Here is a 72,089-nt window from a genome sequence, read left to right on the forward strand (position 1 = left end):
ATTTAGTTAAGAAGCAAACATAGTAAAAACACTCTCCAAGCAAAATCAAGATTTTGGAATTCTAAATACATACTATAGGTCATATCTGTTATTAGAAATTCATAAATGTAATTTAAAATCACTTGCTACCATTTGATGATTTTCCCAAAAAATTACCTAAGTTAGAAAAAAAGGGGACAATAAAAATAATGTGATAAAAATGGTCTCATTTCTCTAGCAGAAAATGCCTAGTTTACTTCAGAAAACAAGGAGACCAGATTATTGGGTGATGATCAACAGATTCTAGAGTTAATAGCTTTCCAAAAGTCAAGGGTCTGGGATTCAGAGAGATATAGGAAGATCTCAGAAAATTCCCATATATATTATACCTAAGGGCAATTCATTTATGTGATGGAGAATTCATAAGAGAATTAAGGAGAGTTGATGGAGAAAAGAATCAATGTGAGCACACACACATATATTTTTCTTCGTATCAAGATTACCAAAAAGGTATAAAATACATGGGAATTAAAATGCAAATAGATGACTTCACTATAAAATTTTAAACACTGTATTAGTGTTTAATACATAAAATCAACACTACATGGAAGGCAGTTTTACATGTCAAATGTTTATAGGTCTATTAGAACAGTGATAAATAAGGAAGATAATGGGTTAAATTTTGCTTCAGGTTTCCTTATATAAAACCTTCATGAGAGCAAATTATGAAAAAAAGTTACTTTGGTTAGTCAATATTCTGAGGTCAACAATCATTGAGGCATTGATCACATCCTCTACTTGATTAGGGAAGTCAAGATACCATTCACAAGTACATGTAGTAGACTCATCCTGGTAGACTCTCTTACTTTTTTATCATGGATTCATCTCTACATTAAAGGTGTGACTTCCTTCTGGCAGAATTTATGCTAAAAAATAATACACTTCAAAGGAACTCTAGAAAAGAAGTAAAACAAAATAACAAATAACCTATGGCAAATTTTCTTTTATGAATATCCTAAGGGCCTAAAAACAAAACACTGATTCCAATGTAGACACTCTCAACAACTCTTTAGCAAACAGGGGAAAAATAAATCTCATTCCAAACTGAATTTTTCACTCTTGTACATCTTTTTTTTTCTCTAGCTGGACTAATCGTTACCCACAAATTATACTACTGCTATTCTTTCTGCTCTTTCTCCTGGCGCTGTATATAAGTTACCCATTCCTCAGAGTATTTCCCAAATGAAAACCACAATGAAATATCACCTAACACCTGTTGGAGTAATTATGATCAAAGAGACAGAAGATCACAAGTGTTGGTGACAATGTGGAAAAAAGGCAATCTCTGTTTACTGCTGAGAATGTAAATCAGCACAGCCATTGTGGAAAACAGTACGAAGATTCCTAAAAATTTTTTCAAATAGAACTACTATATGATCCAGAAATATACTCAAAGGAATTGAAATCAGCATCTCAAAGAGATACTAAAACTCCCATGTTCATTGCAGCATTATTCATAAGAGCCAGGACAAGAAAACAACCTAAGTGGCCATCAAGAGATGAATGGATAAAGAAAATGTACTGTTCAGTCATAAAAAAGAAGATCCTGCCATTTGCAGCAACATGGATAGATCTAGAGAGTATAAATCTAAGTGAAATAAATCAGAGAAAGAAAAATACCATAATGATTTCATTCAAATGTAATTTAAGAAAACAAACGAACAAAAAAAAAGAGACAAACAAACAACAAAACAGACTTAAATATAGAGAACTGGTGGTTACCAGAGATGAGGTGGGTGGGGGATGGGTGAAATAGATCAAGGGGATTAAAAGTACACTTATCGGGGCGCCTGGGTGGCTCAGTCGGTTGAGCATCCGACTTCAGCTCAGGTCACGATCTCACGGACCGTGAGTTCGAGCCCCGCGTCAGGCTCTGGGCTGATGGCTCAGAGCCTGGAGCCTGCTTCCAGTTCTGTGTCTCCCTCTCTCTCTGCCCCTCCCCCGTTCATGCTCTGTCTCTCTCTGTCTCAAAAATAAATAAACGTTAAAAAAAAATTAAAAACTAAAAAAAATAAAAGTACACTTATCATGATAAGCACTGAGAGCAATGTATAGAGTTGTTGAATCACTATATTGTACACCTGAAACTAATATAACAATGTATGTTAATTATACTAGAATGAAAAACTTTTAGGGACACCTGGGTGGCTCAGTTAAGTGTCCAACACTTGATGTCAGCTCAAGTCATGATCTAATGGTTCATTAGATCAAGCCCCATGTCAGGCTCTGCGTGGACATTGCAGAGCCTGCTTGGTATGCTCTCTCTCCCTTTGTCTCTCTGCCCCTCCCCTGCTCATTCTCTCTTCCTCTCTCTCAAAATGAATAATCATTTTTTAAAAATTTACAAAATTTAAAAAACATAGCTTTTTCCAAAAACTTATGAGCCAAAAACCATCTATAAAGATTGGTAAAATAATTACAGTAAACCTCTATGTGTCCAGATTTATTCTTCAAACTTTTACCTAAAGTTTTCAATACCCTCCTAAGCTGAAGTCAAACATTTTTGAACTAGTCATAACCTGATTAATACACAATGAACTATCTTTTTATGCCCCTACCTAGAAATGCACCAATTTTACCTAAAAAAAAAATTCAGTTAGTAATTCACAAAACACTACTTCCTTATTTCCCATTAGTACCTAAACCATATTCTCCTCGATGCCATTTGAGGCTGAATTCTTTACATTAATGTATCTATGCTCAGCTTTGACTAGAGTCCAAATTGATAAAAAAAAAAAAGTATTTATTTGCCTTCTCCTGGGAAAATCAATAATTCATCTGGATAGTTATACACCTAAGAATTCACTGAAAATCTATCCCACTTCTCCCAAGTCTTCTTAGAAACTTTTAAGAATATACACATCCTTTGTGGACTTATTCTTCCATTAAGTAGCTATCTTCCATTAAGTAGATGTCCCTGAATCTTAAAACTCAAAAACTGACTCTATATATCCATCGAGTTAATTAAGAAGAGACAAAAAGATTCTAAGAAAAAATCTAACTCTACAAAACAACACTTCATTCTAAGCAATGATTTATCATCTGAATGAAGGGCATTAATCAAGGGAAGATTACTATACAAATTATCCTACACTTCTCAAGATGAACAACTAAAGCCAATTAAGGAAATTTCTCATATTAAACAGATATTGTAAATAACAGATACCAAAATTTTCTGAAATAGGAATGCTCTTATAAAATGTGACTAAATCAAACATCTCAGAACTACTCCATGGATCATAGAAACCAAAAAAGTCTCCAGTAAGCTCAAAATATCTCATCCACAGCCACTTATATGGTCCTACCAAATCATTATAACCTCTCTTTTTGTATGCACGAGAAAGGTTAGGCCATGCTCTAGGGCATTAACTCAGTAATGCGGCACACGTCAAAGGCCACTGCTTATAGCCTAACTAAGTAGGCTATAATAAAGGCTTATCCTCCTTGTCACAAAGAGTGTGCAGCCTCTGATAAATTAGAAAAACTATTCAGCTTTAAAACTTATGTCCATATGAAAACCCATATACATGAATGTTTATAGCAGTTTTAATCACGGTTGCCAACAGCTGGAAGTAACCAAGATGTCCTTCTGTAGGTGAATGGATAAACTGTGATGCATCCAGACAATGGAAAAGTAATTCAGGGCTAGAAAGAAATGAGCTATCAAGCCATGAAGAAACATGGAGGAAGCTTTGATGAATATTACTAAATGAAAGAAATAAATCTAAAAAGGCTACATATTATATGATTCCAGCTATATAACATTCTGAAAAAGGCAAAGTATGGAGACAGGAAAAAAGATCAGTGTTGCCAGAGGGCAGTGGGGAGGGAGGGATGAATAGGTAAAGCTTAAAGGATTTTTAGGGCAGTGAAAATACTCTGCATAATTCTATAATGATGAATACATGTTATTATATATTTAATGACAAGCCTATAAATGTACAACACCAAGAATAAACCCTAATATAATCTATGGACTTGGGTGGTGACGATGTGTCAATGCAAGTTCCTCAATTATAACAAACATATTACTATGGTAGGGGACACTGATAATGGGGAAAGCTGTGCATGTGTGGGGGTAGGGGATATATGAAAAATCAATGCATTTACCTCTCAATTTTGCTATGAACCTAAAACTGCTCCAAAAAAATTGAGTTAAAGACAAACAAAACTATTCATTTTTCATGCTAAAATCACCTTCTTCACATTTGATGTATCACATGCTGATCACATGATGTATCACATTTGTATGTATCACATGCATACAATCTCTACTGCTAACTGAAATCATCCAAAAATGTTATTTACATATAATATTTAATTAAATATAATATAAATATAAAATATTCATACTTCTCTTTCCCATATTAAACATACATCTAATCTCTCAATTAAGCAAGTTTAATATCCTTATTTGATAGAAAATCTAGTGATTATGTTTCTCTAGTTACAGAACCACATGTTTTCAGAACATAGTTAAAAATTCTCATATAAAATCCTTACTAGATGCATCTTACCTCACAAATGAAGACAGAAAATATAAGGCTGGTTAGACGGCAGATTCCCTTGCAGAATCCAGCTTCTTACTGGAAGAAATCAACTCAAGTGACTAAACTTAGGGCCCTTTGTAGGCCATGTCAATTTGATTAATATAAAAGGCTAAATATAATCACAGAAAGCTGACAGGTTTTCATAATTCAAGACTTTGAAATGAACGATGAAAACACAGATGATTCTTATCCTCCTCAGGTACTCCTATGTAAATTGGACAACAAATATATAAATTGCTTGATGTTTGATGCTATCTGAGAAGTTATGTTTATAAAAGTACAGACCCACCATAAAAGACAAAAAAAAAAAAGCTTATTCAGGTCATTATGCTTAAGCCATTTATGCTGATAAAGTCATGTGCAAAGACCTCTTGTAAAGCAAATGAAAAATTCATGGAGAAATTTAAAAATTCCACTTATGGATACATAAAATTTGGTCACCAGTACCAGAGATTTACTGGGTTATAAGATAATTAATAGCAAAGTTAGGATGGCTGAATAGTGGCATAAGATAACCTCAAATGGACACCTGCTAAAATCCTTTGTGAGATAACCTATGATAAAAAGAACTGTCCACAATATTAATCAAACATTGTTGTCAAATTCTTCTTAGTATCAGAGGATATATCCAGTTCATGTCTTATCTAGGGCTAACATAATCCTGAAATTTTGTTAAGTTTGGACGCAGACAAGAATTGCGCTCTAATGGACCTCACTGAACATCTCCATATATATTTTTAAACAATTGCCTTTCCCTATGAATTATGCATATTTTGTACTGATAATATATTTTTTCCAGACTTATTGCCTTCAAGACCCAAATGCTACCACTACTACCTCATTTCCTATTACCTTTAATTGTCTCAGACTTCTCTAAGAGCAAGGTTAGAATTTCACATGACATAAATCAGTGGAAGACACAGCAGTTCGAAGAACCAGGTGAGTCTCAGTTATTTCCTTAAGTCCCATACTTTCCTGATATCCCAGAGGATGTATGTAATATGCTGCAAATGTATGAAACACTAGGGCCATAAGGGGCAAACTTTAACCAGTAGAAGACAGAAAGGGCTGGCAGATAAATTGCCTGACCTTCCTTCCCCTGATGGAGTATTCCAAGACTTCCTTCCTCAAATGGATTATTCCAAACGCAGCGGTTACAGATTACCTCTCCAAATACACGGTATATGACCTAGCCACAAGCTATGTACCCTTTTGAAGCTGTGGTCAGCTCTAAAATACATCATCTTTATTTGATTTTCCTCTATTACTGGGTTGCTTCCTTTCTCCTCACTTTTGATCCCCTGGATGGAAAATTTATTTTAGCTTCTGTTTTCTAGAAAATCTAGGCTAGGGCAATTGAGGCCATAAGGGACTCAGTAGGTCAGCAGACTGATAATTTGATATTACATTATCCACTTGTCAGAAAGCAACAGGAACCCTATTGCTAGTGATAACTGAGGTAATATCAGTCCCCGAAATGTAGTGGAACCACAATTACTAAAGCCCTTACTTAGAATTAATTAGCATAACATGTAGGTAGAATGCAAGGAATTCAAAGATCAAGAGATACTTTTCTGATCAGTATGTTGTATTGATAATTACAAGGGATTTGGTGTTTGATGGCTCTATTGAACAGCATGGCAAGTCTTGCCAAAAAAAAAAAAAAAGATGGGTTCTAGGTAACTGTTTGCCAACAGATGCCATGCTATCAAACCAGAGTTTCAATGGTACCTTTAAAAACAACTGCTCTCTTACAGCCATAGGGAACATTGCTAAAAACACTATCTGATTATAACGGTACAGTACTGCAAAGGAAAATGATGTGCAACGATCAAGGTCTTCAATTGTCAGATAAATGTCTTAATAGTGAAAGAATGGGGCCCTTAGACCTATGGGTTAGAAAAGTGGAGTCACTTAACCTCTGTATCTTCTTTAGCCCACTTGGTCAAAAGCAGCCACTGTTTTTCTCATACTACAGTAGTTATTCTACAAACACTGCCTGAAACTGTGCAATACTTTCAACTGAAGCCATCATCTCAGGAAATGATGCTGTTCTCTTGAATACCTGCCACCTCATTGCCACAAGGTTGATAACCAGAGTCAGGTCTCAGTAAAATCTGAGAAGTATAACCTGTACTCAGAGAAGAAATCACATACTTGCCAAAGGAATTGTAGAGAATAATCAGTGTACCAGAGAAATCAAGAACAGTGTGTGTGGAAGTGAATCTTGATGGTGTGGCAACTCAGAGAAGGGTAGTAAACAGCTAGAAAGAGGAGGGTTTATTGATATTGAGGAAGATGATAACATACATAGACAGAAGAGAGAAAGTTTACAAATGGCACTGATATCAGTTTCCATGATAAATAGGAAAAAAATATTGGAGACATTATAAGGAACTGATGTCCCCTCTAAAAATTTGTTATCATAGATATCAATTTGTAGTGGAAACTCATGGAGAACAGGTAATTAATAGACCCACCCTGTGGTTATTTATTCAGTCCCTACATGAAAAATTGGGATGATACACTTAGAAGCTAACAGAAAGGCTCACATTGGTTCCATGATCCATGGTATTGGGGCCATTTTATAGGAAAGGCTAGATGGATGAACTGAAACTGCCACCTCTCACCACTGGCCAAGATAGTCAATTGGAAGCCATATCCTAGGGGGAACAGAGAACATCAATGCCACCATCAAAGACTTCAATGACACAGGAGTGGTAAATTCCATCCTATCTCCATTCAAGTCAACTGCGTTGTCTCTGAAAAACAGATGAATCATGGGTGATAAAGGTCGACTAATCAGATCATACTCCAAATTGAAGATGCCATGCCATATGCTGCGTCTTTACAGAAGCTTATCAACACAGACTGTCACATTGTATATTCTGGAAGATTTTCTTTTTCTCAGTCTTACAAAGTAGAAAATTAAAATCCCTATCTTGCTTCAGGACTATACTAAATCTTACAATCTCTGTCAGAACATAGTCCTCAAGGACTTTGGTCATCTTGATATTTCAGTGAAAAACCACCCTAGTTTGCAATATTATGACACCATGTTAATGACACCATGTAAAATTTGACAAGAATTCTATATGCTCTGGTAAAATACATGCATGACAGATGGGGTATAAGCCTCCTGAAATTACAGGAACTGCTACAATGTTTAAGTTTGTATAATAAATTCCACCTAGCATCAATTTGTTCTTTGTAGAATTATTTCATCCTGAAATTATTTGCTTCCCATGCTTCCAATGACTTTGATACCAATATACAAGAACTTACAGACTTATTAATTTATATATATTCTATCCTTCATAATACTTTCTTGGAATAGATGCAACAAATGACATGGGATTCACCATTCTGACACTGTATCCATCACCAGACACAGGCAGCCTAACAATATATTTAAATGGCTGCTTGAAAGTTCATCTAGGATGTCCCAGCTCAGGAATAATAAATACTTCCAGGATTTGAGTGCTGTCTTCTGGTGCAGTATATACACTGAGCCAATGGCCAGTATGTAGGATTATCTCTCAATAACTATAATTTGCAGGTCCAGGAAGTTAAATGAGGAAATCAGAATTGGCTCCTCCCACTAACATTGCCAATGATCCACTTGATGAGTATTTCCTTTGTATTCATAAAAGCTTAAACCCTTTCAACCTAGATGCCCCAGTTCCTAGGGGTAAACACTTCTGTCAAGGAGCACAGCAAAGTTTCCATTAAACCGGAAGCTGTACCACTTGTACTTTTCATACCAGCATACCAGTGAGTAAAGAAAAAAGTTGCTGTAATATGAAGTAATCATGAGGTTCTAGGTTTTCTACTAAACCATGGGGGAAAGGAGAAATATTTCTTGAACCCATGGGATTCATTAGGTGTCTCCAATGCTTCCACACCAAGTGATAATGGTGAATGGACAACTAAAACAAACATGGCTTCAAAGTGACAAGGAAGCTAAAAAGCTCAGTTACCTTAGGGAAGAAAATGTGAGTTATACCACCAAGAAAGTAACTCAGGCCAGCCAAAGGTGGTGAAGGAAATCTAAAGTGGGTGACTAAGGAAAAAATTATAAATATCAATTATAGTATTCTATTACAACACCACAAATGACTTCCAAAACTTTATGACTTAAAAACAGCAATGTTATTATGTCTCATCATTTTGTGGGTCAGGAATTTGGGAAGGGCTTGCTTGGACAGCTCATCTCTGCTCCTCATAGCACAAACTAAAGAAGCTCCACAGGGGCTGGAGGAGCTATGGACAGGATGGCTCACTCACAGTACTTCCAAGTTATTGCTGGTTGTTGCTTGGGAAGAAGAGCTAGCTGTCAGGTGGGAACTAAATAGAGCCTTTCAGCCATGAGTTTCAGTTCCTCTCCATGGGGTTCTTAGGATTCTTCACCACATGCAAATCTGTTTTAAAAAGCGTTCTGGGGCACCTGAGTGGTTAAGTCTGTTGAGCATCCAACTCTTGGTTTCAGCTCAAGTCATGATCTCATGGTTCCTGGGTTCGAGCCCCACATTGGGCTCCATGCTGACAATGGAGAGCCTGCTTGGGATTCTCTCTCTCTCCTTCTCTCTGCCCCTTCCCGTCTCATGCTCTCTTTCTCCCTCAATATAAAAAAAAAATAAAACCTTTTAAGCCAATACATCTTTTAAAAAATAATAAAATAATAAAACAAGTGTTTGAAGAGATAAAGATGAAAGCTGCAAGTCTATTTCTGACATAGGATCAGAAGTCCCAGAAAGTTGAGAAGATATTTGCAAATGACATATTAGATAAAATCTATGAAGAACTTATCAAACTCAACACCCAAAAACAAATAAACCAGTGAAGAAAAGGGCAGAAGACATGAACAGACACTCTTCCAAAGAAGACAGCCAGATGGTTCTAACACATATGAAAAGATGCTCAACATCACTCATCATTAGGGAAATACAAATCAAAACAACAATGAGATACCATCGCATACCTGTCAGAATGGCTAAAGTTAACAATTCAGGAAACAAAAGATGTTGGCAAGAATGGGAGAGAGAGGAACCCTTTTGCACTATTGGTGGGAAATCAAACTGGTACAGCCATTCTAGAAAATAGTATGATTGGGGCACCTGGGTGGCTCTGTGAGTTGGGTGTTCAACTTCGGCTCAGGTCATGATCTCATGGTTTGTGAGTTCGAGCCCAGTGTTGGGCTCTCTGCTAATGGCTTAGAGGCTGCAGCCTGCTTCAGATTCTGTTTCTCCCTCTCTCTCTCTGCCCCTCCCCTGCTCACACTCTGCCTCTCTCTCTCAAAAATAAACATTAAAAAAAAAGAAAATATTATGAAGGTTCCTCAAAGAATTAAAAATAGAATTACCCTACAACCCAGCAATTGCTTTACTAGGCATTTAGCCAAAGGATACAAAAATTCTGATTCAAAGGGGCACATGCAACCCAATGTTTATAGCAGTGCTATCAATAAAAGCCAAATTATGAAAAGATCCCAAATGTCCACAGACTGATGAAGGGATAAAGAAGCTGTGGTATACATGTACAATGGAATATTAGTTGGTGATCAGAAAGAATGAAATCCTGCCATTTGCAACAATGTGGATGGAGCTAGAATGTATTATGCTAAACGAAATAAGTCAGGCAGACAAAGACAAACATATGGTTTCACTCATAGAATTTAAAAACAAAACAAATGACCATAGGAGAAGGGAAAGAAAAATAAGATAAAAACAGAGAGGGAGGCATACCATAAGAGACTCTTAAATACAGAGAACACATTGAGGGCTGCTAGGGGGCAAGTAGGCAAAGGATGAGCTAAATGGGTGATGAGCATTAAAGAGGGGCACTTGTGATGAGCACTGGGTATTATATGTAAGTGATGAATCACTGGGTTCTACTCCTGAAACCAATAGTACACTGTATGTTAACTAACCTGAATTTAAATAAGTAAATGAAAAAAAAAGAAGTCTCAGTAAGTTTATTCTTTTGCATTATGTTAGTTAAGGAAATTACTGACACCTGCCTAGATTCAACAAGAGGGCAACTGGACTCAATGTCAATGAATGGAGAAGAAAAGATTCTGGGGCTACCTTTAATCTCTGGTCCCAAGATAGGTTATAAGGAAAAGAATTGTAGGTTGATGTGCTAATCCTCTTAAAGCCTTCTTTAGGAGCTAATTTAAGCTTCTTCCCAAGTATTTTGGTCTTATCTATTCTTCTACGCCTTGCCCAATCTCTTGTTTCCTTCCAAAGAGTGGCACCTTTGGAAGAGCCAATCAATTCTTAGTTTACAAAGCCTGATCACTCTAATGGTCACATTTCCTTCATCTTCTCACACCTCCAGTTGTCTCACTTGTCCCTAAAGATAGGAACTGGGCTTGGGCTTACTTGGGTTGTTACTACCTTTCATGGCAGAATCCACAGATGTTCTAACTTCTAAATCCAACCCGACTGTACTCAAAAAGGCTCTAGCTTCCCATGGATTGACTGTTTTAAAAATAATAACTTTACTGAGTTATAATTCACGTGCCATAAAAGTCATCTGCGTAATGTATACAAGTCAGTGGTTTTTAGTATGCTCACAGAATTTCACAGCCATCACCAGTATCTAATTTTAGAACATTCTCATCACCCATAGTTTGAATTTTGATCTATGAGAGAGAGAATGAGAGGCAGCCAGGAGATAAAGTCCTCACCTTCTATCTGGTGACAGACTGCTTAGAAATGCAGTAGTTCCATATGGCTTCTCCGGAGATGCTCTGCTTGACCAAACAACCAGCTGTGATTTCTTGTAAAACAGGTGACAACTCAGTAGTGTATTATCTTTATTTGATTTCCATCTTGTCTGCCTCACTTGCCCTACCCCATGCTCTTAATTTACTGGGACCAAAGTACCCAATAAAGTGTTAGCATTTAAGCCTGCCCCAGGCTCTGTTACCTAGGATATGGGTAAAACACACAGCATTCGAGAATCTCCACATTCTGACTTCCATCATATCTCCCTCCACATATACAACCACAATGTGTTATTCTTTATCCCTCAGTTTCTTCAGACTTCTCTTTTTCTAAGCAGTCCATTCCTTTCCTTATACTATTCCTTCAGTTTATAATATATAATGTACTTTCCTACTTACTCATTCATAAAAATTTTGTTTTTTCTTTTAAGGTCCAGAAAAAACACCTTCCAGATGTTTTAATCACTCTTTCCTTTTGGCTCTGTCTCCCACTTATACTTGTAGTGAAGCATTTATTGCATCCTGCCTTCAATCATAGCCAAATTTCATCACCTGCTAATTAAGACTGCTTTGGGAGGAGGCTCCTTGTTTATTCTGCTTTAACTTTGTACCCCCAAGTTTCTTAGCACAGTATCTTGCACATAGTGGGGGAATCAACCAATGGTGAATCGAATATCAAGTTCCATAACAAAAAATAGCATTTCAGGCTGACATACTGGTATTAATTTCAAATGAGGTTAGTACAGCTATTAACTATCTTACTAGCCCTGAAGTTTTCATGCCGTGAAAAGTCTTTAAAATCTTGAAAGAATAGTTTCCAGAAAATGTGAATTATTTCATTGTATTCTCTGAGCATGAAAAAAAAATACTGTAGTTGGAAAATAAAAAGTCACCTATACATTCAGTTCTGTCTTAGGTAGAATTGCTTAAAAATTCTTTTTTTTTTTTTCAGAAAAGAGTTTTGAATGTATCTCCAAGAAAAGTAAAGAACATAGGAATTTAATAAACCACAGAGAAACTCAAACTGCCAAAGAAACATTACTTGAACCAGAATATCCTACTTTTCTCAGAAAATTCAGAATCCTTTCCCATAAAGATATATTATTATGAGGTATTAGCTAACACTGAATTCTAATCAGCCCCTAACAAAAAATTCTGAAGTGTTTATTGCCTTGTACATTTCCTGCTTTCTAATATTAGACAGTCACTAAAGAAGGGTCCCTTCTGCAGCAAATCAGGCTTTGCCATAAATAGCAGTGGACTAGTACATTATTAAATAGTTTTGTGCTAATTACATTCCATCTGGAAAGAAAACCATAATGTTTAGTGGAATTTACTAATGTGCTTCACTGTAATTTCCAAAGCACCAAAGCAAGTTCGACTTATTACATTATACTAACAATTAAAGGGTGGCTTATTTTTTTAAGTTTTTATTTAAATTCCAATTAGTTAACATACAGTGTAGTATTAGTTTCAGTTGTACAATTGAGAGATTCAACACTTCCATACAATCCCCAAGCGCTCACAAGTGCACTCATTTAAATGATGGTAAACAACTGATAATGACACGGTGTCAGTGTGTGCATCATCCACACGACAACATTCTAATAATCTGCTGCTTAGAAAGCTCATATTGAAATGTTAAATTAATGGTTTTTGCTCTTAGCAGTAAGAATCAAGCCACCCAAGCAGGTGATAGTAAGAGCTCGAAAAATTGAAAGATTAGAGAATCAGAGATCAACTCTCTTTCAGATATTTCAGACACTGCTCAAGAGTCTTCCTAAAGAATGTTGTATTTTCACTCCTAATTCAGAACAATGAGGTGATATCCAAGAAGGAACCAGAAATGTTTCAATATAGAGCAAATCAGAAAATCAGATAAACGCACAACTGCTACAGAGACATTAACTCATCTCAAGATAGGTGGAAATGTGACTCTTAAGAATATATGTGTCAGCTAGTATTATGAATGATCAGTCCTTTTGGGAAGCTTTGCAAATTTTAGATGATTCTCTGAATGTTGGCCATTTTCTCAAGATTCAACTTTCAGAATTTTAGACTGGATTCAACTTCTTAAATTTTATTCATGGCAAAACGGTGTTATGTTGGTGGAAAGGTCACGGTCCTCACTGATAAAAATTGCTAATTACATAATATTTATGTTCATTACCCATTCTTGGCACACTTCTTTTCCCTTTTGTAACCTATATATCTTTTTATCTTCATTCTGCTCTGATTCCCAGGCCACCTGTAGCTATAAAAATTTTATTCCAAGAATGATATGAATGGCTTTATTCTAAGAATGATAGAATGGGACTTCTATGGCTTTTTGGCAATAAATATCAAGTACATAACATAGTTCCTGGAATGTAATTGGTTCTCAGTAAATATTTGTTGAGAGAACAGAAGGATGAAAGGAAGAAATGCATAATGGAAAAAAAGACAAAAGTTTTATCAACCCATTAATTATTTTTCTCCATGTACCAGTACTGTCATTTTAGCAGCAATATATCAGAAAGAGAAGTTAATGTTAAGTTATTTTACATTGAGAGGTTGTAAGATAATTTTGACAACATGATAGCCAAACAGTTTGAGGCATGTTTAATATTTCTTAGGGTTATTTTAGTGTCTGTCTGCTATCTGTAAAGATTTGCATAGGAATTAAAACTACATCCAACCAATATCACTAGGAATATGGAGACATTCTCACTTGGGTCTTCTTTTCGGAAAAGTACACCAAGTCAGGCTGGTAACCAGGTCAAATTAAATATCTACAGCATATGAGGCTTTTACCATATAGCATCATGTGATGAAGAATATCTACGTAGACTCTTTAGGTATGAGGATTTTACTGCATCTGGTGCATTAACCCAAGAGATGACTCCAAGATATCACTTTAAGAAACAAAACAAGACTTAAGCTACATGCCAATTCACTTCAGCTCTCTATAGCAGAACATATTTCAAAATGATGCCACACCTGCTGTGTGAACATGTTACTCCCCTGGTAAACAAAATTAATTTCTTATGAACATCACATTCACAAGAATTAAAAGGGTGGAGCACAAATGAATGCTTGTCTAGGCCCAGTCAAAGAAGGAGAGAAAAGTAGAGAAATGGTGAGTTTTGAAAAGTTTTAAAATAAGACTGACATGACACTCACCTATATTTATATTTAAATAAAGTATAAGGGGTGCCTGGGTGGCTCAGTCGGTTAAGTGCCTGACTCTTGGTTTTGGCTCAGGTCATGATCTTGCAATTTCATGAGTTTGATCCCCACCTCTGGCTCTGTGCTGGCAGCATGGAGCCTGTTTGGGATTCATTCTCTCTCTCTGCCCCTCCCCTGCTCATGTGGTCTTTCTCAAAATAAAAAAAAATAAATAAAATAAATAAAGTATAAGAATTTTATCAAAAAGATTAAAGTGAAAATAATACTGAAATTAATAGATCTAAATCACTAGTTTTAAGTTTGCTGTTTTCATAGTTCAAAGGTCAAAGCAGCTTATAATATAAAAGCAGTATAAAGTCAGAGTATATAACCTAGTGTGAGTGAATAAGGGCATGGTACCTCTATTCAGAGTATCTGGTTTTCAATCAACCCCCCCACCTTCTGGTTGTGTGACCCTGAAAAACATTTCCACTCCAATTTCCATATGCTGCACCAAAGAGAGAGGAATACATAATCACTTAGATTTGAAACGACTAAGTACATATAAAGCACGTGGAACAGTACCAGGCACAGTAGTTCATAACCACCAAAGTATGGCTCACAGATTGGGAGGGAAGTCAAACTGGAGATGACAAGACCATGTGGAAGCCCACTGAAGAATCCTGGCAATAAATAACCACAACAATGAAAAAGAGAGTATGAAAAAGAGAGAACTGATAAAGAGCTACTCAGGACTTTGATGCTGCAGCACCTGACAAATGTTGGATATAAGTAATGAGATAAAATGACCAAGGATGATTCTTATAACTTGGACAACTGAGCTGATGATTAGTACCAGGTGCAGGTACCAGAATGCTATAAGAGGGACTGGTTCAAGGAGAAAGATACAGAGTAAATTTTGAGGTGTGTTGAATCTGGAATGCACCTAGGACTTGCAAGTAATGATATCTGGGAACAGTTGTTTTATGCACGTAGAACTCAAAAGATAATCCTAAGCCTGAGATAGAAGTTTGGCATCATGAACATACAAGTAGTAGTAAACCCATGGATATTTGTGAGATTACTGAGACCAAAGATAACAGAAAATGGAAGATTTATTGGGTTTCACAGGAGTTTAGACAGGAATAAAAAATGATAAGGAATAATTCTAAGGTTCTAAAAAAGGGTTTTATTGGCAATGCCAAAAATGTCAGGATGGTCAAGTAAAATAAGACCTTAAATGCATTCTCACCCTTTCTCCTGGGTATAACTTCTCTTTCCAGTTCCAAGCTATAACTTTCTGCCTAGATGTCCACTAAAATCACAAACCCAGCATCTCCCTAAATGAGCTCCAGAAGCACAGTGTTGATACCACTATTGTAGCCTTTATCACACTTTGTTCTGATGTTCTTTACATTTCTATTACCCTCACTAGAATACAAAACCCTTAAGGGCAGCATCTTTTCTTTTTCCATTTATTTTCTTTTCATCATTTATTTTATTTCTATATACTAAACCTAGTACAGTGACAGGCACATAGGATACCTGCAAAGAATGTGCATATAAAAGATGAATCCTAATTTTTACTCCCCCGTCAACAACTTCCCATGTCCATCAATGGTTCTGACATCTCAGACCTTCAGATTTTCAACCCCTTATTTATTCATTATTTCTCAAATCTAAATCATTTGTTAAGTAATGCTGACTTTGCCTTTCCAATACCCTTTATGCCTCTCTTCATCTGCAATTGTACTATCCCCATTTTATTTGAATCCTTCATTACCTCAAGCTCCCTAACTTTAATTTTGTCTTCCTTTTCTGCCTATGCTCATATTACTACCATTAGTGACCTAAAGTGGAGTTATGATCATGTTACTCATTAAACTTTCAAAATATAAAAAATTAAAACCTCTACAGTACATTTTTTAAAACTTCTAAAATGCTTAGAAAGAAATTCATAACCTAACCCCTTGTATGCCAATCTACCTTTCAAGGCTTTCCTCCCACTGACCCCTAGAGAATTTTGTAGGCTTTCTTAATACTTACCATCACCCATATATGCTTTTGTAATTTCTAGTTCTTCCACCTTTCTTCATAAAATTCATAGGACCTAAAATATTTTCCTTTTTTCTTAGTATTTCAGCCAATTAAAAACTATACTATTTTCAAGAGCATTTTATTTTTTTAAATTTTTTTAATGTTTATTTTTGAGAGAGAGACAGAGTGACAGAGACAGAGGGTGAGCAGGGGAGGGGCAGAAAGAGAGGGAGACAGAATCCAAAGCAGGCTCCAGGCTGTCAGCACAGAGCCTGATGCGGGGCCCGAACCCACAAACCGTGAGATCATGACCTGAGCCAAAGTCAGATGCTAAACCAACTGAGCCACCCCGCAGTCCCCCCACCTTTTTTTATTTCTTTTCAAGAGCAATTTAAAATTTCACTTCCTTTTTGATGTATTTTTGGATGATTTCACCAAACTTGCAAACAATCTCTCTTTAAAGTGTTATCTTTCACATTACTTCCTCCTGACTCTAACTAGATGGTTTCTTGGCACCTCAGCACATCATTTTCAGTACTAAATCGTTATTCTATCCTCTTTGCCATCCTCCACCCCTTTCTCTGTTCTCTTTCTTCACTATCAGCAAGCCAGAAACCTAGATTTCTCCCCTTGCTCTCAAAATCCAATTTGATCTGAAAGCCCTATGTATTATACTCTCTAAACAACTCAAATCCATGCCCTCTTCTCTGTCCCCACAACTCCTTCATTAGTCCAAGTCTCTGTCTCCTCTAGTCTGGATGAGCTAATTAAACTCTTCCACTGAGTGCTCACTAATCACAAAATGAAGCCAAACATCCTCAAAACAGGGCTTTTTCACCATATGTCACTAGCCCATCTTATCAGTATGACCTCCAAATTCTTCCCATCTTCACATCCTCTACTCACACAAGCTGAACTACATTTCTTATACCAAACATGTCAAGCTTCTTCATGCCTCCATCTTATTTCCTATGTGACAAATATTCTTCCTTCTTCTATAGCCCCCACTTTCTTTATCCCTACTCATATTTCTTAACACCCAACTAAAATTTCATGTACTTAGAAAAAAGCCTTTCCCCTTTCCAGACAGAAACTTACTCTTTTTGTACCACAGTCTTGAACTCATATCCCTAGAATTTTGCTTTCTATATTATCATGCAATTATGTGTTTACATATCTATGTTTTGCACTAAAATGAAGATTTTTTGTCCTCAAAAATCCCCTCACTGGCATGTTCCCATTTATTAATACAATGCAGAGCATACAGTAAGCACTCAATGAGCACTTGCGGAGTCAAAGACTAGAAATAATCTTGAGTTAATCTTATAGCTTTCTGGACCATCCCCAAAAGATTTACAGTTCATTCATTAAAAACTGAAGGTAATTCTATCATAAAGGAAAGGAGTGGAGCTGGTATTTTTAATCTAAAGGAATAAGGATGAAAGAAATTTTTTATGAAGGACAGAATTACTAGAGTTGTTTAGGAAAATCTCTCTTAACAAAGAAATACAGGACAGACTTTACATTGTGTTGCTTCTTTCTCCTACATTTTTTCAGCTCACTCCAATTTCTGGAGTCAATACCTAGTTTAAAGCCAACATTAGATAATTGCTGAGTTTGTTGCATACAATTTTTACTCAGAGTTAGTAAACATAGTATAAAATTAAAATAACATATTATAGAAAAGAAAAAAATAATTTAGGCTAAATTTTTATTATACTCTTTTAAAGAATAAATTCCAATTCATAACTATGAATCTAATTAGTGTAAGTTTTATTAAAACATTCAATCTAAAATAATTATTTTCATAGGCTCTTTCATGAAGAATTATACATACAAATTCCCTATTAAATCCAGGATGGGATTTATGTATTGTGGTCCAAGTGATTACAATATATTCTGTAATTAAATAGAATGATCTGTGAAAATTATCTTTTGGTGATTACATCCAAAGGATATAAAATCTTAGAAGATCACCCAAGAAGATATTAGAAGCTGAATTTCACAAACATACAACTTATATCAAAGTATCACCACTAATATCACTAGCAATTTATTTCAAGATTTCTTCATTAATTCATATATATATTCATCAGACATTCGTTAAGCAACTACTTTATGACAGTCTCTGTCCTTAAAATTGGTGATATAAATACAAATACGATGCATAAATACAGGTCCTGAGAGAATAATGATGAAGCTTATATGCTATGCCAAGAAACTGCAGAAAAGGGAGCACTTGGTCCTGGGTGGTGATAAAGACAGTACGGAAAGTAAAGCATCCCAATCAATTTTAAAGAATGACAAAGAATTTGCCATATAAAATGAACACTGAGAGCTTATTTAGCCCCTAAGTTCTAGGACAGAAATGCTTTTAGAGTGAAAATATCCCTCAGAGCACTACACCTTGTCCTCTAAGCAAAGCTAAGGAGAAGCAACTTGCAAAACCAATATGAAATTTCTTCTAAGTTTTAGTCTTTCGTCTACTGTTATGTACCTGTATCATCTAAAGCAATGTCCAACTGAACCCTCTATTTCATGAAGGCAATTTATAATTTCTAGAAAAAAAACACTCTCCCTCAAATGGAGGGTTACTCCAATCTACTATAAATTATTTCAAATTCATCATGTTAAGCATTAAAATAGAGCAGGTGTGTTTGATAATATCCATTAATATGCTCAGTTGATATAATTAACATTTTATAAGAGAAAAAGCCTGTGACCACAAAAACAATTATACATAAACTACATAATGCTTTATCACCAATAACAGAGCTTTACTTTCCATTTTTAAATTATGTTTAATTAAAAGAAAATGAACTCATCAGTGGATGCTGTGCCCACAAAAGGGCATCTGCATCTAAGGGAAGGTGGCAGGTTTCTTGCTGGTATTTTTCAGTAAGCCCGAAATACATGCAAGGAGTTCCAAAGTTAATTCTATCTTAGTTGATCAAAAAGGTTAGAGTCATGCAATGGAGACAGGACTGAGCAATCAAATGTAAATTAGAAAAATCAAGATGTTTTTCACTGTTACAGGTTTCAGACCTGATATTAAAAAGGAACAGTGTATGCATAATACCAACTTATAGTTCAAAGGAGCTATACAAATTAGACTGACAAACGTACCATCAATGATGGGGTTGAGATCTTAAATTCCATATTGTGACATAATAAACTTAAATTTTGAAATACAGGAAGCTGTGAAAATATAACTTACGTAACTCATATAATTAGCAGATAAACTACCTCCCACAGCTGGTCAGAACAAGAGAAGTGAGAAAGCGCAAGTGAACATGGGACGGAGTCAAATAAGCGACTGTCAAAACAGTGTTGATGTGATGACTAAGAAGCTTGACTTCTCTTAATCCTTATTTTACGGTTTGGCTCTTAAATTGTCATTATCTATGGCTGACTCACAACAACAATAACAACAACAAAAAAGGAATGGGACAAGAGTGAGTCTGCTGATTGAGGCTTTGTGATATGATGAAGTTCAAATTTTAACAAAATGATTAGCAAGGCTCATCTGAAAGAAGGACCCACTCTATATATGCAAAACAAAGGTAAACTTTCAAACTTTTTAAAGCCAGCAAACTATGTAATTCACATGCATCTTCTCAATAATTCTGTCAGTATTCTTTACATATCTCCCTTAAATGTAAAAAAAAAATGTTAATTGACCATAAACACATGATCCTGTTTTTCTATTTTTTGACTGATGATTTGGAAAAACAGGAAAAATGCATGACAATATTTTCATTTCTGCTCATCTTCTTTCTCTAATGCTGATCCTGTGACTTGAATCAGCATTCTGAAAGAAACACATCTCTTTCAACTTTTATACAACAATGTTTTAGTCATGCACACAAATACTGGCCACATCTAATTATGGAAAAATAACACTATATTTGTTTTTGTATATAAACAACTCAGAAAATTGTGACCCGTACTTGGGATAATGACAATAATAATGATTAGAAAAAATATTCTTTGCTAATTTAACACACTAGTAATTTCCTAAAGAATTAAGTATCCTATTTTCCAGGAGGCCTTTTGCTCTGACAGAAGCAAATAAAATAAAATACTTACTTTCTTTTTATAACCACTTTAGGAACAAGATTGTACAGAGTTAACCTTGTGCAAATACTATGAAGTCTTAAGAGAATTATTTTAAAAAACAATTGATGTGCTTAAAGTTTTCTAGTACCAAACATGCACTTTTATCGTCAATATTTAATATTTTAGTTAATTGCTTTATTATGCCAAACTATAACATTACATTGAAGTTCAAAAAAAACTGCCAATATTCCATGCCTAACTGACTCATAGACAAAGACTTAATCATTTTGCATACTCAGTTCATTTTATTTTATATTCTCTCCTCCTGAGTTTATCTGTATCTTTGTTTTGGAAAGATGCCCAATCCACTAACAAAAATTAAGTTAAACATTTTTCTGTAATGGGTAAAATCAAAATGATATTTACTTTGGGCTGAGAAAAGAATATAGTAAGTCGCTGCACCTGATTATGAGATTCTAATCTATACAACAACACTTCATTTCAGTGCTTGTTTGATATCAAACAGAATCTTCATCAACATATAATAAAAACATTACTTAAGGCAAATGAATTACAACCTTAAAGCTTAAAAACTGTATTATGTCTACTTTAAAACTGTATCATGATGCTGATTTTGGTGAAAGCGAAGTTCTATTTGCTGTGGAAGTAATTTTTACCTTGTAGTGACAGAAATCTAAATTTCAATCACTGTAACCTCTGAGAAATGATTTACACTGACTGGGTTAAATATCATTGTGCTTACAACCAATTCAAGTGCACTTTGCCATAATGAAACCAACTGGATGATTCTAAAACTGAATCAGGTCCATTCAGACCAAGAGCTAAGATACCATTAATTGTTCACATCATTTATATTTGTAAAACATGTCAAGAACATCGTAACAGAATTTGCAAAAGAAACAATAATTGAGACAAGAACTTTTCATCTAGAAAAACACAACTGCAATACTGAATTATTTTCAATGAAAGGCCTTTTGTTTCACCAATCATATAGAAAACTCATAAATTACACTTCTAGAATATAACAAAAAACAAACAGAATATATGCTGTCTACTAGGATAGTATTTTAATAGCTAAAAATAAATTCTGTAAATAATTTTTAAAATCACAAATATCAGAATCTGGGTTGAATCTTATGTTCCTTAAATTTAGTCTGCAAAGTAAAAGTTTACTCAAAACTAAGGCAAAACAAACACAAAATCACATGTAACTAATGGCCACTTATAAAGGTTACTTTGCCTACATTCCTTTGGGAAATACGGGATGCTATGGGCTATTACTAGAACTCATTTTACATCTGTGCTTTTTAGCTCTCTGGAAGAATATGTGAGAAGAAATCTGGGGTTGTTGCTAAGTCCTAGAACATACTAAAGCAAAGATGTTTCCCAGACGAAAGGCAGACTTAAAGCTATAACCCAGTGTGGGAGAAAGGGGTAGCATGAAGGGAGAAGAAAGGAGTCATGCAGTAGGGGTTGGGGAGGGGCAGTTTTGAAAAAAAAAACTGTTAACTAACTTATATTGGTGATATTTTAAAAAGAGCAAAATGTTAAGCAGGCTTCAACGAGTGTAACAGCAATATGCCATATCTTAAAAGAGCTAGGATTTCTGAAGTGTTGTCTTTGAGAGAGCCACTGTAGCCCTAGGATGAACATGTGTCTTAATCTGTCTTGGACCATTGCTATTAATACCCCTTTGTAGCATAATAATAACATCCTTATTCTTTATCAAATGTTTCCTGGTTTATATAATTAAATTATATAGTTACGGTTAGTTTTCAGTGAAAAGCAGACCCTGGGAGAATGTTCTGTATACCAAGTGACTTATTAAGCAAAAGCTCCCTGAGAAAACTGGTAAGGGAGTAAGAAAAGCGTAACAGGAAAGGGGAAGAAGCCATGGAGGGTACGAGTTCATGTAAAGTCTACTGAAGGTGGCTTTAGCTTGATTCCTCCCTGAAGGTATGTCTGAGTGTAAGTTACACTTTAGAATGTGTTCCAACCTGAGGAGAGTAAGCTGATATTAATTAGCATGTGCTCTAGTCATTGGCAAAAATTTCACCCAGGTACTTCCAACTCTCTGTAAAAGTGGGTGAAGTGGCTCTGGTAGCTGAGGACAATTCTACAAGAAAGAGCAAGCAGGAGGAGGAGTACTGGATATGAAAGGGCACAGAGAAATAAATTAGAGATTGGGGATCTGGACAAAGCACAAACAGCGTTCACTACAGTGACCTTAGGTGGCAGCATCCAGAGGGCTCAGAGTGACTCACTCTGAGCCATGCTGTAGAAGACTTTATCAAATTGGGTTCTGTGGACCAAGTAGGCGAGTCTCTCATACCTCTGGAAATTTTATGAATGATTTTTTTTATATCTGCTTATCTGTGCATACTCCTAGGGAGAGAATAATGGCTTTTTTAATACTATCCAAAAAGTCCATAATCCAAATGAGATTCTATAGATGCTGCAGGAGAAACTGCAAGAAAACCAGTGTCTTGTGTGTTACTCTTTATATAAAGAGAGGACTAGTTCAATTTCTCAGTAATTTCATGTAGGAAGAAGAGATTTTTATGTTTTTTGTACATACTCCTCAGAAGGAAGAAATACATCCGACAGGGAATCTAATGGTGTTGGAACCTCCGAGTCACCAAGTGGCCTTAAGTCAGCCACAGGGATGCTGAATTGTAATGTGACCCTCATATTCTTAGGGTGGGATTTATCTGGGCAAATGAGCATTACAAAGAGACTGTGCTTTTTCCCTTGCCAACCTATCAGTGGATCGCACATTTAATCAGTAATTATCAATAAAATGGTCAAAAGAACCTTTGTGAAGTTGTAGGAAATATGCAATAAGCTCCTTGCACAAGTGAGCTAAAAACCTTTACATTTTCATTACTATGAGCACAACCACACTTTGGATAACTCTTTGCAACAGCCATGCAAAACAACCCCTAACTAGGCTGATAATGAATAATTTATTACTTTTCTGCTCACACTGATCACCACTCTCACCAATAGTACTGCTGACACCTCCCAATTCTCACATGTCTCACCGCACCTTAAAAGTGTGACATTAGCATTTGCTCATTTATTTCCGAGACATTTAGCAACCTCTTTGTTCATAAAAAAAGATGCAAAAATGCACTTGATTTTTCAAACTGGAACCTTTAATTTTCCTCTCTCAAATGGTTTTCTTTCCACTTTGAACTGTGAAATATGTTATTCTTAATTAAAAATTTTCAATGTCTAATTTTAAAGGTATTTTCTATCTAGTCATTCTTATCTCTGAGCTTTCATTATATTACGATCTTTCTACATAATATAATGAGAAACACAAGTCATATTCAAATGAGAAAATTAATCATCAAATTGAAAATACTAAGAATTAAATAATTATATGTCTGACAAAATAAATTTTAAAAATTGATTTGTGGGTTGAAATAATGATCAAAACAAAAAGCTACATCTCTTCCATAGCATTTGCCTAAGATGTTCTTCATGTTACTTTATTTTTATAGTCCTGTTTCTCACTCATCAAATTCAAACTTCTCATGATTCTCAACATCCTCCATAATTCATGCTCTATGACTGTCATAATTTCCTGACATGCCCCATCTGTAAAAGCTTCTACACATGGATTGGTTTGATTAGTACCCTATGTCTCAGTATCTTGCCTCTTAGTCCTAGACCCTAATTCTTTCATTCCTTCTTTTCTCTTTGGAGCAATTTCTAGGAAATTGCTTCAAAGTATCTCTAGGAAATACTTTAAAGGTCCTGGTCTAAAAATCAGCAGTAACCATAATACCTAACTAGATTTTTTTTTAAAAGTCAGTACATAAGGTTATGTTCTACTTTTCAACTTCTAGATCAAGAGTTGCACATTCTAAACATACTTCTGCATTCATCAGCCTCACCCCTCTTCCAAACTGAATCCAGAAACCACTGTTAAACTTAGTCTCTCTCCAACAACCAAAGAGGCATGGCAACTACTGGGGAAACTGAGGGTGTGAACCTGAAAGGTATCCCATGCTCTTGTAGTGCCTTCCTTATTAAGAAGCGATATGCACTCCTTAATGCTGGATCTTAATGCTGCTCTACTCTCTTCCTGCAAACTTATTTAGTAGGATGAAATAGGAAGTAAACAAAAATCATTACAAAATGACTTTTAGTTTCTTATAAAACTAAAATCTTCCAGGTACAATTCAGAAAAAAAGTACTCAGAATTTTTCTATCTCTCCGTGGATGAGTTCAGCAAGTTGCAAAGTATTTCTAATGCCTGGTTGGAGTCACGTTTGGCAAAAGACAGAAAGAAGGTATCTGAGATACGTACATCTCAGTAATATTAAGGGGTTGCTATATTCATTTCACATGTTGCTAGCTTTTTAATATAATATTGACAGCAGGTTCCATGTAAGTAGTAATTATTTTCCCTGACACCTATGATCATAAGATTGAGAATGAAATTAAGTCGGTCTTATAATATGCAGATTAGGTGTTTTGGGTGGAGAATTTGGTTAGAAGCCTACGCACTAATACTCCAATCACAGAATCTTGACTTAGTCAAATCCTGTTCATCTTCAGCCCCTAAAACTAAATTAATATACAGCCAAGGTGAATAGTTAAAAAATAATTTACTTTTCTTCTTACTTAACACTGTAAGAATTCTATCCCATTGCTAATTTTTTAATCACCAGAATTCTGTAATCGCTGGCTTATTTGTTCACTTGACCAAGTATGTTTGGATGTCTCTCTCAAACACATGTATCACAAAACCCTTACTGTTTAGTGGACATAGAAGACATAGAATAAGCAGGGATTCGGCCCCAAACACCAGCATCTTAGATTGTGGACATCTTCAATTGAGGGAAGAAGTGGGTCATGAAATGCTAGTCTATTCAGAGATATTATTCCAGTACCTAGAGACAGTCTTTTGAAATCACCTATGAGTGTGTTTTTCAAACACGATACAAATGAAAATAAAGGAAATAGATTTTCTGACTTTTTAGCTTTTTCAAGAAATCAGACTAAAAGATATTACATGATAACACCAAATGCTGGTAAAGATGTGGAGGAAAAGGAGCTCTCATTCATTGCTGGTAGGAATGCAAATGGTACAGCCACGTTGGAAGACAACATGGCAATTTCGTATAAAACTAAACATACTCTTAGTATATATGATCCAACAATTATACTCTTTGGTATTTACCTAAACGAGCTGAAAACATATGTCCACACAAAACCTGCATATGGATGTTTATAGGAGCTTTATTTATAACTGCCAAAACCTGGAAGGAACCAAGATGTCCTTCCATAGGTGAATGAATAAACAAACTGTGATATATCCAAACAATGGAATATTATTCAGTGCTACAAAGAAATGAGATTTCAAGCCATGAAAAGACATGGAGGAAGCTTAAATACACATTACGTAGTGAAAAAAAAAGTCAATCCAAAAAGACTACACACTGCATAAGTCCAACTATATGACATTCTGAAAAGAACAAAACTATGGAAATAGCAAAAAGACCAGTCATTTCTAGGGACTAAGAGGAAGGTAGGGGGTGAATAAGCAGAGCATAAAGGATTTTTAGGGCAATGAAACTACTCTGTGTGATATTATAATGGTAGATATCTGTCATCATACATTTGTCAAAACTCACAGAATGTAAACACTGACAGTGAACCCTAATGCAAACTGTGGATTTTGTGTGATATTGACCTGTCAGTGGGGTTTATCAGTTCTAACAAACGTATCACTCTGATGAGGGATGTTGATAGTAGAGGAGGCTGCAGAAGTTGCTGGGGGGCAGGGCAAGTATGGAAACTCTACTTTCTGCTCTACTTTTTGTTGTTTACCAAAACCTGCTCTAAAAAACTGCTCTATTCTATGTTTAAAAAGACATTTCGTTTACTTTTAGAAATGTTTACTGAATAAACTTTAGTAAGTATTAAGACGGTATGCCTAGTGGGTAGCAGAGAGCCTAGTACTCATTGTTATAAATAATAGTGAATGGAGACATAAAAATCAAGAAAGAAAAAATGTGCTATTCCAGATGGTAACAATTTAAACTCACCGTTTCTCAACAAAGTTTGGGAAACAACTGATTTCTTTCTATCAAGTATTTATCATGGCTTTTAATATATTAATACATCTTATAACAATCAAGTGAGGTTTATATCATGCAATATTCTACAAACTTATTTGATAATAAACTCGTTTTTTGGTGAGTGTTTCTTGAAACCAAGAACTGGCTGAACATGCTTTTGGAAATTTTCTCATTCATTTTGCTGTTTCCATTTGGTCAGGAGAACTGTCATATTTGATAGATAAAATTCGCTCTGCCAATATTCTTGACCATATAAAAATAAATGAGTCAGAACCCCTACACTTAAGAACTTTATCCTCTGTGAGTAGATGGGAGAGAGGGCAGACATTTACCATAAGGCTTAGCAAAAATCATAAATATACACAGTTACCATTACTCTAAACCTCAGGTCATCTAACTACAGGCTGTGAGAGAGATCGACCTTGCATCGCCTGTTTTTGTAAATACAATTTTGTTGGAACATAGCCATGCACATTCGTTTATGTATTGTCGCTGGCTGCTTTTGCAGAGTTGAGGAGTTGTGACAAGCCATCTGGCCCACAAAGCCTAAAATATTTATTATCTAGCAATTTACAGAAAAAGTTTGCCAACTAGAGAGATGTAAGAACTCACTTTTAGTCACCAATACTCTCACTGGAGGAAATAAATGGAGCCTTATGAAAAGTTTGCTAATTAATAGAGAATATTATGGTTTCATCAGAAATTTTGTATGTTCCATAAAAGACAACCAATTACTCATGCATTCTAATAGGGTAGGATGAGCCCCTGGTCAGAAGTTAGGAAACTCACCTCCTTGTTTTCATCACGTATTGTGCTATTGGATTATAGACTCTAAATTTTCTGCTGGCTTGAATATGCTATAGTTATGTTCATTTCAGACCTACCTAGGCTAAAGCTTCTATGCATGTATTACGTCCACTTGAGTATTGAATTTTCATTTTATTGAGGGTAAATTATAAACAGTTGTGCTCTGTATAGAGCAGAATTCCAAAAATAAGAGGAAAACACTAGACTAAAATTGAGAAAGATTTAAAACCCTGCAATGTTTTTTTCTTTCTTTTATCTCATACAAAGAAAGTGATGTTTTAAAAAAAGTATTCTTAGTTAAAAGGCCAAGGAGACTTTTTTGGGGAATTTTTTTTTTTTGTATGAAGGATTAGAAGAATCTTTAACTATGTTACAGCAGTTGAAATGCATTCATTTTTTTTCTTTCAAATAGCAATAAAGGATTTCTCCCCCTACCTGAAACAACCAGACTCATAATATTTAATAATCAAAAATGCTATTAGAATGAAACAACTGGTTTTATTTACTGAATTTACTGGCAATTGCACTGAACTGTAAATCTGTTTAAAGAAATTACTTTGGCATCACAATACTAAATCTGTGTTCTTCTCTCCCTTGGTTGTTATGCTGTCACTTTTCATTTATTTTCTCTAGATTCAAAGGATCATTGTAAAAGCATGAATAATGCAACTTCATCTATGAAGGCACTTGGTTTCTTTAATTAAATTTATTTGCCTGAAGCATATGATAAGTTTTAAAATATCAGTAGTAACAGCATTCTACTTTAGGATAATCTGGTGCTTTAATTTTTCTTCTTTCACTAAACACCTCATAAAGGAGAAAGAGATTTCCTTCATATAATAAGCTCAAACTAATTTGAAGTCAGTATCCAAATAGAGAATTTTTAAATATGCCTATCATGTCTTTCTGAAAGATTTATTTCAATCAGCACTTTGTTTTAAAAAGTTAAAATTTAAGGTTTAAATGTAGCATGTTACTCCTATTTTCATTTTGATTCCAATTATTATAAAATTAGAAAATACTGTTATTTCAACTATAGCAAAATATTAATATATGGCTGATAATCTACCTCCTATTTAATTCTAATGTCTTATTTATAAAATCCTAAGGCCTAAACTATGCTCTTTTAAAAATAGCATGAAGAGTGATATAGTTAGAGCATCCAAGATTGGAAATCTGTCTGCCTTCTCTCTATGCTTTCCTATCATGCCTTGGAAGATCACAAAGACTCTCTGGGTCATTTATGTCATCTGTTAATTAAATAAATTTGATATTATCATATATTTTTAAATCCATAAGCCTCTCAGTTTTAAGGAACTTTTTCACAGTTCACTGGAGGTTCTATATTGACATAATTATGCATGCAAAATTTTGTAATTACGTATCTTTCATATCCATTTTCCTATAAATGTATTTTGAATTATTCAAATTTTTACTTAATATTTTATAGCAATAGTCTCCATATGTTCATCTATAAGATATCTTTTCTCACAATAAATTTGAAATGCTGAAATATAGCTTAAATTGGCTCTTAGCCTTTTCCCCTATCTCTAGGTTCACCTCAAACAAAGCATTATTAGGATTATAAATACAGCTTCTCATGATGTTTTCCTCTTAAATAGGCTGTATCAATCATTTTTCTCATTCTGCATCAAACACTTTCTATACTTGATAAAAAGATCTAAATGCATAAATCCAAGAAGTTCAATATATCCCTAATAAGATAAAATGACAGGAAGTCATACGAGGCATATTATGGTACAAGTACCAAACACCAAAGATATAGATATAAGATATAAGAAAACCGTAACAGCAGCCAGAGGAAAAAAGACACCAAATCCAAGAGAATAAACATGAGAACAAATGCTAACTTTTCATCAGTAGCAACACAAACCAGAAGGCAATGGAACATATCTCTAAAGGAGAAGAACACAGGTGCCTGGGTGGCTCAGTCAGTTAAGCACTGGACTCTTGATCTCAGCTCAAGTTGAATCTTACTGTTTCTTATCAAACCCTGTGTTGGGCTCTGAGCTGATGGTGGGGAGCCTGCTTGGGATTCTCTCTCTCCCTCTCTCTTTCTGCCCCTCCCCAGCTTATGTGTGTGCTTTCTCTCTCAAAATAAATAAATAATCTAAAAAATATTTAAAGGAGAACTGTCAATTTAACATAATCTACCCAGCAAAAAAATTCACCAAAAATGAAAATAAAACAAAAAAAATATTTAAACAAAGGCTGAATTTGACAACTCGTTCTTCAGTTTGAAAAGAAATGGAACCAGTTAGTAAACACATATGGACAGCCAGAATTGAAGAATATTTAAAATGAAAAATATCTGGTTAAATATAAAAGAATTTCATTATTTTCACTAGTTTCTTTGAAAGACCTTTGAGCTTTAAAGCCAAGTTACATTGTATTGTGGGATATCTAATGGGACACCTGGGTGGCTCAATTAAGCATCGGACTTCGGCTCAGGTCACAATCTCAGGGTTCATGAGTTCAACACGCCTCTCCCCACCCCCCTGCCCCCAATCTGGCTCTGCATGGACAGCTGAGATCCTAAAGCCTGCTTAAGAATCTGTCTCCCTCTCTCTCTGCCCCTCCCCGACTTGCACTCTGTTTCTCTCTCTCAAAAATAAACATTAAAAAAATAAACAAATACACATTATCCCTAGAGATTCATCTGAACACACACACGCACGCACGCACGCCACACAAGCACACACACATGCACACACACAAACTTATAAAGATGATTAGGTATGCTGCCAAGAGAAAAGTTTGAATTACCTGATCAAAATAAGAGAAACAAGGAGTATCAAGGAAACAACCAAAGAAGAAACAAACAAGATAAACAATAGTGCAACCATCCCAATAAATTGCAGTAAATATAAACAGATTAAGAAATTTAATTAACAGTCAGATATTAACACAACAAATTAAAAAGAAATAAGATTTAACTACAGACAGGTGAACAAGCATACACTTACATAAAGATACAGACTGTTTGACAATAAAAGAATAGAAAAAATGTATGCAAAGTAAATATCATGGGAAGGCTGGTATGCATACATATAAAAAGAAAGGATATAAACTTCAACTCTGGGAGTATTATCAGAATAGTGACTGCTACTTGATAATGACAAAAGGGCTAATTCACAAAAAATTCTAACAATTTTGGATGTGTGTACGTAAGACAAAACTTCAGAGAATGTAAAGCAAAACTTGATATAACTAATGAAAGAAATGGGCAAACCACAATCATGGTCAGAGTAATTAACACTTCTTTTTTATTAATTGTTGGACTGACCCCAAAATGTTAATGATATAAAAAAATAATAACATTATCAACAAACATGGCCAGAAGACATTTATAGAACACTACATCCAATATAGAATACACATATTTTTGATTGTATATAGAGCATTATCCAAGATAAACAAGATTATAGGCCATTAAATAAGTGTCAATAAACTTAAAAGATTAAGTAATATACAACACATTCTCTAAAACATAATAAATATATTAATAGTAGTAAGATCTCTAAGAAAACTGAAATGACTAGAAAATAATAAATAAGTTCTAAACAATTCATAGATCAAAGAAAAAAATCACAAAACAAAATTCTAAATATTTTGAACTAAATGGTAACACACTATATACCATATCAAAATTGACAAGATGCAGCTTCACAGGTGCTTAAAAGAAAATTTGTGGCATCAAACACTTACATGGAAAATTTAGATAGATACACAGTTATATAGATATATATATACAAACAGATGACCACCTTTGTTTTCCCATGCCTTTTTGAGAATAATAAACAAAATTTCCTGCCTTCCTAGAGCTTCTTGCATAAAACAGACTAAAAGAATAATAACAAAAATGTGTATGATTAGAAAAGTGGTAAATGCTAGGATCAAAAATAATGGGGAAAAAAAGAACATTGTTTAATTTAACACTTTTGGATCAATGTATACAGTAGATACTGGAAATTTTATCCCAGTATAAAACACCCTTTTACTCTGGATTGCCACATGTAACTACTCACTGCATTGTTTTTCATTGCTTTTTTAAAACAGTTTATATTTTATTTATTTTTCTTCCTATTTTATAATTTCATTAAAACAATATTTAAGAATTAAAAAATAATGGATAAAGAAGATGTGGTATGTATATATATAATCATAATGAAACATTATTCAGCCATGAGGAGGAAGGAAATCCTGACATTTGTGAAAACATGGATGGAACTTGAGGGCAATAAGCTAAGTGAAATAAGTGAGACAGAGAAAGACAAATACTGCATAATATCACTTATATCTGGAATTTTATAAAGCCAAACTCACAGAAACAGAGAGTAGAATGGTGGTTACCAGGAGCTGGAAGATAGGGGAAATAAGGAGATATTGGTCAAAGGGTACAAACTTTTAGTTATAACCCTTGGGGATCTAACATATAGCATGGCAATTATAGTTCATAATAATGTATTATATACTTGAAAGTGGCTAAAAGATTAGATCTTAAACGTCCTTATCACAAGAAAGATATGGTAATGATGTGATGAGATAGAAATGCTAGCTAAGGCTATAGTGGTAATCACTTTGCAATATATAAATGTATCAAACTGACATCACACCTTAAATACACTCAATGTTATATATCAATTATATGTAAATAAAGCTGGAAGAATAATAAAGCCAAAATAAATAATAAACAAACACACAGAAGAGGGGAAAAGATAAGGGTCTGGGAAGGATTGTTGTCTATTAAGCTTTAAATAAGGTGTCAAACAATGTCTCACTGAAAAGATCTAAAAGAATGAGGAAGGTATGCGAAATATGAGAAAGATCTTTCCAGGAGGGTAAACAGCAAAAGCCTTAAGGCAGGAGTGGCTTCAGCTGTTCAGGACAGGAAAGGGGACAATCCTCAGGACAGGTAAAACAGAAGGGAAAGTACAATCAAGTACAATCAAGGGGATAAAGGAGCCTAGAACCTGCAGGGTCTTGTGGGCCGTTCTGAATTTTTACTCTGAGTAAAAGGCAAAACCACTGGAGGCCTTTAAGTGAAATGACATGATAGGAACTAGAATAATTTGTGTTAAGAATAAACTGTTACCAGGCTGACTGTGGTAACAGGAAGAAAGTTACTGAGTAACCAAAGTTAGAGATGGTAAGGTATTGGACCAGGGAACTGGCATAGTGGAAGTGGGAAGTGGCTGGATGTTGGAAAAACTGTGAAGTTTAGAGACGATGATTAACAGAGGGAATCAATGGATAGTATGAGGAAAGTATGCTGATTTGCAGAAAGTGGTTATACATGATTATCTTGAGATGTGTTTCATGTAAAGTGGGATAACTAGGTAAGCAGTAGCTGAGAGGGAAAGTTATGGGGGGGTGTTGTCTGTTTTTTTTTTTTTTTAAGATGGGGGAAAAACATACTTGTATGCCAATGAGAAATGTTCAGTATATAGTAAAGAGTGAGATACTAATAAGCCATGAAATTGAGAGGGGCAAGGAATTCTTTGAGGAGGTGAGAGCACTGGGATACAAAAACACACATAGAGAAGATGTCCACAGAGAAGCATGGAAAATTCCTCCATGGTCACAAGAGGGCATTAGCACATATGGGCATAGAGGAGGATGATGTGGATCTAGGAATCTTCTGTTCTGATGGTGCTTGTTTGTTTGTTTTGGCAAATAAGAATCAAAGGTCAGTCTCCCTGAACAAGAATGGGGAAAAAAACGTGTTGAAAATTTGAGGAGGCAAAAGCATGAAAATGCCATCTGGGAAGGCAGAAAGACTAAGCATATATTGGAAGATGATTGGGCAGCATTAATGGTCCACATGAGAACAATGGTCAGGAATTCAAAGTAAAGTTACTCAATATTCTTTTAAATTTTCTCCATGGGTACAGAAAATCAGAGGAATCTCTAAGTAATCTCATAAAATTTTTACAAGAGGAAATGGCAATTTTGAGTATCTCCTAAGCCTGGAAAACACTATGGTCATACCATGCAAGGCCATGTCCATTCTTCCCTGATTCTTTCTACCTCTTAGCCTGACATTGGAGGTCAGAAATAGCAGCCAGCAAATTAGGAGGAGGTGATTATGGGCTGCTAAAAAAAAAAAAAAAAAAACACACAAAAAAACAGATTTCCCCTGCTATCATGCCTGATGTCAGACTTTCAAAATGAAACAGACCTTACACAGGGAGAAAAGAGTAGGTTTAATTTTGAGATGTTGGGAATTATGCTATTATATTAGACAGCATGAGTATTTATTCAATCAGAGCTTTTAGAATAACCAATAGAGTCTGGAAAAAACTTTGACCCTCCCAGAGCAGATTTGAAGGGATGCTGGATGAAAACCTAAAACTATAAATCCTAGTTACTTAAAAAAAAAAAAAAAAAAAAAAAAAAAACTGTAGCACACATTTCGAATATTCAGTTATTTGAAAGTGATTGTCATGGGGAAATGGTAAAGATTCTCTCCCCTGAAGATTCCTTTCCACTAGTTATTCAAGCACTCAATCAAGTAGTGCTGTGAAAGAAGTTTATAGAGGTAACAAGCCCCAAGTCAGCTGACTTTCATGTCAGCCCTTTAAAAGCATGGTGTATCCTCTAGCTGGGAGCAGAAGAAAAAGTAAAAGATCAAAATATGAGAAGGACTTACTGTGTTATTGCTGGTTTTAAAAAGGAGGGACCACACAAGAAGGCATGACGGTGACTTCTAAGAGCAGAGGCAGTCCCCAGCTAACAGCACACCCACAAATGGGGACCTCAGACCTAAGACTATAGGAAAAGAGCTATGGTTTTAAACTACTAAGTCTTTGGTAAGTTTGAAAGCTGGCTAAGTGTGCAGAAAACAAATGCAAAGATATTTTCCTTTGTCTCACTGAAGGTAGTTGACTTGAAGGCCAGGAATACTTTTCCTTTATAACAGTTGAAAGAGCAGCAGAATTTGGTTTTAATCTCTGCCTCACCATTAACTGCTCAACCTTACTTTGAGCCTCTTTGTCTGGGTTTCTATTTGATAAAATATGGATAATAATGTCTATCTTGCAGCATCATGGTAATAATAGATAAAAAGTAAACACTTCACACAAAGCCCTAAAAACAAAATGCAAACATCAGCATTCATAATTATTAATAATATTAATGATATTATCATCTCCTTGAATAATACATTTTCTATCTCCCCTAAATATCTCTTCGAATCCAGTGTTTCAACTCAAACAGAAGCTCTGGTGTTCCACATTTGAGTCAAGGATTTCACACTCTGTGTAGTAACACTGAAATACCTTTTGTCAGTTTGTCTTTTAATACGTTCACTGCATCAATCATTCTATCTTTCTACCTTAGTTATTTAATATCTTCTGAGCTCTTTGTTAATCTTAATAGTGTATTACTGACATTCATAACCAATTTAATTTAGATTTTAAATATGCCAAGGCTTCCAATGAGGATACTGATTTCTTTCTACCTGTCATTACTTTCTTTATAGCTAAAATCTCATCAGGAACTCTGCTTTGGAATTTTTTTTTTAATGTTTTTCAGTTAGAAATGTACATGGCTTAACTGAATGAAACTGTCAACTGTGATGTACCTTTATTTTCTTAATGTTTAAATCATATTTAATGTAGGGCAAAACCAGTCACAATTTCTGTGATGAGACCTTCTCCAAGATTCAATAAATCAATCGTATTTCCTGATGGCTTATTTAATAAAACTGTATACAATATTCATTTTTTCTTTCTCCTCATTATTCCTTATTGGATCCTTTCACAACACAAGTCAGTCAAAACACTCACATGATTTGTGGACTGAAGACACAATTATTGTTCAGCATTGACTTTACGACAGGGTATGTGGAAATGAGTATCAAAATGCGATTTTGACTGGAAAAGGAATATTTGCTGATCCACTTAAGAAGAGTGAACATTTTAAGCCATGCTTTTGAGTTTTAGGTACCTTGAATGCAATTCCACAGTCAGATTTACTGGCATGGTAACTTCTCAAATCAGATCACTAGAGCCAGGAAGAAAAATGAATTACAAGTGAAAACATCATTTTCTTAGCAACTTCACAATATAAATTTGTCTATCCAGTTAAATAGTGGATATTTGTCGATTTGTTGTTCTCTTTCATGTGCTTCCTATTACCATCAATTCTCACTCTCCCCCCGCCCATTCTATCTCCTCACTACATCTCTCTTTTTTTGTCCCCGGCCCCTCTCTCTGTTGCTCTATCTCCCTACTTCCTTCCTCCCCACCCCTCACTTCTTGCTCATGTTCTCACTCTCTATCCACCCTCACCCCTTTCTTTCTCTCTTCCTTCTCTTCACTTTCAGGTTCATTTCACCCTGGTAGAAAATAGGAGCCTTGCCGAGTCTCTCTGTCCCATGTTCTATCTGTATATGTCACCAACTACAGCCTGAATATATGACTTTAAATCATTTAATGGATTCATCTGTTTAGCTTCTTGACTAAAATAGTAGTAAGGACTCTTGTAAATACATCACCATGTATTGTTTTGGACCCACATCCCAAGGCTCTGAGTTACAGGCTGCAGTAGTTGTATGGAGTGTGCTCTATATTCCCAACCAGGACTGTACTAAGTTATTGTGGGATCACTTCTTTCCTGAGGCGAGCCATTACTCATGGTTTCAAAAATATCCATTCCTTCCCTAATTAAATAATTGTTGCTTAAAGAGCGGCCTCCACTCTCCAACTGAAGGCATTTTTTTCTGTAGTGTATGTTAAGAACTGTGAAGGACCTAATATTTTATCCTCCTTGCAAGGTAGCAAGTTAGCCTACTACAGGATCCTGAATGCTGGCAGCAGACTCAGACTCCTGGGCCAGAGATAAAGGCCACGTTACCACTCACAGCAAGAACAGTAGCCAGACCATCAGCATTTCTCTGAGTTTCTGAGCCCCAATTCCCACATGGCAATGCAAAGAGGGCCAGATGACACTTGTATACACAATGGATTACATTCCAAGAGAGGAACCTTGAGGTTAAGAATCCTGGTTCTTTCATCATGGTCAGTAACCACGTTTGCATTTTTTTTTGGAAGAAGGTACTATCCCTATCTTACTAGGTTATTCATTATACAAATGCCCTTGAAAATATAGTCCAGACCAATGATAGTGTCTCTGCTCACAAGATATGCAGAAACATGAGACACCTATAGAGAACTGTCACCAAAAGTGTACTGAGATAAAAGCCAGGGAAAAGAAATAAAAGCCTACAATTTTAAGCTGTTTTTCCATATCATGTAACTCTTCTCAAGAGGTGTTTTCTTTGGGGAAAATAATTAGATGTGCGTTCAATATTTATATCATTCTAATCAAATTTCATATTTTTTGAACCACATCTCAAGTCACTACAACTTAGCATGGTTTTTGAGAAGTTTTCCAATTATTAAACTCTGGATGCCAAACAAGGACTTAAAAATATTAGTAGATATACATCTCAGATGTTTGACTTTATAATATAGACTATGAAGGTTTTTAGAAAATAAAATACACAGTTACTAACTTACTTCTTTAGTGTTTATTTGGCATTATGATGAGTTAGTTCTGACTCACAGAAACTGATAACAAAGTGCTCCACGTTGCATACACCATGGTCACAGTCTATGAGAGAAGGCTCGTGTCCAAAAAGATAATTTATGATACCCTTGTAAATAGGCAGTCAATGTGATATAAAAACATCTAGAAAAAGATGGGTCAGAGAACGCATTTTTGAGGAACCAATAACTGATCTACATTTGAGAAATGAATAAGTACTAATCAGATAAATTTAGAGTGACTCTTTCTTTGGTCATGCAGGTCAAATGATAAACCCATCAAAGCATTCTTTGTTTCTGTTACTATTCTTTTTCATTGTTATTCTAGTGTTTCCTTTTGATTCTTTTTTAGACTGCATCTCTCTACTCAAATTAGCCATCTGAACTTACATGTTTCTACTTTTTCCATTACAGTCCTAAATATATTAATCATAGTTATTTTTTAAAAATTTAATGTTTATTTTTGAGAAAGAGAGAAACAGAGTGCGAGCAGGGGAGGGGCAGAAACACAGAATCTAAAGCAGGCTCCAGTCTCCAAGCTGTCAACACAGAGCCCAATGCAGGGCTTGAACCCACAAACCACAAGATCATGACCTGAACCAAAGTCAGACGCTTCATCAACTGAGCCACCAGGGGCCCCAAATCATAGTTATTTTAAATTCCCTGATAATTCTAAAATCTTTGCCATATCTGAGTCTGGTTCTGATGACTGTTTTGCTTCTTCAGACTAAGGGGTTTTATTGCCTTTTGTTATGCCCTGTAATTTTGCTGAAAGCCAGCCATGATACATTGAGTAATAAGAACTTGGGTTAATAGGACTTTGGCATGAGGTGTTATGTTAATCTGGCTAAGAGTTGGGTTGTCTTTAATGTTTACTGCAGCTATAGATTCCAGGGGCTTCAAATTCCTCTAATGTCCTTGTTTTTCTCTCATTTGTTGTCTTGGAATTCCCCAAGAACTCCTTCTTAAATAGAGACTGGGCCTTACAACTCTTGTTAGAAAAATGTCTATTCCTGTCTTCTGCCCATTCTTAACTGAATTAGTTTTTTTTTTTTGAGTGTTGAGTTTTACATATTTTGGATACTAACCCTTTATCAGATATATCATTTGTAAATATCTTCTCCCATTCTATAGGTTGCCTTTTAGTTTTGTTGACTGTCTCCTTTGCTAGCCAGTTTTTATTTTGATGAAGTCCCAGTAGTTTATTTTTGCTTTTGTTTCCCTTCCTCAGGAGACATATCTAGAAAGAAGCTGCTATAGCCAGTATCAAAAAGGTTACTGCTTGTGCTCTTTTCTATAATTTTAATGGTTTCCTGTCTTACATTTAGGTCTTAAATCCATTTTGAATTTGCTTTTGTGTATAGTGAAAGAAAGTGGTCCAGTTTATTCTTCTGCCTGTTGCTGTCCAGTTTTCCCAACACATTTGTTGAAGACTGTCTTTTTTCCATTGGATATTCTTTCCTTCTTTGTCAAAGATTAATTGACCATATAGTTGTGGCCTATAGACATATAAATTTAACAGCTGTTTACACATTGCCATGTTTGTTTCCATATTTTTTTTCATATAAGTTTTTAAAAGTAAATTGCAGTTCTTATGACGTTTCACCCCTAAATGAGTATAATTCCTTCTATACTGGCAACAGTATTATCCTACTTAACAAAACTGACAATAGATAATAAATAACATCTAATGACCATCCTATATTCACATATTCCCAGGATCTCCAACCAATACGGCTCATTAGTTTAAATCAGTCATCAATCATGAACTATGCTTTGTGTCTGGTTGTTGCAGCATTTAAATGCATTTTAAGCTAGAATGGACCAACTTTTTTCATGGCATCCACTGTTGAAGATAAAAGGCCAGCTGTGCTGTAGAATGTCTCACCTTTTGGATTTGCCTATTTGTGAGCTGTCAGTACAGGGCCCAATGTGGGGCTCAAACTCACGAACCTTGAGATCATGACCTGAGCTGAAGTCAGATGCTTGACCGACTGAGCCACCCAGGCACCCCCTTGTGATGTTACATTTATTTCTCTATTGGCTACCTTTTCTATAAACTGTAAATTAGACCTAAAAGTAATAATGATTCTTGATAAGAATCATTTCAGTAAGAATACTTCATGAATAATACCACGAATCATCATGCATTGTGTTGGAAGCCATCTAAAGCCAGCAGTCCTGCCATTAGTAATGCTATCATTGGTCAGTGTGCTAAGTTGGGAACAGCCAGTACTCTCCATTGAAGTGAAGTATTCTACTTTTCCCATGGCAACCAACAAGTAATCTGTCCCTCCTTATCCTATACCAAGAGACTAAGGCCTGGAAGGGAAAATTGCCCAAGTTCCCACTTTCCCCAGCTCATCCCAAGTACAGTTGTTTAGTTCATAGTCTACTACCTTCAATTCTATTTTCATTGAAGAAGAGGACTTCTTATCTAATTCACATAAAGGTACAGGGCAGTGTAGGGCAGTGGTAGCTCTAAGAATTACATATTCTGACTTCCAATTTGGAAAAATCACCCTTTTGTGAGGTAGAAAATAAATTTGTTTGGGATTAGGTAGAAAGTACAGATTCAAGTAAAATATAATTAGGCCAAATGAAAGATGATGCAAGCCTTGAGTACAGAGGTTGTTATAAAAACTGGACAAGAGAAGGAATTTAAGAAATATTTAGATGGTAAATGGATAGACATCTCTGATTTCTGCAACCAAAAATATTTGTATTTGAATTTAACATCAAATATCTCTCCATATTTCTAATGAAACAGATAAAAGCAAAATATCGTAGAGAATAAACTAAGAGCATAATTTCTGAGTGGATCATAGATATTGTATTTGTGACACTAATTTCAGGTTTATTAATAGCTTTAACCTTACTATGAAAAGTAACCCACATTCACTTCAAGTACAGAATGAGGCATATTCATGTAGATGTCCTTATTCATAGAAGAACCCCAAACAAAGGGCCAGAAAAAATGTGAAAGAGAAAAGTTGTACCAGACAGTTGTTAAAAATGGCAAAGAAGATTTTATTCAAGACTATTGCAATAGGGGAGAGAGCCACAACTCAACTGCCCTGAAATAAAGGCAGAATGATTTTTAAAAGTTGGGATAAGGGAGCACCTGGGTGACTCAGTCGGTTAAGCATCCAACTCCAGCTCAGGTCATGATCTCACGGTTCATGAGTTCAAGCTCCATATCAGGCTCTCTCCCATAAGCACAGAGCCTACTTCAGATCCTCTGTCCTCCTCTCTCTCTGCCTCCCACCCTGCTTACACACTCTCTCTCTCTCTCTCTCAAAAATAAATAAATTTCGAAAAATAAAAATAAAAGTTGGAATAAGATAATGGAAAAGTACGAGAAGACCCTGGGGAGGAGCGAGGTTTGTTCAATGGACAGTCATTAGGCTGTCTGCATTTCCTACTTGTTACTTGCAGAAGTTGGGCTCCTACCCTCACACACGAAGACTAGAAGAAGTCTAGACTAGACTACAAGTCCTATCTTTCTAAGGATTACATTGCAATAGGATAGCTCCAAGGTCCTTAAGAAACACATTCCTGGCTTGTAGAAGATTTACATCTCAGTAGGGCAGAGAAATAATTTACAATTGCATGTTTTCTAAAGTAAATTCTCTGAGAAAATGGGTAGTCAAGGGCTTTTAGTTAGGAAGCAACCTGTCTAAAGTTTAGTCATGCAGAAGCAACAGTAAGACCATCTTAGTCAAAACTTACTCAAGAAATAGAGGTCAAAAGCAAAATAAGTTGCCTGGAATGAGACATTCTGAATAAAAATAATGTAATTTGCATTTCTGTGTTTAGCTGCATTAGTAAAATATCATAAAGTAAATGAAAACATATTATTTTTTATAATAATGAGAAAGACAAATGACAATAGGGGAAAAAATGATCTCCTGATTTTCAACTTAGAAATTTTGCAGCTACTAAATCACCTTGAAAGACTTTAAGCATAAGCAAACTACAGAAATATGCAAAGCCTAGCACGGTGTTCAAACAGGGAGACTATTGTTCCCTGTGTCTATGAGGCAGAAATAGCTATTTGACATAATCTTTTGTAATTATTGGAGTGGATTTTCTCAGTCTAATCATATGCCTTCTGTCTCTGCTCTTAGTGAGCATAGATGAATTGTAGAGTAGACTGTGACAGAGAAACAGACCAAACAACTAGATAAAGGTAATTAGCCTTCTATGAGGGAAGCCTCTGCTACTATCAAAACTAATGTAAAGTGCTCCATCAAGCCACTAGCTAACTTGAGGATTTCTGTACTTTGTAATGGCAGACAATATTATGTTTTAATGTTTTATTTTAATTTCCTAAGACCGTTGTTGTGACTTAAATTGTGTCCCCTCAAGAAAAGACATGTTGCAGTCCCAACCCCTAGTGCCTTAGAATGTGACCTTATTTAGATCTTCGCAGAGGTAATCAAGTTACAGTGAGGTCATGGGGGGGGAGGGGATGGCTAACTCAATATGACCGATGTCCTTACACAAAGGGGTAAATATGGACACAGATACAAATAGGCACAGAGAAAAGATGGTGTGAAAAGACATAGGGAGAAAACACCCATCTACAAGCCAAGCAGAGAGGTCTCGAATAGATCTTTTCCTTACAACAAACCACCCTCAGAAGGAATCAACCCTACCAATAACGTTTTCATTCCAGACTTCTAGCCTTTAGATCTCTCAGACATTAAATTTCTGTTTAAGCCACCCAAAATGTGGTACTTTTTAACAGCAGCCCTAGCAAATGAATACAAGTACTGAGACTGAAAAACTGTATTTTTTTAAATTTTGAAGTTACTATTTTCTCCCTAACCTGTCACTTAAAAAATGTTTTGCTTCTCACTTCTTTTGACCTTTATGACATTTTTTATGTCTACTTACTTTGATTCAATCAGTCACTTTTTTCAAAAGAATTTTAATTTGGTTTCTAAAAGTGAAACTATTATGTTTCTTGGGATTTTGTATAAATAAATATTTTACTCAATACAACTGGCTAGTTGAGTCAGAATTTTAAATCTTTTTAATTGGCTCAATAAGAATACACACACACACACACACACACACGCCCCTCTAAACCTATGATATACAATAAATATGCCCAGATCCACACAAAATAATTAACTATTGTATCATAATCTACGAACGGCCTAAAACAATTCCTCTTCCAAATGTGAAAACTCTCATCATGGAGACTGATGTATGCCAATTTAAATGCATATCATCACTGAGAACCAAAGTCAGCCTGAGTATGTGGTACACTCAATGACTTTATAAAGAATGTATACATGGGTTTAATTCATATAGTGTGTATGTGTTTTATATTTAAAACTCAAAAGAGAAAAATTATGCTTAATAAATAAATGTATAGAAATTTATTGAAAAATACAAGTTTACCTTTAAAATAGCTGTCAAAACAACCACTGCATTTTTCATAATGCAATCTATTTTTTATTCCCTATTCTGAATGTGAAAGGTTCACAAATTATTCTAGCTTGTTACCAAGACAGAAAAAAAACCTCAACCCACTAGTATTAAATTATGATACTAATCAGTCCTAAGATAAAAGCCTAGAGGAATGTATTTTTAATAAAGAAAATGCTAGGTACACAAATTATTTAATATTCAAAGTCTCAATGTTATATTTCTTTCATAAATGATACTACCTTCAGGTTTCTCTTACTTCCTAATGTTCTCAATGAACCCTAAGGATACTGTAGAAACCTAAATTTTGAAGTCTTTAAATAGATGAAAGCCAATCATAAATAATGCATTTTTGCATTTAGATAAGAGATTCTGCTTGGCTATTTCAAAGTTAAAAAAACAGGATCTATTCTGTTTAGGTGTTTTTGCAACAAATCAAACACTAATCATCATTTTGCTTGTATTTTACTATTTGCCATCAGGACTGACCTACCATAAAATGATGTACAATAATCTCTCTCAGTGACAGATTAATTGGTTTTCTCTGTGTCTCATTTTAGACTGTTTAAAGTGCCACACTGGGCTAGAAATCCTAGTATTTATTCTTGGAGAGTGCCTCCAAAGCATATTTTATAGAAGAATTCTGAGAAGCTGAGGCAGTTTCTGTATACACTTGTGACTCCCTCTTCCCAGCTCCCTCTGGGGAATAACAAAACCACCAAACCAGAAACCAGCCTATATCACAGCCTATATCTCTAGGGAGGCGGGGCTGACCTCCCAGACCTTGGTGCCACAGAACACAGGAGGACAAGTGCCTTGCCTCAGAGCCTTAGCTTCTACTGTTCCCACCCCTGGATTATTCGTCCCTCCACGGTCACTTTAATCTCTCAATTCCTTCAAGTGTTTTCTCACATATCCCCTCTTCAAGGAGAACCCTAACTGCCCTATTTAATACAGTCTCTCCCTGGAATTAGAGGTTCCCCTTATCCTCTTTAATTTTTCTTTTTCTGAAAGAATTTATCATTTCTAACACTGCATAGTTTTAAATTATATTTATGTTTTATCACCCTTAAACCCTGATAAACATATACTTCATGCATGAGGAAATCTTTTTCTGTTTGTTTCCTAGAATATTCTAAGTGCTAGGAATACTGTCTGACACACAGCAGACATTTACTAAATATCTGTGAGTGATGGAATAAATGAGCAGCTACAGAGGAGAATACCTGCTGCCTAGTACCTACCTTCCTTGCTGCCTGGATAAACAAGCCAACAACTCCCAACCACCCACCATCCCACCACCCCCGTGAATTATTTGAGAAGCTAGGAGTCTGCATTTGCCTGCCTGCTGTGGATTTGGAGAGAAGCTGCTGGGGTAAGCTAAATAGCTCCCAGAGCCTGCAGAGGAGCCAACTGCCCCTCAGGGAGACCAGAGAGGGTCTGGATTTCCAGTTCACTGGCTGTCAGTCCACAAGAGGAGAAGCCACTTTGCTTTCTGCTACCTACTGGTTTGCTGCTACAGGACAGAGGCCAAAAAGCCAAACTTCATGGATTCCGAAGAATCACAAAATCATGAGCCGACAAAGTAAAAATGCAACTCACTGAAGGACACTCAGTTACCTAAGGGAGGAAGACCAAACTAACTGAATTATCTAGGATGAGGTAGCTCCTACTGAAATGGAACTGAAAAAAAGGCAGAAGAATGCTACTAAGCAAGACAACAAAGATGTCACAAAAAATGCTTAAAAGCAAAACCATACAAGTGGACTGTACTCACACTCTTTCAGAAAATAATAAAGAAGAAAGAGTTCCCTCTCATTTTATGAAGCCTGCACTATCTTTCTATCAAAGCGAGCAAAAAACACTATATACATAAAAAGAAAACTACAGACAGATATCCCTCATGAGCATAGATGTAAAATTTCATAACCAAATATTGGTAAATTGAATTTAATAATATGCACCACGACCAAGTTCAGATTTATGCCAAGAATACAGATGTTTGTTTTTTTTCTTTTTTTTTTTTTTTTTTTTTTAGTATTTATTTATTTTGAGAGAGACAGAGCATGAGTGGGTCTGGGTCAGGGTCAGAGAGAGAGGGAGACACAGAATCTAAAGTAGGCTCCAGGCTCTGACCTGTCACGGGCCTCAAATTCAGGGCCATGAGATCATGACCTGAGCTGAAGTCAGACGCTTAACTGAATGAGCCACCCATGTGCCCCTCAGGAATATGGGTTAATACAACATTCCGAGAGCAATGAATGTAATTCACTGTGTTTTCAGACTGGAAAATTTTAAAAACAGAAAAAACAAATAACCATCTCAGTAATTGTAGAAAAAGTATTTACCAAACTCCAACATCCACTCCTGCTTTTTTAAAATTCTCATCACTCTAGAAATAGAAGGGAACTTCCGCAACCCAATCAAGAACATATATGGAAAACCAAAGCTAACATTGTATTTAATGTTGAAACACTGAATGCTTACCTATAACATCAGGAACAAGGTGAGGATATCTGTTCTTACTATTACTATTCATCTTAATAACAGAAGTCCTAGCCACTGCAATAAGAAAAAAAATGAAAAAGATATATAATAAACATTGGAAAGGAAGAAACAAAACTGTCTTCATTCACAGATAAGATGACCACACTTGAAGTAAAAAAAGCCATCAGCAGTAATAAGTAAGTTTAGGAAGTCAAATAGTCAAGGTTGGTATGAAAAAATTACTTTATTTCTATATATTAATCATAAAATAGGGAACTGAACATAAAAAATACTACACAACTTAGAGATAATCTTAAAATATGTGAAAGGATTATACACTGAAAACTATAAAATATTTTGAGAGAACTGCTAAAAGACAGAAATACAGTATCACTTGAATGGAAAAATAAATTAAAATGGCAATTTTCCCCAATTTAATATATAGACTCCCTTTCAAAATCAAGCAGGGTTTTTTTGCAGAAATTGGCCAACTGACCCTGAAATATATATGAAAAGACAAATAACCTGGAATAGCCAAAATACTGAAACAAAATATTGAAACAAAAATCTAGGACTTACACTTCCCAATTTCAGAATTATTATAAAGTTATTGTAATCAAAAAGTATGGTTCTAACAAAAGAAGAAACACAAAGGATCAATGGAAGAGAACTGAGAAACCGGAAAAAAACTGTTACATTCATTGTCAATTGATTTTTAGCAGAGATGTCAACGTAATTCAATGAATAAAGAATTGTCTTTTCAACAATGGCGCTGAGACAATTGTGTAACCACAGGAAAGAAAATTAATCTAGCCTCAACATATGCTAAGATAAACTCAAAATGGATCAAAGACTTAAATGTGAAATCTAAAACTATGTTAAAAACTGGGCAAATATGTGAATGGGGAATGGATGCTTTGCCAAGGAATATTTACAAAGAGCAAACAAGCACATGAAAATAGGTTCCACATCTTTAGTCATCAGAGAAATGAAAACCAGAACAAGGAGGTACCACTACCAGTAATTTAGAACAGTTAAAACTAAAAAGAATTAAAATACCAAGTTTTGGCAAGAACGTGCAGCAACTGCAATGCTCATACATTGCTGGCAGGAATGACACTATGGCCATGTTGGAAAGCAATTCGGTGATGTCTTATTAAAGTTAAACATGCATTTAACAAATGCAACCCCATCTATTTCGCTCCTTGGAAAAATAAAAACATCTGTCTACACAAAAAAATGATACTTCAATGGTCATAGCAACTTTATTGCTAATGAGATAAGACTGAAAACCAGCCCAAGGCTTTTGAACTGGTGAATGGGTAAACAACGTAAAATATCTATTCAGCAGAATCAATCACAAAGAAATCAATCAAAAGTAACTAACTACTGACACAAACTACTGATATACACACTATACATGAGTATTTACAAGGATAAATCTTAAAAGCATATGCTGAGTGAAAAAAAGTCAGACTCACCAAAAAGCATATGCAGTATGATTCTAATTACATGAGATTCCAGACAAGGCAAATTTGCAAAGACAGAATGAGCAGGTCAGTAGTGGTAGGAAATGAATTGTGAATGGTATACTTAACTTTAAGGAGTGATGCAAATGTTCTTATATCTTTACAAATTTTTGAACTGTGTCCAAATTATAACCCATAAAAGTGGTTTTGAAAAAATCTGAAAAAATGCAATGGGATTATCCCTCCCTATCCAAACTCACGTTACAGAAATTATCATTATCTCAAAGTAGTGACTTGCATTCCACAAAGAGCTACTTTCCCAAAGACCAGGAGCAGAAGAGCACGGCCAGCCTGGAGAAAGGCAGCATCCCTGAGCCAAAAAGCCAGCGTAGGCAGCTAGATCTCTCTCTGGAATGCACTTCCCCTGAAAAATTTCCTCCCCACCAGAGCTTGTGAGGTCTTCACCCAAACACTCAAAGATCCGGGGCAGCCTTTGCTCTCTGCTCTGCCCCTACCACCAAAAAATTCTCATAGACTTATCAAAATTGGTAGGCTCCTTCACAAAGGAAGCAGTATTTTCCTTCCTGGAGCTCCTATAAATTGTGTGTTTCTAACTATAAAACCTCTTAAATTCAATGTCGAATTATTATATTTTATTTATTTTTGCCCTGTTGGACTGCCCTTTGTTATGAAACCTATTTCTGGTGATTAATTTTTGTGGCCTCACAATGCTTTGATGTATTGACATTGACCCAGTAGCAGTCTGTAAGGATTCATTTTTAAATACAGCATATTTCAGCATTTTGTATGTATTTGTGATTGGTCCAGTATTCCACAATCATCTTTAGGAGCTTCTTCCTATGAACCAAACTACTAGATATAACCGTCTTTTCTTACAAACTAATTAATTTCTTATTAGCTGAAGTGTAAGAATCTAATGCTATTTTTGTTTGGTCTATATTAAATTTGAATTCTATTATAGATTAGGAAGGAGAAAAGTGTCTCTGTGTGTTTGTGGATCTTTATTTACAAATTATACCATATATCCATTGGATTATCAATTACTTGATTATTCATTACAAGGCCTCCTGTTAATGTGAAAACAATCATGAGTGCTCAGTCGGTTAAGTGTCCAACTTCGGCTCAGGTCATCAGCTCTGTGCTGACAGTTCAGAGCCTGGAGCCTCCTTCGGATTCTGTGTCTCCTTCTCTGTTCCTCCTCCCACCCCCTACCCCCACTGCTGTCAAAAATAAAGATTAAAAAAAAAACAAGAAAAATAAAATAAAATATCAAACCTATCCTTTCAAAGTCATATTATCAAAGACATCCATGCTTGTAGAATTCATAAGCACTAAAACAGTATACATATAAACTTTAAAAACAACTATTTATTAAAAGTTCTATGGTGGTGGTATCTTTTTTCCCTATTCCTGTTTGAAGGGGTAGGTACTCCCAAAATATTAATCAGTGATAATTCAACTTATTCATACATTCAGATAATATATTTATACTTTATATATTGAAAAGCAATAAAATTGGAAATGTGTTAAATTGGTATTTTTAAAAATAAAATAATAGATTTCTGACTGCAAGTATTAGTCATGGTTCAAAATTAATCATGAATGTCACCTAGAAATAATCAATAAATGCCTCTTTGCTGCTCATAAAGACCTTATTCTTATATATATTAGTGCTGTCTTCAAGCACCTCCAAGTGTCTAACAATATGTAGATACACTTTTATTCAGGTTTGTATTAAGAGGGATAGTTGATGTTAAAGAAAAAATATACTTCTTAGAAGTATATAGCAATTTTAGTCCACTCTCAATGGAAGGAAAAACTATTCGACTACAAATGTTGAATTGTAAACTAGCAACATTCAAGGTTGTTCATGTTAGTTATCCATCAACTTCAGTTATCAGAAAATGAAGTGAATTGTTTACAGTCTCACATTTCTAATTGTGACCCAGAGACTATGTTTGATCTCACCAGTAAGAATTTCAGAAGTTCAAATTTGACATCTCTCATTTCTTTGCATCTATTTTAGTACCATTTTTGTGTGGACTGTTCAGTTTCTTTTAAGAAGAAACTCTGCATTTGATCCTTATTTATGAAAGCAGCAAAAAATTGCAGTTAATAAAAATATAAAGTTAAATACTTTTTCTATCTAAAACACTGGCCTAGGGGCGCCTGGGTGGCTCAGTCAGTTAAGCAGCCGACTTCGGCTCAGGTCATGATCTCGCGGTCCGTGGGTTCGAGCCCCGCGTCGGGCTCTGTGCTGACAGCTTAGAGCCTGGAACCTGCTTTGGATTCTGTGTCTCCCTGTCTCTCTGACCCTCCCCCACTCATGCTCTGTCTCTTTCTGTCTCAAAAATAAGTAAACATTAAAAAATAAAAAAATAATAAATAAAACACTGGCCTAGAATTTTATGGGAAATCATAGACAATAACAAGCACTGCACCAAACATCAAGTAAATCATTGATAATTGTCAGTTCATCCCATAGAGATCATCACAGGGTTGGTATGCTGAATCTGGACCCTCTATTTCAAAGGGAAATACATGTATAAAAGGGACATTTTACAATACAAGTTCCCAGAAAAAAAAAAGAGAGAGAGAGAATGAATAGAAACATGCACTCAAAAGCATTTCTGTTGAGTAATTTGCTGTTATTACTAGCACCTTCAGCCTATTTAATTAATAATGTTCAAACAATGTTAAATATACTCTGTAAAAAAGAAAAGAACTATTTTTTCAACCTATTAATACTCATTTTGAAATTGACCCTTCACAATTTTCCTGATCTCAAGGGAACCTCAACTGCTCTTATCTATACTCACTAGTGTAGAGCAATTAACATATATCCCAGCAGCTTAGATTCTGTTTGACTGTGATTATTTCAAAAGTGTCAGGGGAATGAAACCATACTCTTAGAAGACAGGCCATGACATGATAAAACAGGGTTTCTAAAACCATAGGCGCTCTCACAGTTCAACTGGTTTAAACTGAGAGGCGGTTCTCCAAATACCTTTACCCTAGTTGATGCCTAGCAAGGATTTACTTATCTATTCTTTACTGTATTACTTTGACCTGGAGATTTAGCAAAGTACGTAAGAAAGATGCTTCAAAAGTGGAGGGTATAAACCAGAATAAATCCTTAGCCTTAGGAATTAGACGGTTTTAACATAGAAATAACATAGTTCAAACATCTCTTTTTACAGATAAACAGAATTCTAATTTAGTTATCTATTCTACATATACAGTCTATCTAATCTACCTATGTTTCTACCTATCTAGTTATCTATTGCTCTGTGACAAACTACTCGAAATTTAGTAGATTTAACAATAATTTTGTATCACACCATTCCGTGGGTCAGAAAATCGGGAAGGGCTTGGTTATGCATTTCTACTAATTTTTTTTTAATTTTTTTAAATGTTTATTTATTTTTGAGAGACAGAGCATGAATGGGGGAGGGGCAGAGAAAGAAAGGGGTCACAGAATGCAAAGCAGGCTCCAAGCTCTGAGCTGTGAGCGCTGAGCCTCATGTGGGGCTTGAACTCATGAGCTGTGAGATCATGACCTGAGCCCAAGTCAGACGCCTAACAGACTGAGCATTTCTACTATTATGCAAGGCATTGCCTAGACCACTCAGTAGTATTAAGCTGGTGGCTGAACTGGTCTGAGGAATCTAAGATGGATACAAGCATCTGCCTGATCGTTTGACAAGGAGGTTGGAAGGCTGGAGACAGCACTACTCTTCTCTCAGGGACTCTTTTTGGGTTTTCCCCAGCAGGGTAGCCAGACTTATTATATTTACATGGAGGCTGAGGACTTCCAGAGACTGAGGTAAGAATTGCCAGTTCTGGGGCGCCTGGGCGGCTCAGTTGGTTGAGTGTCTGACCTCGGCTCATGTCATGATCTCACAGTTCATGAGTTTGAGCCCACATAGGGCTCTGTGCTGACAGCTCAGAGTCTGGAGCCTGCTTCAGATTCTGTCTCCTCTCTCTATGCCCCTCCCCCACTCACGCTGTCTCTCTTTCAAAAATAAACATTTTTTAAAAAATTAAAAAAAAAAAACGAATTGCCAGTTCTTTTTAAGTCTAGGCTCAGAATTAAAATAACATGATTTACTGCATGATTCAAAATTTTCATATAGAGACCTACATTTAAATGGTGGGGAAACATACCTCACCACTGATTGGAATGACTGACAAAGAATTTTTACCATTTTTAATATGCCAATGTTCCCTCTTCAGCTAAAATTATTTTTGTTTCTCCCACATGGAAAATACACTGAGCTCTTCCCAAGATCCCCCAAGTCGTATCCCATTTCAATATTGATTTGATGTTTAATATCTCATCATCTAAATTAGATCCAGATGTAAATAGGATTCCCTGTGTAAGATTCCTTTCAATGCAAAAACTGCGAATTAAAGAAATAAAGTTATATGTCTCCTTCCATGTACGCACATAACACAGAATGATAACAAAGGAATGGAGAAATACTAATAAACATTCCTTTTCAAAAAGGAGCACTAGGAGGCACATAAGTTAGTATTCTACAGAAATCTTCAAATCCATCTGGCCAAAGTCCTTAGTCCACTGGTTAGGGTCCAGTTCTCCCTGGGACTGCTTCTCTGCATGTCTTGGCTCTGATATCTGTATGTATTCTGCCTTCTGAATCATCTTTTCTTTTCCAACTCAGCCTTGCTTTGCTTCCAATGTTGCTGTAGAAAACCCCACTAAGAGTCTTAAAGACATGGTGTGCAGAAAAGAGGGTCTGAATTCTTAGCAAAGGTTGTTACAGCTTTACATCTATCCCTAATGTCATACTTTACTCCTCTGGATTTTATCTTTTATCTGAAGCAACTACTTAATTTGGTAATCTTTTGCTGTGTGGAAAAACTGTTCTGAACTCCTTACATTTCGTCAAAATTCAACTTGAAAACTCAACAGCTTTTTCTTTAATATATCTGTGCTAGGCCACTAGAAACCAAGCGGCCCTATACAATTTATGCTTGGAAATATGCTTATTTTATTTTAGTAATCTCTACACCCAACATGAGGCTTGAACCCAACCCCAAGACCAACTCATTTCCCTCCTCCTCTTGAACAAACACTATAATGAGTTGATGGTATCTGTATGCATGTATATATGTATGCATGTATTTACCCATATCCACATCTATATCTATGTTTCTATATGCAGTACTTTTTTTGTGCCTTGCTATTCTTTATCTTTTGCCCATTTTATATGCAAATCTTGGTTGAAGGTTTTTTTATTATTAATTTATGTATTCTAATTATTATTGTTAGGCATTTGTGTATCCTGCAATTAACCTTTCCTGGACTATGAACCATGGGATTACCATTTCACTTAGTTTACTGTTGTCTTTTAGAAAACAGATGTTTCCAACTTTGACATTTTGCTGCTCCTGATTAGATTTTTGATCCCTGTGGTTTCTGGGCATGGTAGAAAGTAAGCATATATTTTGTTTCATATGGATAACACATTCTACCATCATCATATACATAGGACTTAATTGTTTACCTCACTGATCTGTAGTGCTTCGTAGATGATAAAGCCAGGTTTAAAATTGTTTGCTCTGCTCTGGCCCATTAGCCCATTATCTATCTCTCTACACAAATGCCACAACTTTATTCTTGTGATCTGGATGGCAAACACCCTCAGCTTATTCTTTTTCTTAAATCTTCTCTTAATGATTCCTAACCCTTTCAATGACCTTGTAAGTAATATAGTCACCTTGTCAATTCCATAAAAACTATGAAAGGATCTTGATTGCCACTGTATTCAATTAATTAGGATTGAATTATCTTATACATAAAGATTTTTCAGCCATGGATATGAATACCTCTATATTTAATTCTTTAATGCTTATCAATAAAACTTTATAATTTTCCCCTAAACATTTTACACACTTTCTTCATATTTATTACTTAGTGCTTTATAGTTTACATTGCTTTTATAATGTTATCTTATTTGTTTTTGCTGTGTATACTAACATAATGGATTTATGATCTTTTATATGACTATCTTGTTGAACCCACTTATTAACTCCAAATATTTCTCTCTTATGTTTCCTGGGTATACAACACATATTGATGATTTTGTTTCTTTTGAAATTTTAGAGCTTTTATTGTTTTTATTGTGTTCCAGCACTGCTTAGGGTCTCAAGCACAGTGTTTAATAAAAATGGCTAGAGCGGGCATGCCTGTCTTTTTCCTGATTTAAAAGAAAACACTTGTACCTATCACCCTTAAGTTTGATATTTGCTGAGATTTTAGGAGACATTTTTCTAGTTAAGTCCAAATTTACTAAGAATTTTCACTTTTCTCTTAATCATAAGTAAATATTTAATTATATAAAATATTTCCATATGTAAGATGAATATATTGTTATATTACAAAATATAATTTATATATTTCATTAATTATTTGCAAACATTTAATACATCTTAAAAGACTGCAATATGTCTAACTCATGTTTCATTTAATATACTACTAGATTTGGTTAGCTAATATCATCTAAAGTTATTTGTACATTTACTAATAAGTGAAAGTAATACTACTTCAGTTGGTTGGTAAAAGATTAAATGAGTTAACATTATAAAGTTCTTAAAACAATGCTTAGCACATAAATACTGCAAATCAAAAATAGCATGCTGCATTCTTTTGTTTTCATTACCAAATATATATCAACCTCTTAAAATGAGATCAATAAAATTAATGTTTTCCTACTTTCCAAAAGAATTTTAGTAGGATGTCAATAATCTATTAATTGAATATTTTAACAATGGTCCTGGTTTGGCGTTTGTTTGTTGGTTTGTGTGCTTTTTTGGAGGGGGGTATATGGGTTATTATTTCAAGGTCTTATTTCTTGAAGTTCTATTCAAGTTTTCTATTTCTTCTTGTATTGTTTTTGATAAAACAAGAAAATACAGTCAAAGTACTTCTACCTGTGGAGTTTCTATTTTGTGACAAGGAGACAAAGAATACAGATGCTAAGAATAAATAATACAAAGGTGGAGTAAAGAGTAATAAAATCATAGTGTTATTTTATATCAAGTAGAGTGAAGCTTTGGTTTTTTAAAATTTTTTTTAATGTTTATTTTTAAAAGAGAGAGAGAGAGAGAGAGACCGCGCATGAGAGGGGGAGGGGCAGAGACAGAGGGAGACAAAGAATCCAAAGCAGGCTCTAGGCTCCGAGCTGTCAACACAGAGCCCAACATGGGGCTCAAACTCACAGACCGCAAGATCATGACCTGAGCCAAAGTCAGATGCTCAACAGACTGAGCCACCCAGGCACCCCAGATTGAAGCTTTGTTTAAATGAAGGTAAGAGTTTCCGAGGCTATTGTAACAAAGTACCACAAACTGAGTGGCTTAAACAACAAATGTGTTCTGTATCCTATTTCTAGAGGCTGTAAATCCAAAACCACTATGTCAGCAAGTTAGCGCCTTCTGAGGGCTGTGAGGGAAAAATCTGTTGTTCGAGGCCTCTCTCCTTGGTTTATAGACACCATCTTCATGTTCAAAGGTGCTCTCTTTATATGTATGTTTCCAAACTACCCCTTTTTATAATAATACAAATCATACTGAATTAGGGCCCATCCTAATGGGAATTTCTGTGCTGACAGCTCCCGGGTGGCTCAGTCAGGTTAAGCATGGATATATATATATGACTGTGATGGTCTCACAGTTCCTGAGTTTGAGCCCCACATTTGTCTCTCTGCTGTCAGCACAGAGCCCACTTCGGATCCTCTCTCTCCCTCTCTCTGCTCCTCCCCCCACTCATTCCCTTTCTCTCTCTCTCTCTCTCAAAAATAAATAAACATTAAAAAAATGAATTTCTGGGGAAAAGAGTGCTCCAGGCAGAGGGAATAGCCAAAGGCCATGAGATAGGAACTTACTCAGTTTTCCCAAGAAAAATGCATTTTCAGTGTGTGACGCAACGTGAAGGAGGAGAAGGGTGGAAGGATGTAGATGAGCAATGCAGCGAGGGACCAGATCAGGAGGACCCTGGAACAAGGTGCCTGGAAGACTATGGTAAGGACACAGAGTTTATTCTGTGTGATACAGGAAAACACTGAGTTTTGAGCAGATGAGTGGCATAATATGACTTTGTAGAGAATAAACAGAAATGTCAAGTGTAGAAGCAAAGTAACTTGCCATGCAGTCATCATGATAATGTAGAGGAGAGATTATGGTGGTGGCTAAGAGTAGGACAGTACTAGGACATATCATGAGAAATGAGTCAATACTAGATATATTTTGAAGACAGATCTCACATATTTTGCTAATAAGTTGGAATACTACTTAGGAATACTTAGGTTAGTATCTCAGGCTATAATTTTCCAGGCCAAATGGGTAAGATAAATTTGAACTTTAACGTTTTTTTATTTTATTTTTATTTTTGGGACAGAGAGAGACAGAGCATGAACGGGGGAGGGGCAGAGAGAGAGGGAGACACAGAATCGGAAACAGGCTCCAGGCTCTGAGCCATCCGCCCAGAGCCTGACGCGGGGCTCGAACTCACGGACCGCGAGACCATGACCTGGCTGAAGTCTGACGCTTAACCGACTGCGCCACCCAGGCGCCCCAAATTTGAACTTTAAATTTGGAGACGGGGTCAGCAAGATGGCAGAGTAGGAGGTTCCTAGCTCACATCTTCCCACACAAACTTGCAGTGAGACAGGTCAATAATTAGACATTCTGAAGCAAGTTGTTTTCTTTAAACTCCTAGAGCTCAGATTGAATTAAACTACTTCCAGCTTCCTTTCCATTGATAGGTTGGTAGACTTCTTCTAGTCCTATTTTACTAAAGGCATAGAGTTTTGAGTATACAATTCTCCACGCTGAGAAAATGCAAGGAGTCTTAACTGCTCCCTACTCCCAATCTATTCTACTTTCACCCTACTGAGGGGCTGTTAAGATCACAGAAGACCATGGGGGAGGGGAAGGGGGAAAAAAAAAGTGGTTAGAGAGGGAGGGAGCCAAATCATAAGAGACTCTTAAAAACTGAGAACTGAGGGTTGATGGGGGGTGGGAGGGAGGAGAGGGTGGGTGATGGGTACTGAGGAGAGCACCTATTGGAATGAGCACTGGGTGTTGTATGGAAACCAATGTGACATTAAATTTCATATTTAAATAAAATAATAAAATAAATAAAATAAAATTAAATTAAATTAAATTTTCAAGGGGAACAAGGGGAAAAAAAAAAGATCTCAGTCTCTTGGTCATACAGCCAACATATCAAAAGAGCCCAGCTTCATAGTTAGCTCATTACTACAGTTTACTCTTCACATTTGGTGCCAACAGATTTTTCATTATCTTATTTAAACTCAGCCTACTAGCATTCCTGGTAGTTTGAAGCTAAGAGGATTTGTATGGATATATGTTCTAATACAGAGACAGAAACATATACACAATGTTCATGATACAGTAAAATGGCATGCCCTACTTGAATTCACAATGTGACTCAATCAATTGAAAATTGATGATGCTAAATGACAGACTTGATTGGTTTCCTCATGAAAGTGCATATTCATATTGTTTCTTGGAGTCTATGCTTATGATTCTTTTGTTCAACAGACCATGTTTCCTTTAATTTTAAAACTTTCTCTTGTTTTGACATATCAGGCTTTCATATTGAGTTATTAGTGTTTGATGTAAATAATAATACTGAGATTAAGTAAAAATTGGTGCAATACCTTCATTTTAATACTCAAAAGTATTTTGCTTTTCTTTGATATCAGTACAAGAAATTGAAAACTGAAGTTGCTATTAGTAAATTAAAAAAAGAAACTTTTGATAATTCGACTCTTCACATACAATCATAAGCATTAACCATAGTGGTAATACTGACATTAGACTACTAAAGGTATACAATTCATAAATGTAAAGTTCTATAAATTTGCAAAGTAGGCATATCATTTTAACACAACTCATCAAAAAACAGAATTTCACCAGGGCCCCCAGAAACCTGCTTTTGCACACCTAGATACTTCTTCCATGGGACACCATGGGTTTAAAACTCTTTGGGTTTAAAACGGCATAGATACAGATTATATTTTTGAACTTCTACAAATACAGTAATAGAATATGTGGTTTATATTATGTTTCTGAAAATTATTCATTATTTTGTGTACAGTTTATTTTTAATGCAGTACAGTATTTCCTATCACGCTACTGATAGGCATTTCAGTTATTTCCAGTTTGGGACTATTAAAAATACTTCTTATACAAACTTTATTGTGCATGTCTTTTGATGGTCATCTATGTATACGTATATTTCTTTGGGGCATAAACTTTGGAATGGAATTGGTACCATGGTTTTGCCAACTACAATACCTTGTCACCATTTTTTATGTGTTACTTTTCTCTATATTTTGCATCTTTTTTATCCTTTCCAGACTTCAGTGTGAATACTCTTTATTAGCCTGCCTTCCAGTTCCCTAATCCTGTATTGTACTAAATTCTTAACACTAGATAGTTCCTTTTTCATGTGTATAATTTTTATTTGACCCTCTAATAAATTCACATTCTCTGATGAAATTCCTCATATGTTAGTCTATTTTCTTTTTTTTTCTTGAACATATAAATTATAGTTCTTCTTAAATTCTGGTTAGCTAATTCCAAAATCTGGGTCAATTATGGGTGTTTTGATTCTCTTTTTAATTCTCTTAATTTCAATTATATAGTCAAGTTCCTTATATACTCAGGTTTGGGGGGGTGACTTTTGTTTTCATTTTTACTAAATGCTGAATATAGCATAAAAATATAAAGAGTCTCCAGATAATATTAATTCCTTCCAAATAGGATTAATCCATCTCTCTTCTAGCAGATGTACTGGATTATTATATCATTTGATGTACTAAACAACACTCTGTGGTAGGTAATATTATCATTCCCATTTTATAGGTAAAATCATCAAGGTTTTGACTAACAAGAGTTGACCCACTACTGCCCCTGCTTATAGAGATATTCTCCCTCGTTAAGTTTAGTACTTCTTATTCAAGTTGATAATCCAACCATGTTCTTCTTGCCCCCCACAATGTTAGAGAGGTTTGTTAAGTGTCAAAAAATGCTAAAAGGCATGTTGCACATGAGTTATGATAAGAAACATTCATACTTGAGGCCATTTCATCACCTGGGTCCCTTCTAACCTTCCAACCTGGTATTCTGCAATAAAAACACTAATACTATTAATAATAACAATTAATAAGAAGTCTCTATTTTTTTAATGTTTCTTATTTATTTTTGAGACAGAGACAGAGCATGAGCTGGGGAAGGGCAGAGAGAGAGGGAGACACAGAATCCGAAGCAGGCTGTCAGCACAGAGCCCGATGTGTGGCTCAAACTCACAAACCAGGAGATCATGACCTGAGCCAAAGTTGGACGGTTAAAAGTGTCCTCTTTGGCTCAGGTGATGATCTCCTGGTTTGTGAGTTTGAGCCCCATGTCAGGCTCTGTGCTGACAGCATGGAGCCTGGAGCCTGCTTCATATTCTGTGTCTCCCTTTCTCTCTACCCCTCCCCCTCGCTCACACTCTCTCTTACTCTCCCTTTCTCTCTCTCTCAAAAATAAAAAAGTAAACATTATTTTTTTTTAATTTTGATGCTATTGAGCATTATCCCTCCTCTTACCTCAGGCCACTCCTTTGTACTTTCCAAAAATCAGCTCTGTAAGAAAGTATCTAAGGAGAGAATCATCATCTTGTATTTTATTTGGCAATTTCCTTTAATCTTTGCATCTACTTTAGTGTGGGTTGTGGTGGGTGGGAGTGAGAAAGGATAATGACACAAAAAAATAAAGGTGGAGAGAAATGTTCAAACCGACTCTATCAAACTACCTGGCCATGATAAATTAAGTAAATTGACTAGAACAGTATTGTGCAGAAGAAACTGAATTTGCCTCATCCAGGTGGACCCTTTATTAAGCCTGCGCCTACCAGAAGGCTCTCCTTGATCACCAATGCTTCCCCTTCAGTATAATTAATTTTCCCTCTCCATATTCTCAAAGACTCCCAGGCTATATTTCTCCTAGCATTACTACACTGTGTTTACAACATCTAAATATGTTTCTGTCTCCCTCTTGTACACCAGAAGTCACTCTAGAGGCCAACAGTAACAACTTATTTATCTATTTACTATGGTGGCTCTATTCTTGCTTTCACGAAGAAATCACTGAAAGAGAAATTGACATTTGTTCTGTACTTTCTCTTCGCCCATTCACTCCTTAGCCCAATGCAATCTACCTATGCTGTCTCATTACACCAAAAGTCCTTGTATTAACAATACTAGCTATTATCTTATATTGTGTCAAAAGAGCCCATATTACCAAGTCCCATAAGCATAGTGTGGGCTATCTTATTTAAAATCTCTGGAACAAATAACTGCTAATTACTGTCTCTTGAATTGCTCTCTTCTGTTTCCATGACACTTTTCTCCTTTGATTAACCTCCTATGCCTCTGACTATTCCTTTTCAATTTCTTCCGTGTGCTGTAATTTCTCTATTGTGTCTCTATGTACCTGTAGTCATTTACATTCCTCATTTCATTCTGTACACTTCACCTAAGATAGCATCTGTTAGGGCCATCTGTCCCTAAAGAGAATTATACCAGTCTACCACATGGCCAATTGATCCACTGATTTCACTGATGACACCTTCCTTTATCTCTTTTCTACACAACAGGTGTGCTTACTTATCTTTTTCAGGAAAAACAACAACAACAATAACAACAAAAACTATGGCTGTTGAGGAAAATTGACTTTCTGGCAAAGTGCTATCAGGAAATCCATTTATCTGGGAAGGGAAACAACTCTATCTACATGGTAAAGACATCTGCCAGAACCACAGGGAGAAAGTCAAAAGAATGTCAATCTGTGGGGTTTCACAATTCCACAGAAGAATATTTCCTCTTGCTCTTGTATTGTCACCTATGCTTGAATTATACATTATTGAGTGGGTTCCATAACATCTAAATCCTACTGTAGACAAAGAGAATCCATTCTTGCACATCTTCAGACACTAATTATAGCATTTGGTCGAATTAAAACTGGCAAAGCGTGTTTGTACTTGGCAGTAACCTCCTTATGCCACTTTGAATTTGTAGAGTATTCCTTCCCATTCCAAACTTCCTAATGTTCCTCAAAGCAGGGGGAAAAAATGATTATACTTTTATTCCTGAAAGGACCACCAAGGACTACTGAGAGTTGAGGATACACAAAGTGCTAACAGGAAAATGAGAATGAATTCCTCCATTTCCTCTCAGGGTGCCACTCAGTGATCGGCTTAAACCCAGGAGCTATCCTGCACATCATATCTGATGTGCTTAAAATTCTTATTTCTTAAAAATGTTCTTGGAAAAGATACAACTGTCCCATTCTTTGTGAATATTCTGACCCATTTAGGATGTCAGCTTATGTATTAATTTCTCTATTATTTAGAAGATAAAAACTATTTAAGAAAATAAGAGAGACTGTTTAATGTGAAATCTTCAGAAATGAAAAAAGGAACATGAAATTTCAGGAGGGTTTTAGAGGTAAAGCAATCTTCTCAGTTGCATCTTATAAGTGGAAGGAAAATGAAGGGGACAAAAAGGAAGTAGGGGGCAGTTGTGAGGAGCCTTGAGAGCAATGACAGGAGGAATGAATCAGAATTAATCTTCCCCAATCAATTCTCACTGAGACCACATCCCTTTAAAGTCTGCACTGCCAGTCTGATCAAAAGGACAGATTACAACTTTCTACAGTCTTCGCACTTAGCAAACATTACATTTTGGGGACTAGAATTATAACTTGAAATGAAATCAGCTGCTTTTATTTTCCCTTAAAAAAATGATGGGAATAAAATTGCTTATGGACCAAAAGCCCAGTACCCAACTTTTATAACAATGACCTTAGTGCTTATGAACTTGAAATTCTGAACCTCTAGAAAATGAACTTATTAACTGCATGTAAATTACTAACAACTGGGTTGCTTAAAACCAGAAATATATTATCTCACAGTTCTGGATGCTGGAAATCTGAAATTAAGTTGTCAACAGGGCCATGCTCCCTCTGAAGGCTCTAGGGTAGATTCCTTTGTATCTCTTCCTAGCTTCTGGTGGTTGATGGCAATCCTTGGCATTCCTTGTCTTCACTTACATCATTCTAATCTGCCTCACATCTTCACATGGCCTTCCTCCCTGTGTTTATTTATGTCCTCTCCTTTTCAGATAAGGACACTAGTCACTGGAGATAGGGTCCATTCTAACCCCGTATGACCTCATATTAACTAATTAACATTAACATCTGCAAAGACTCAGTTTCCAAATAGGGTCATATTCTGAGATTTCAGGTGGATATAAATTTGGGGGAAATTTTATGCATGTACAAACCGTTTTTTCTTTTTCAAAGAGATATTTTGCTATATTTGTGGGGGGGGGGGTTCTGTATTTTAATCCATGAAGAGCAGAGGGTCTTATCATAACATTAGTTATAAGAAACACAAGGCTTCAATATAACCATCTGTGATGCTAGCAGACTTCTTAGCTGTCTTCTCATCCAGTGTGTTATGTATCATCAATATTATGAGTCACATCAATAGAAAAGACTGACATCCATTATGCCTATCACTTTACGCTGTGGGATGGACTGCTATAAAGATGAAGCTCTACATTGTACTTGGCCACCTATTTTCATGTCATGTATGTCTAGAGCCCAACAGTCAACCTGAGATATTCTTTTCACCATCATTCTAAAGGTTCCTTGTCTGTTTCTTTTGTTGGATCTCCTGTTTCCTGCCCGTGTCCCATCTTTATATTCACCTTTATTGGTCAACTTCCCTACTTTTGTGGAATATATTTTCTAGTACCGTCCAAAGAAAGGGAAATAGGAAATTAAATTTTCCCTTTCTTGAATATGTAAAATAAAACTTGGTAGCTGGGCCAAGTATAGACCTGTCAGTTAAGAATCATTTATCTTCAGATATTTGAAGGCATTATATTGTTTCTTGCTTCCAGTATTGCTGTTGAAAAAACCCAGACTTTTATTGGCCTTCCAGTTTGTTATGCTTTCCCTTCCCCTCAATCTTTTGTTTTTTTAATATGTTTTAATCTCTGGAAGATTTCCTCAACTTTATAACACATAAGTCTTTTTCCCTGTGATCATTTTTTAAATTTTTATAATATTCTGTGAATATTCATATAATCTTTTGTTTGTTTTATAAGAAAATAGTCTCTGTGATTACTGCTAGGATATTAATGTTAGTTTTTTTTTCTTTCTGCATAATATTTTTTCCCTCTGAGCATCCAGTGAGGACTGACAATTTGAAGGGAGATCTGGACAATTATTAGGAAAATGTGGATGTCAATCTTTTTGCTTCCTATTTTATGGGAAGGCAAATTTTCCAGAGACAGATCTTCTCGTCTCCTGTCAGAGAATAAAATTCTGGTTGTCCCCAGTCTGGGAGCCAAGTATACAGGCAAAAACCTTAGTGTGTGTGTGTGTGTATCTGTGTGTGTATGTGTGTGTGTGTGTGTGTGTATCTGTGTGTGTATGTGTGTGTGTGTGTGTGTATGTATGTGTGTGTATATATATGTAATATATGTGTGTATATGTATATCATGTACATATATGTACATATATATATATATATATATGATCTAATCATTCTCTTTACAATAATATACATTTACTCTCAACAGTCCAGTCCAGGAATACCTTTGTAGCAAACAAATCTCCAGAGCACTGTCAGAGTAATGGAAAAACAATCTAATTAAATGGAGGAGGTTTTCTAGGAATTTGGTTTTTAATCATCAGACCTTCTTTAACAGCATACTGTTTCACTCCTAGTTCCTGAGTTTTTTAGAATTTTTAATTTTTGCTCCTTTTTTCTACTTCCAGATTAGTGTTTCCTAAGTGGGTAGTCCTTGTTCATCTCCTTTCTAACTTCTAAAATGCTGTTGCAATTGTTTTCTCTCCTGTCTTTGTGGGCCTACATCTTTAATATAGCTTTACTGAAGTTTGAAAGGATCAACGTTAGATACATGGATTTAATCTGTCTTCAAAGCATAAAACCTCCAGGAGAAATTTTATTGAATAAAGAACAGAAAGAAAGTAATTTTCAACCCAGAAAGGTAGGCTATTATCATGATCCAAATACTACAAAATGTGAACTTGACTCAGATCTATAACAATGGTAGATCACTGTCTGAATGTTGTCCCAGAAGAAAGAAAGGGGTCTAGAGTACTAGAGGCTAAGATAAAAATTTAATAAGCAGTACTACCTGCCATAAATATATTATGATTATACAGGTAAGAATGGCATGAAAAGAAAAAAAATTATGAAAGTCATGTAATTAAAATACACCATTTTATCAGAACTAGGCAATGATTATCAGTGACTAGTAACAGCATAAAAAATGACCATCAGATTTTATGAACCTCCTGATGTAAGTGCACAAAAAGCTACATAGTAGTTTTGGCAAAATAGTGAACATAAATCTATCAAGACTCTTAGATATAATTATCAATTTACAGGAAATACAGGGACCAGAATATGTCAAATGACATACAGGGGCGTCATCAAAAATAAAATCTTTACTGAGCAAAACTCTACAGAAGAACATTCCAACAGAACTTGTGATGACAATGGAATTGTTCTACATCTGCATTATTTAATATGGTAGCTATAAGGCTACTGAGCACTTGAAATATATTTAGCATAGCATTTTAAATTTTATTTAATTCTATGTTAAATTTTTACTTAATTTTAATTATTAAAATTGAAATAACTACATGTGGCTAGAAGCTACCATATCAGAACATATAGCTCATCAGGACATTTCTATAATTAGCCAAGAAAACAAGAGAGAAAAGGGGATCTTCTAGACAAGAGTCAAAATGTGTCTTCTAATTACAATGTACAAATGCTTTTGGATTCTAATTAAAAGACATTGTACAAAATTATATTACTAAACATTTGGAGAAATGTGAGCGCTTAGATGTGATGATATTAAACAGTTAGTGTTACTTTGTATAGGATAAGGAGGTTATGATTGCATTAAAATAGTTTCCATCTGAAATATTTATGTAAACTATTTACAGACAAAATTATCTGATGACTTAGATTTGGTTCAGCATAATCCAAGGTTGGGTGGAGGTAGAGATGAAACAAGGTTGACCGTAAGTTCATTGTTAAGGCTGGTGATCAGCATGTGGAAGCACATCATACTATTCTTTTTACTCTGGAGTATGTTAGAAAATTTCCACATACTTTTATAAATTTTTTTATTGTTTGTTTTTGAGAGAGAGAGAGACAGAGTGTAAGTGGCATAAGGACAGAAACAAAGTAGACACAGAATCCCAAAGCAGGCTCCAGGCTCTGAGTTGTCAGCACAGAGCCTGACACGGGGCTCGAACTCATGAGCTGTGAGATCATGACCAGAGCCAAAGTCAGATGCTTAACCAACTGAGCCACCCAGGTGTCCCACCACACTCTTAATTTTTATTTTAACACCTACATTCCAACTCTAGACATCCAGACTCTAATGTCAACTGTGGATGAGATCCCTAGGAAGAGGAGAGAATATAGTCAACTTTTTAGAAGAGATCTAAATGAAAAGAGAAATATTTAAAGGATATTGTATAATGTGGGAAATCTCTCATCCTTACCCTTCAGGAAATTTACAATTACTTCAAATTTACTTGAGGTTTTATTCTAACTCTAAGTGAGGAATCAATTTTTCAACTTCAGAATTTTGGTCCATGTTTAAGACCAGAACATAAAGTTGAAGAAGCAATTGATACAAATAGATACAACTTTTCAAGGCATTCTTATCATACTTCATGTGAGGCTAATGAGGACTTAATTCAGGAGGGATGAGAATCTCTGCATGTGTCCCCTGTAAGTGTCTTCAGAAATAAAACCTCAAATGTGAGCACAGAGTACAAATAGAGACACTTATCTATCATTAAGATCATTTTAGGAACCCATAAGATTATAAGTATGTTTTAATAATTAGGATCAGTTATAACAGAAATAAACTAACAGAAAACTCCAAGGCTATATATAGCAGGTATAGACTTTCTCTTACCATTAGGGTTTTTTTTTTCCTCTGACCATAAAACATCTTTTTGTACATCTAAGTTTAATAAATAGTCTTTGGGGAAAAAAATCCTTAAATGAATTCCCTGGGGCCATAACGATATGTATCTATATAATAGCAGGTTTTACAATGACTGTAAAAGATCCAAATTTCTGATAAATCTCTTATAAATTTTCATGTGAATTAAAACCATTCTAGATGTTCGAAATTTGCAAGCATGAGTTCATGATTACAGAGCTACTCCTCCTATCCATAATGTTACTACTGGGATAAAGAAAAAGAAGGAAAATTAACATGTACCATGTCTGCCAATTTGTAAATATTTTCTACTTTAATTCTCTTGTCACCTTTATTATATTTACCTTATAAAGAAAGTAGATTCAGGGGCGCCTGGGTGGCTCAGTCAGTTAAACGTCCAACTTCAGCTCAGGTCACGATCTCGCAGTCCGTGAGTTCCAGCCCCGCGTCGGGCTCTGTGCTGACAGCTCAGAGCCTGGAGCCTGTTTCAGATTCTGTGTCTCCCTCTCTCTGACCCTCCCCCATTCATGCTCTTTCTCTGTCTCAAAAATAAATAAAAAGCGTTAAAAAAATTAAAAAAAAAGAAAGATTCAGAGAGGTTAATTCAGTTGCTCAATGTCACACACAGTTAGTGGAGGAGTAGACTTTAAACCTAGTTTGAATCAAATCCTGGTAAGCTCTCCATTATGGTATTGTCTTCTACTCTACCTTGCGTTTGTTTAGCTTTGGCAAGCACATACGAAAAGGGGAGAGGAAGGGAGGGAGAGAGAGAGACAGAGGGGGAGAGAGAGAGAGAATTGCAGACACATTGTGTTGAAGATGATTAGCTAAAATAAAATGCAAATTACACCTGCATATTTCAGAAAATGTGAATGCATCTGTTTGCTAGGGGTGCCAAAATAAATTACTATAAACTAAGTAGCTTAAAACAATAGAAATTAGTTTTTTCACAGAAACTCCAGCAATATTAGTGTCTCTGTCTTCCTCTGCACCCACCTGTCTGGCCTCTGTCTCTTGAGCTCTACCCTTGGAGTCATTCTTCCTTTTTTTGAAAGGTAGCATATATTTGCTGCCACTGATCTCTATCAGTCCATTTCCTGCCTACAGAATCTCAGAAGTCCAGCAGCCATCCTTTATTTTATCCATATCTGTCCTCTTCTGTCCAAGCTGTTAGTGTTTCTGCTGGCACAGAAGTCTCAAAAACCTTGCCTGTCTCTCACATATATTAAAGGAATCTACACCATTAAACAAGAGGGTTCTCCACAGATCCTTCCTGGATAATCCTGTATCTATTCCTGACTTTTTCTGAGAGAAAGAGAACAAGCATACACATGAGCAAGGGAGAGGGGCAGAGGGGGAGAGAGAGAATCATAAGCAGACTCTATGCTCAGCATGGAGCCCGACACAGGGTTCAATTCCATGACCCTGGGATCAGGACCTGAGTTGAAATCAAGAGTCAGATGCTCAACCGACAGAGCCACCCAGACACCCCTATACCTGAGTTCTGCTGAGAGAGCTAAGTGTATCCATGATCATACATACATCCAAGTGATCAATAAAATTATCTAGCCACACCCTTGAACCTCTCCTGAGCAGGCTTTCCTAATGGTAAATAGTCTAATATTAGCATCCTTTGCAATTTGGACAGGCTAGGAACTCCTCAAAATAATCAAGTTCCGGTTCCATATTGTTTACCAGATCTTTCCTTAATTTGGCTCTTTCCTCTTACATTTTGCTAAATACAACAAGGAGAAATCAGGCCATACCTCTGACACTTTTCACGGAAATCTCTTCAGCTAAACATACCCAAGTTCACTGTTTACGAGGTCTGCTTTCCACCCAAGAAAAGAAAACAATTAGGCCAAGTTTTCTGACACTTTATGATATGGAGCACTTCTCCAGTTTCCAACAACATGTTCCTTATTTCTGTGTGAGATCTCACCAGGATCACCTTTAATGTCCACATTTCTACGAAGTCTTTTCAAGGAAATCTATCTCAAAATTCTTCAGCCTCTCTACCCATCATCAAGTTCTAAAACCACTTCCCATATTTTTAAATAATTTTTAAGACAGCACTCCACTTTGTGGCACCAAAATCTATCATTAGTTTCCTAGGGCTGTCATAATGAACTACCCCAAAACCTAGTGGTTTAAAACAACAGAAATTTACTCTATCACAGTTACGGAGACAAAAAGTCTAAAATCAAGGTACTAAAATCAAGGCCACACTGGTGGCCACAGTGATTCCTGGCATTCCTTCCCTGCCTAGTAGACACATCACTGCAATCTCTTCAACTGTCTTTATATCACCTTCTCCTCTGTGTATTCTCCCCTTGTCTGTATAATCTACCTCTGACTCACTCTTGTAAGTTACATATGGTGTTACATTTTACAGCCATCCTTTTATATCTGATGAAAATACTGTATTCGCTAAAATAAGTTAATAAGAGTAAAGACATCTTCCCCCAAGGGAGTGGCTGTCAAACTGAAAGCAAATATGAAACCTACTGAAAACAGCTGACCCTGCAGGGAATAGTGAATTTATATTTGCATCCACTGTTTTGTCACTGTTTATAAAAGATACCAGGTACTATCATCAAGCCAATTTTGAGAGACAGATAATGTTAAAATCAAGACATGTGAAAAAGAATTGTGTTTTATAGCAGAGGGTTAGATGAACCTAAATGTATTCTGAAACTAGAGGAAATGTCTTGATAGTAAAAGAAGTTTGCCCATGCTTCCAACTTGAATCATAAAGTCAACATGTTTTTTATTTTCTTATTTATCCTGGTTTGGAGTTAATATGTAAGCAAGTATACATTTTTGATTCACTCTTGTTTTCAGTAGTCTAGGTATCCAGTATTTCACACTTGGCTTAATACTACCACACAGCTGAAGACTCCGTCACAACTACTCTGTAATAAGGCTACTCCTCTACAGAGAGGATTTACCTACAGTGTTGGCCTTACAAGGATTATATTTGGGTCCCTGTATCAGGTTGATAATGCTCCCAGGACAACCCACCAATTCTTTAAAACTCATGAGCAACCATTGCATCCAATTGTTTTGCTAGGAATAACTATTATAGTACCAAAACTTTTCATTTTAGGTACAAGAATCATTTATATGTATATGAGACTTTTATTCTCCCAAAAAACATGAAGAACACTTTATTTTCTTAGTTACTAGTATAAGATTTTTCTGTGTGGAGACTGATCTTTGTTGAGAGAGTATACTATGCCCAATTAAGCCTGAGCGCCCAATGCCTGAATGTACTTAGAATACAGAGAGCTCTCTCAGAGCACAAAAGAACGGCTCATCCATGAGAGAGGAACATATTTGCTCCTGGGAAACAGTAGGGGAAGAAGACATAGAAGGCAAGATAACAATTAAAAGATGAAAGGATGCTATCAAGAATGTGAAAAGACAACCCAAAGAATGGGAGAAAATATTTGCAAACCATAGGTATATATAATGTAAGATCCAATACGGATTTGTATCCATAATATATAAAAAGCACATACAACAAAAAGACAACTCAATTTAAAAATGGGCACAGGACTTGAACAAACATTTCCAAGGATTACATACAAATGGCCAACAAGCTCAACATTATTTGCCATTTGAGAAGTACAAATCAAATCAAAATTACATAATGCTTCACACTAGGATGGCTTTAATTATACAATAAATAAACAAGCAAACAAATAAATAAATAAAAATAGGAAATAACAAGTGTTGATAAGGATATGGAGAAATTGGAATCCATGTATGTTGCTGATGCGAATGTATAATTATTGGTATGACTGCTGTGGAATATAGTTTAGCTATACCTCAATAAGTTAAATATTGAATTACCATTTGATCCAGAAATTCCTCTTCTAGGTATTTATCTAAAAGATTTGAAATCCAGTGTTCGAACAAAATTTGCACACAAATGTTCACAACAGTACTATTCATAATTGCCAAAAGATGGAAACAATCCCAATCCAAATGCCCATCAATTAGTAAATGGGTAAATAAATTGTGCATATGTATACATACACACATACATGTATTTATATGTGTGTGTACATATAGATACACAATAACATATACATCCAATGGAATATTATTCAGTCATAAAGAGAAATAAAATACTAAGACTGTTACAGCATGAATAATCATTGAAAACAATAAGCTAAATGAAACCCAAAAACAAAAGGCCATATATTGTATGATTCCATTCTGGGCAATTTCATAAGGAGAAAAAGATGATTAGTTGCCAGGGTTTAAGGAAAAAGGAAAATGGGGAGTGACTGCAAAAAAATGGGCTTAGGGCTTCTACAGGGGTAAGGAAATGTTCTGGAATCAGATAGTGGTGATGGTTGAACAACACTGTAAATGTACTAAATGACACTAATGATAAATTGTTTTTTTCAGGCTGTTACCTTTCTTTTTTTTTTTTAAGTAGGTTTCATGCCCAACAAGGGGCTTGAACTTAAACCCTGAGACAAAAAGTCTCAGGACTAAGCCAGCCACACACCCCGATGATGAATTTTATATGTATTTTATCACAATAAAAAAGAAATGAATATAAAAATAAAAGAACTAGGGAAGAGGCGCCAGGGTGGCTCAGTCAGTTGAACATCCAACTCTTAATTTCCGCTCAGGTTATGATCCCAGGGTAGCAGGCTCTGCACTGAACATGGAATCTGCTTAAGATTCTCCCTCCCAATCTCTCTCTGCCCCTCTCCCTCGCTCACTTTCTCTTTCTCTCTCAAATTAAAAAAAAAAAAAAAGTACTAGAGAGAAAGAAGGACCAGGTAAAGAAAAATCTTGGAAATTGCTGCATGATCCAAGCAATATCTTCTTTTACCATGACCTTAACAATACTTTGGTCTTTTCTAAAGACTAGAAAAAATCACAAATTTACGGGTGTGTTTCAATTCCTTTTAGAAACTGGTGTCATTCAGTTGGTTAAGCGTCCAACTTCGGCTCAGGTTACGATCTCACGGTCTACGTGAGTTCGAGCCCCGCGTCGGGCTCTGTGCTGACAGCTCAGAGCCTGGAGCCTGCTTCAGATTCTGTATCTCCCCCTCTCTCTGCCCCTCCCCTGCTCATGCTCTATCTCAAAAATAAATAAAAACATTAAAAAAAAAAAAAGAAACTGGTGTCAAGGCTTAGTTCTGTACCCTGGTTAGTAAAATGTCAACATAACCAGCCTATGCAGGTGGGGTAGGAAGATATTTGATACCCATTTTTAATTTAAAGATATTGATAGGCTACTCTATCACTGTTCTAGATCTTGGGAGTTTTAAAGCAATGTAACAAAAATTTTTCTTTACAGAATATACAAAACTGCTCCCACACACATGCTTTTCTTAAAATTATGATTAATGTTCTCCCTGCTCCTACCCCATGTAACACACAAGATGTCCCCATCTAACATGGGGAGGGGACTCTTTCTGACCAGTTCCAGGTACTTCAGCATATCAAGAGATTCATTATCATGTCAATCCTATCCCATTTAGTAACTGGGTATCTGCCACATTAGTGCCTTTCACCCATTCTAAATTCTAATTACCAGACTGGGGATAACAGACTGCCCTGGTTTGGAAGGGCTGGAGACAGATAAATGAATCTTGACTTAACTAAACCTTCACAAAGACACCAAGAGAGTTTCAAAGAATGTGCACTATGAGACATGTTGTAGACTATTATAATTCAATGATATAGAAGTACTGTCAGGATTCATAAAAAAATTTCTTGCGTGCATTGTTTTTGATAAAGGAGGGAGTGAAAGAAATCTGATAACTGACTTCCTTATGAAGGTGTTTGCTCAGGTCTTCAAGTAGGTACTCAAAACACATGGAATTGGGATATCTCTAAGAGTGCCTTTTCATCAAGCCATTTTGCATATAGAATTCATATTTGTGGAAAATTTTTATTGATGAGACTATGTTTTCAAATAAGAGATCTTCTTAAGTCATATTATATTTTTGTTCAAAGCAAATTATTTATTTCAACTCTGTAAATGTTCACAGCTTTGGGGAATAATTTTAAATTTATCTTTCATTATGTCTTATTATATCCAAGTTGCCAAAGTATTGATAACTTAAATAAAACTATTCATAACCTCAAAATAATTTGCTGAAGGATTACTTGGTTACAGAATATTTTTACTATAGGTCTCTCTGTAGAAGAATTCATTAGTTGCTAATACTGTTAAGGCTGCATAGATTTGGAGGAAAGTATTATATGAATAGTGGTCACATGTGATTAGGTTTGCACCTGAGGGAATAATTCCATACATTAAGGTAATAGGAGAATGAGCTCACCTGCAATGCTTTGTCAGTGACGAATTTCACTCTCTGCTAAACACGAAACTTCATTTTTAAGGAGGATACAAGAAGCACATGCATGCCACATTTAGAGGTGAAACTCTTCAATCTCGCACTTCACTATAAAATGTATTTCAGGTCTAATCACTGGGCACCAGAAAATAGCCCTTGCTGTTAAAGGAAGTCAGTAATTTATGTGACTCAACAATTTAAAATTGCTTAGCTTGCACCTCTGACATGAAATTTAAAAATTAGCAACGGGAGATGATATATTCCTGTCAGGAAAAAAAATAAACATTGTAACTCTAACTTATACATGACATATTCATGATGACTTTGGGCTTTTTTCTTTTTTACCTTTTTTTTCTTCTTCAGATTTTCAAGGGAATTTATTAGTCCTTTTTCTTTTCCCCTATGCTTAAAATTTTCAAGGAAATGTAATTATGGGCTAGGATTCCATCTATTATTTTAGTAGGAACAGCAAGAAATGACTTTAGGGAACAGAATGCAGAAAAAATAAACACGTGTTTTACGTTACACCTTTTGTTAAATGATTGATTTACCTTATCTCATTACACATTTACAACAGCTTTTCAGGGTAGATGGAATAGGATTTCAAAATAGAACTATTCTTATCTCAAATTTGACTGAGGCTCTGATGGCAAAAGAGCAAAGCAACAGGTATGAGGCAAATTACTTGACCTACACAGAGTGTCTGCCACAGTTTTACAAATCTCAGTTCATCTAAATCAATAATATTCATAGAGAGGAGTTTGGGAGGGAATTTCTTTGGAGGTAGTAAAGAGCCATGGAATCCATGTGAGAAAGAGATACTTATTCCTCATTTTAAGACAGGTAGAAGGTACCCTAAGTCTCAGAGAACTTGACTTTGTACCTTTGGACAGTGCCAGACTGATCTGTAAAAAGGTCCAAATATATGAGCTTGTGGTTACCTAGGTGTCCGAAGAGTACTGGGGGCTGAGTATAGAGGGCGACTTCCCAAAGTAGCTGCCCTTTCACTTATCAACTGTTAGTGTTCAGGGTAACTAAGTGTGGCTATTTTGACAGGAGCCAGCTAGAGCTTGTTTTGGATGACAGCAAATAAGGTACATAAACAGACAATGAGACTCCACTACCAGGGATCTCCCTCCGAATGTTCACTTATTCACTCATTCCA

Source organism: Acinonyx jubatus, chromosome A2, assembly GCF_027475565.1.
Source record: "Acinonyx jubatus isolate Ajub_Pintada_27869175 chromosome A2, VMU_Ajub_asm_v1.0, whole genome shotgun sequence".
NCBI classification, from domain to species: Eukaryota; Metazoa; Chordata; class Mammalia; order Carnivora; family Felidae; genus Acinonyx; species Acinonyx jubatus.